The sequence below is a fragment of the Pistacia vera genome, unplaced genomic scaffold (genome assembly GCF_008641045.1).
Source record: "Pistacia vera cultivar Batoury unplaced genomic scaffold, PisVer_v2 Contig433, whole genome shotgun sequence".
NCBI classification, from domain to species: Eukaryota; Viridiplantae; Streptophyta; class Magnoliopsida; order Sapindales; family Anacardiaceae; genus Pistacia; species Pistacia vera.
Window position 1 is genome coordinate 1,092,452 of NW_022196261.1, and position 53,192 is coordinate 1,145,643.

Consider the following 53,192-nt stretch of genomic DNA (forward strand, 5'->3'; position numbering starts at 1 on the left):
TTACCATACTTAAATAGTATTGTACTTTTACATTTATGCATGCTGTAATTGATGCCTCATAATTAATAATCACATCACACGCACACCATTTTTATAAAGATAATTTGTAATTTCCAAGAAAAATATATGTGTCTTCAGTTTAAGCTGCCATCATATATCTTATATATCATCAAGCAGAATTTTATTTAGTTTCTAAATTAGCTGCTAAAAGGTTAAGTAGAAAAGGTGTTGAAAGACGTGCATGAGAGAGGGACTTGACAGTAGAGAAATAAGTAAAAGTGTAAAACTAAGAGAAGCTTGGAGGGAAGTTCCAGTTATGGGAAGAAAGGCAAAAACCACGCCTTTGCCGTACAATTTCTTCTCTTATCGAGAGTTGGGTTCTGGTGATACAACAGAAGATATATTATCAGACGGGGCTTTTGATTAAAGTAATAATTGATTGGATTTTGACAATCAAGCAATCTCAGAAGTGATAGCGATACAACATTTGACCAAGTTTCGCAGTTTGTGTAGTTTTTTTTTTTTTTGTCTTTTTTAGAGGGAACATTTGGAGTGCAATATTAATTATATTCTATATTTATTTGTCAATTATTACAAAATAATTCAACATCTAAAATGAAGTCCCTAGCTAGTGATATTAATGAGAGATAAAAAGACAAGAAGTTATGTTATTAATGATACTTGTTTGTACTCTCAGTCTCAGGCTTAACAATTGAATTGAAGAATGTGAATCACACTTTTTATTTATTTTGCTTTGGGAATCATCTATATATATATATATATTCTAAAAGGTGCTTTATACTTTAAATTCCAAATCCCAAAACAAGGCTAATAAAAAGGTGCTTTATATTTAACATCAAAATCCAAAAACAAACCTAATAACCCATATGCCCAAATAACTGAAAATAAAGAATTTTACTAAATATAATAAAGCTTTTAATATGTACAAACAATAGGACAGGGTAAACATACAAAAGTCAATTCAATAAACAAAAGAAATGATAAACGAAAGGACCATGGAGGATTTAAGCATCAACTTGCATAGCAATGCATGGTTATTAAAATTAAAAGAAAAAATATAATTGTATATATATAGACGAAATGGAAGAAGAAGAAGAAGTGGTTAGATGGAGAAGAAGAGGCCCGTGAGATGTAACGTATGAAATTGGATTGGTGATAATTAAGAGACAAAAACACAAGTGTTTAGTATGTGACTATGTGCTTAGTTTCTGGTTTCATCTCACGGGAATTCACCTACCCCCTTACCCTCTCACGTGTTCCTTTCTCTCTCATTCCTATTCATTCATGATCTACGTTAACGTCTAATTGTTTCCATCTCCATCTTGATCTACCTCTTCTCTGTTCTCTTCAACTCAACTTATTTGATGATGATTAAATTAATTTGTGTATGTTAATTTATTAGTAAAGCATATGTGCATGCATGATGAGTGAAGTCATTACTAATATATAAATGATTACTCATTTTTATCACCTACACAAGTCCTGCCCTACAAATAAATTATAGTTTAACTATATATATTATAAACTAATGATACATTTACGAAGTAGAGATCTCAAATAAATGATGTTATTAATACTATCTTAACATCATAAATGATTTGCTTTGATATAATTAATGTTGTGTTACGCATGAGTTGGGATTTAAAGTTAAAATTTAAATTATTATTGGACTTAATATTTATGAGAACATTTAATGCCAAATACTAAATTTTAAATGCTTATAATTTTTAAAGAAAATATATAAATAAAACCTGTAAACATACATTAGATTTTTGCTGTCAAATCTATGCAGTCGTTACACTTTTGAGAGATTAATCAGACAAATAAATAAACAGCACTGATAAAAAGGAAGCATCTTAAAGAGTAGTGGAACTTCTTAAATTGCTGAAGCAAAAATGACTAATTTCTAGTGTCCATACTTGCTGCATTCAGTTGCAGAATTGCAGAATTGATATAAATTGATGTCAATCAATTTGCTAGAAGAGCTTCTGATCCCCATAAAACTTTTCATCAAAAAAAATTAACAAGAAGACAAACAAGTTGAAAGAGCTGAACATCAAAAATCCAGTTTTAAATCTGGCGAGAAAGGTATCTTTTGCAGTTTTATGTTAGTGTCTTCAGAATTGTACTTTCATCCTTCTGCTCCTTGGGCTGACTCAATTCTCATTATATTAAAAAAAAAAAAAAAAAAAAAAGTCAAGGACCAGCTACTTTGAGAGAAGGTATGTATGGGTCTCTGACTACAATTTAATTGAGTGAATTCAATAAGCCTCTCATTAATGAATGAAAACATATTGATGCCTAATTAAAAGGTTCATATCATTTAATTTGTAGCACATTCTTTTAGTTACTGGTCTCCTTCTGAGGACAAATCGATGGCAAAAAGGTTTTTATCATAAATCTCTGTTATTTATTATTAATATATGCAGCTGGTGCGCGCTTTTAACAGGAACCCACATTCAATATGCTAAAAGCTTGTAGATTGGTGGGCTAAAGATGCATTAAATTATAGTAATGAAGTTGAGATTAGATATACAAAGAGAGGTGTAAGTTTTTGTTGGTTAAAAGTAAGAATGGGTTCTAAAGGGACATTACATGGGAAGGAATAGACAAGGCTGATGAGCGTGGCAGACGTCCATTGCTGCAGTGTCGGACAGGAAGAGAGCTGATGAAGAAGAAGAATAGCTTCACTGACTCAATTCTTCATCTTCAACCCCACCTATCTGCTATTCTCCCGCACACCCCCAACTTCGATCTATCACTGTTATTGCTTTATCTCTTAGGTAGACCTGGCAAAACAGGTGGGTGGGTCAAGTCAAATAGGTACGGGCTTTTATACGAGTTCAAAATATTGGACCCGTGCCTTACCCTATACGGGTATGGGTGGACCCGCGGATGGACCTGTTTTTTCTCTCTTCAGATTTTAGTTTTTCTTTCACCCCTAACAGTTTTCAATTATAACAGTTATACCCCCAAAATTCCTGCAGTTTTAATTTTTTACATTTACACCCCCTAAATCAACTACTCTAAATTTAATTCAATTTAGAATATAAACAAATAGGAACCAAAATAAACAAATAACACATAAACAAACAAGAACATATAATACAAAACTACAAATACCAACCAAAATAAACAAATATAAAATCACTAATCACACAATTACACATAAACAAACAAAATAAGTCAATAAACTATAAAATACCAACTAAAATAAACAAATACATAATCTAATATTCAACAAAAAAACATTCTTAGGACAGCAAATGTTCATCCCACAGTGTGCGTGATAGAGTCTCTTGATTCCACAGTCTCAAGATTAGTTAATGGCACATCAAGATCATCATCCGAATTATCATTCACCTCATCATCTATAAAACAATGATCAACTATAAATATTAATAAATATAAATAATAAAATATATGAAATATTATGTTAACATGTTACCTTCAAACTCATATCCATATAGCCAAGTTCGAGTGCATATCAAAGATTCTGCATTTTTTGGTTGAAGTGAACTTCGATATTTGTTGAGCACTTTACTGCCAATACTAAAAGCGGACTCCGAGGCTACGGATGTTATTGGTGTTGCCATGATATCACGAGCCATCATGGTAAGTACCGGATAACGATCACGATTGTTCTTCCAATGATCGAGGATATCCAAATTCTGATATTTGATGCGATCAAACCTCATCTCTTCCAAATAAAGATCTAATTCAGATTTCTTAGTGGAAATGAAAACACTCTCATAGCTGTCAAAATCCTGCATCATTTAAACAGTTAAGTGTCAAAAATTAAAATTAAAATTAAAATTAAAATTAAACAATAAACAATACTTTATTTATCATAAGAATATAAAAACTAAAGAGTATAGTGACTTACAGGAGAATGATCTACATGCCTACTAGAAGTAGAACTACTCGCAGGAGAAACAACTGAAGGTGAGGCGGGAAGTTCTTTACAACATTTAGCCTCGTAAGCTTGAAAAAGCTTTTGCAAGTTATTCTTAACAAGCTCCAACTTCCGTACGGCAGTAGTTGAATCATAAACTTTGTTGAAAGCATACTCCACAAACTGAAACTTGAGACGTGGGTCAAGAATAGTTGCAATCGTCAACACAAAACTATAAGAATCCCAATATTTTGTAAATTTTGGGATCATTTGTTCCGCCATGCTCCTAACAACTTCATCATCACTCATCCTCTCTTCAATTAAACGCAATTGAATTCCCACACACATTTCAGGTATAAGTTTGCTGTAGGATATTTAGAACCTGAGAATAAAGTCGTAATATCATAAAATGGTTCCCAGAACTTGCATATCCTCGCCCCCTATCCCATTCTTCATTTGATGGACAAAATTTATAACTAGGATCTATTGTTGATAAAGCCACAAACATGGGACGAAATATTAACGCCGTTTCAAGCATTAAAAATGTCGAATTCCATCTAGTGGAAACATCCAATCTCAACCCCATTGAGCTTTTCACTCCCATTTGTACAGCAAGTTCTCCAAACTTGATTCTCCTAGCCTCAGTTACTTTAATATATTTCACACTATTTCGAATTTTATTCAAAGCAACACTAATAGCTTTTAACTCTTCTTGAACAATAAGACTCAAGATATGTGCAGAACATCGCATATGGAAAAATTCACCTCTATATAACAAAGCATTCTGCACACAAAGCTGGTTCCTTATGATATCCTCCATCCTATCATTACTACTTGCATTATCCAAAGTAATTGAGAAAAATTTCTTTTCAATTCCCCATTCTTGCAAGAAATTCATAATATTTTCTGCTAAAACAACCTCTGAGTGTGGAGGAGGAATGTGGCAAAAGTTTAGTATTTTACTTTGTAACTCCCAATCCTCATTTATATAATGAGCTGGCAAAGAAATATATCCCTCAGTTGTACCAAAAGTCTAAACATCAGAAGTTAAACATATTCTACTTGTAAGCCTCCCTAATTCAAGCTTAGTTTTTTTCTTCATCTTTTCATATATTTTTAAGCAATCCACCTTAGCGGTGTTCCTAGAATAATACACAAGCTCCTTACACAAATACGAAAAGACTGTCCTAGTTCCTTCATTCTCCACATATGAATATGGATAGTTATGTTAAATAATTGATAACGCCATATATTCACGATAAGTCTCTTGACTAATCTTCTTACTTTGCAATCTATGGTCATGATCAATCAATAATTGCCTTACATCATGGTTGGCACGTTTTGGACAATTTCCTATATGACGCTTCATATTTTTAGTCCCATGTGTGGCACTACCATATGCATAAGATTTACTGTATGCCTTACACCTAGTCCTCTCAGAGTTATTCTCAACATATATCTCAAAATAATTCCAAACTTCTGATGTTTTACGTTTATTTCTAGAACTAGTTGTAAGAATACTAGAATTAGAAGGTGGTGACATTACCCTAGAATCATCGTCACTTGCTTTCACGTTAACCATATCCGTATCTATAGTTTCTGAATCCGCCATGTCAATGCTTGAGACTACAAAAAATTAAAACAAAATTAAAACAAAAAACAAACAAACATCAAGGACACCATAACCAGAATAAAATTAATCTAAACTAACATTTATATCAGCATGCCTAAATAATATATGTTTCTATTTATTGATAATGGAGCATGATTTCGAGGAAATGCCAAAGAGCTTTTTAATTGATGATTAACTATATATTAATTGATAATGGATTAACTATATATTAATTTATGATTAACTATATATTAATTGATATGGATTAACTATATATTAAATATTAATTGATGATTAACTATATATTTCTTCTTTGTATAAAATTGTTCTATTTCTTTTCCACTAGGCATGATTTCCTCTTTGTATAAAATTGTTCTATTTCTTTTCCACTTGGCATGATTTCTTCTTTGTATAAAATTGTTCTATTTCTTTTCCACTAGGCATGATTTCTTCTTTGATGTACATGCTTCTGGATTGCTGCCGAGATTTGGCAATTGCATTATTTAATTTTTTTTCATTAATTAATGGAGTTTATGATTGAATTTTTTAAATTTAACATACTCATTAAAGCTAAGATATGGTATACACTTATACTTTAACCAACATAAGGACTCCAATTATCATAATCTTTTCCACTTTCCAATTTCAGTCATTCCCTTAAATGGATTGCTAAATTCAGATACTCATTTCAGTGAGATTTAATAAGTTGTCATGTTGGCCCAATCACCATGTGAACAAAGGGAGAAAGAAGAGAAGACTGGTCTATTACATTAATATTATACATACATGATACATGATACATCCCTCGCTCAGGATTTAGATTACACATGTTGATACCTATTTCTATTCAAAGCAAAGATCTACACAAAGGTGAATAACACTCTGTATGAATGCTTCACAGGGAAATTTGGACCAAGCCTGACTCACAAGTCACAACGTCTAGCCTAAAAGAGTTGTACATGTTTTGCAACAAATTAACTCAGTTCAATAGATATATAATTCAACTCTAGTAAATTCCCCATCCCTAAATGGCAGGATCAGCTAAGAGTAGACCTGGCAAAACTGAAATTTTATACCTCTATATCAAGATTAGGGATCTGTGAAGAAGGTAATTCTGATTCTGCCTTGCCAAAAGAGATTATCCTTCCACACTTCACAGTTTCTTTTACTTGGAAGCCTGTCTTTATATCAGTGTAATATCTGCAAAGATGAAATTCTGAAATTTGTAATGAGTTGGAAAATTGTAACTCCTTCACTTGCAAAACCCATCAACTAGGGGAACCCAACACAAACACACTCAACGAAAACAACTCTACACAGATCGACGTACAGGGAAAGTTCAACCAGACAACAATATAACTTATAAGTGTAAATAATGTTAATCTCACAAACAAAAATTAAAATACAAAATATGCAGTAAGCCAATAACCTACATTAACCAGTCAAACAAAAAAGAAAACACAAAATCTGTCAAGAAAAACAAAAACAAACACACAAAATTAGGGGTTAGGGATTCATTACCAGGTGACTAGGATGAGTGACGGCGACTGTGGTACTGGGAATGGGAATGACTGACTACGATGAGTGACGAACTGACGAGACGATTAATCGAAGAGGGAGACACTGAGACAGGGAGTTGAACTTCAGGCACGAAGAAGACTAATGAGAGATTGAGAGGCAGGACTGCAGGAGAGATTTGAGTTACTGTGAGTTTGAGAGATGAGATGCGGCCGCGATAGAGTTACTGAGAAAGTGAGAGTGAGAGATCAGAGATAAGATGAGAGTGAGAGATCAGAGATGAGATGAGACTGAGAGTGAGAGGCGTGACCGCGTGAATGGTTGAATGCGTGATAAAATTAGGGGTTACTGTGGGTTAGGGATTCAAATTCATTAGTGCAAATACGGGTGCCCGCGGGTTCACTCGTATAAACCGTGTGTAATTGGGCCAGGTACGGGTACGGATCTCAAAAAAATGGGTTTAATATATTGGACCTGTACCCTATATTTTTTACTCGGGTACGGGCTGACCCGAGGGTCCAGACTCGTTTTGCCAGGTCTACTCTTAGGGGACATTTAAATAATATAATGTTTTATTATAAGAAAAAAATATTAACGAAAAGAAATATCACCTTAAAGATTATTGGGAATGTTTAGAAAATGTATTTGGTTAGTTTGAATAAATTGATAAATAATATATTTGATTGGGAGGATAAATGGATGAGTATGTTATATAGATTACTAAATTGCCCTTATTTTTTTAAATATTAATGAAATAATATTTTTTATTATTTTTTTTGAATCATTCTTTTAACTTCTTACATTTGAAATTTTGCTAAAACACCCAAGCTATATAAAACTTTAATTTATAGCAAAATCACCCCCACCCACTCCAAAGTCCAAGCCACTATGGTAGCCAACCGCTGCTGGCAGTTAACGGAATGACACACGACTGGGGAAAACGGCTAGATCTATGGCTATTTCATGGCCACATATTTGGCTGTGAAAAGGCTAGATCTTTGGCCGTGAAATGTCATGGCCAAAGATCTGGCGTTTTCATAGCCAAATCTGTGGTCATTTCACGATCACATCTTTGGCTATGAAACTGCCATAGAAACCCCAGATTTGATGATTAGATCCATGGTCAGAAAAGGCCTTATTGGTGCACGACTGGCTAGATCCTGCTGGTAGTGCACCATTATTGCGACTGACACCAGCAGTGGTGAGTCACGGCCGGCAGTGGTCTAGAGTGGTTGAGGGTATTTTGTTAACTTTTAAACTTTTTCATGGTTGGGGTGTTTTAGCTAATTTCTCAAATGTAGGGGGGCTCGGTAATTGTTATTTGTAGACATTTGAGGGCAATTGTGTCCAAAATTGTTTTTAATTAAGGGTAAAATGGAAAGAAAAATCATATTACCCTGGTAGTGTTTTAATAACACTTTCTAGCAAAGTAATAAGATTACCCTTCACATTACCAACAGTAATCACTATTTACAATAAAAGATTACCGTAATATTTTATTACTTGAAAACCAAACACGAGAATCTTGCAAAATAAACGAATATTACTTCCGTTATCTTATTTACCCCCGATCCAAATGGCCCGTTAATACATTCATACACCCATTTCACTACATAAATAATATTACCTTTACCACTTATAGGAAATTGAGGCAGAAACTTCTTTTTTTTCAACTCACTTTTTCTGTAAAATCCATATATAAACTGTTGGACATAAGAATTTTGAAAAGAATTGTTTTTAATGAATGTTTGATAGTTAACCACTGTACTAAAGCATTGATAATTGGCAAATTATTTAGGAGTATGTTCCGGTTAAATTTATGATCCTATTTCTATTAATTAAACTGTATTCTTGCAGTAGTGGTAGACTTTAATTAATAGTTTTGTCGAGTGGGTGTGCTGTGCGGCTGATAAATATATAATGAGTAAACAACATTTTCCCACCCAAGGTTTGGTGAATCTACGTTCCCAACCCTAGTTTCATAAATTGTATATTCGCACCCTTAAATTAACATAAAACTATTTAATATAACAGTTAAAAAGGTAAAATGATCATTTCAATGATTAAAAAATTCAAAATAATCTTTCACTTCTCAAATTCACCCTACCGGTGATTTCAGGTCATTCCAACCTATTTTCGGCGCAGTCGACCCCTCTCGACATCACCATTACAATCCCCTCAACCCCCACATCAAAAGCCCTAACCTCCTGCCTAATTGAACCCCCCAATCGCTGACGACCGCTCTTAGTTTCAGTTAGCATTTTATCCAAATTTTGTCAGGTCTCAACACTAGAAACCACCCCCAACACCACCAATAGCATCACTGGCTTCCTCTCAACAAAACCCCCAACATCAGCAATCGAAATTGCCCGTCGATTGCCGCCGCCTCTCCCTTAGGTTTTTGCGTTTTGTCACATCTTTTCAGCCAAATTTTGGAACCTCGTCAAGGTGCAATTGAGTGGAAAAGTTAGGGGTTTTGGTGAGGAGGATAAGAGGATGCTGATGCTAGTGTCGGGGAGGTCCAATGGTGCCGGAATCAGGTCGAATTTTTGGCTTGCCCAAGATTTCCTCTAGGGGTTATTTGAGAGAAATTTGAGATGTGAGAGTTATTTTAAGAGAAAAGTAACGGTGTTAATTAAAGGGTGGGAATCTGCAATTTATGAAACCAGGGGTAGAAACTTGAAGATTCGCCAAGCCGTGGGTGAGAAAATACCCTTCACTCATATATAATTAAAGAAGCTAAGGAATTGGAAAGAGTATAGGTAGAATTAAACCTGATCACATACAACCTTTTATGCTTGTGATCCATCGTCATCTTCCTTTCCATGCATATACCAAGCAATCTCCATCTCCAATTCTTAGGATTACTTAAGCTCATCCACATGCATATGACTCACTGTATCTTCGAGCTTTATAATAATATGAAAAAGCAATTTATCAAAGACGAAAGGGGAAAAAACGACACTAATGAAAAAGTATAAAGTAGGATCAACCTCCAGTTGTCATAAGTCAATGTGAAGCCTCATTATATAATCTTCATTAAAAATTTTATCTATTATAATTACAATTAAATTGATAATAAAAAGAAAAATGCTAGCTAGATTATTCACAAAATTTATAAAAACTTTTTATCAATTGGTTCAAACAATACAATAGTTTGAATTAACAATTTCAAAATCATTAATAATAAGGAATTTATGTTATAAAATATAAAAAAAAAAATCATAATCTGATTAAATGAAGAAAACAGATGAAGCAAATATAGTAATGAAATGATTAATAAATTTTCTAGTACTGTTATCTCTTTTGAATTAAAATTAAAACCTTAATTACGTCCATATTTTTCCCAATAAATCATGAACCTGTAAAGAGTTAAAGCCTATTTCCATTGTTAGATCACTGTAGTTCTATATATCTCTGATGCATTTGCGCCGGATCAGTTTCAGATTATCTGCTTTTTTTAATTTGTCTGTATTATCTCTCTTTCTTTTTATCTATATATATAGACAGAGAGACCGACTCCTTTTATTCAAGTGGGATCTGCTCTCTCTCTCTCTCTCTCTCTTTCTTTCTTTCTCCCTTTCTTTCTTTCCATCAGCTTTATTTATTCCCATTAGATCTCATATATTTTCTAAATTCCAAACCTCTCTTTGATGAATATCACAAGACCCCATCAACATCCTTCACTTCTCCAAACTCATGCATGAAACTATTCAATTGAGTATCTTTGCCTCTGCAAAAGGAAACTGAACAACAACAACTTCCCCAACCCAACTCCACTATTTAGTTCTCCTTTTTCTACTTTCCCCACTTCAATTCTCTCCAAACAACCCACCCATGATGTCGCCTGATAATATTCTGGCGAAATCATCATCCGTTTCCAACAAAGAAGATAACCAAAACCCTAAAAACAACCGCAAACCATCCTCAACAAGGCCACAAGAGCAATCCCTCAAGTGTCCAAGATGTGACTCCCCCAACACTAAATTCTGCTACTACAACAACTACAGTCTCACTCAACCAAGGCATTTTTGCAAGACTTGTAGGAGGTACTGGACTAAAGGCGGAGCCTTGCGCAACGTTCCCATTGGTGGCGGTTGTCGCAAGAACAAGAAGATTAAATCTTCTTCAAGGCTCTCCGGTGACTCCAAAGACTCTGGTTCTACTTCAGAGATGGGTGGCTTGAAGTTCTTTCATGGCCTCTCTCCAGCCATGGATTTTCAGCTCGGTGGGTTATCATTTCCAAGGATGAACGTTAACCCTTCTGAAGGACCTGGTATTTGTACCCAGTTCTCTTCTTTTGGAGATAATACCAACCCTTGTTTCAGTCTTGATCCGCCGGGAACCGCTGGGACTAATTTGATGGGGTTTAACTTTAATCCACTTCCTTCTGTTACTAATAGCTTCAGTGGTGCAATTCAAGAAATGGGTTCGTTGAATGTTAACAGTAGTCTTGCTTCTTCAATTGAGTCTTTGAGTTCTATAAACCAAGATTTGCACTGGAGGTTGCAGCAGCAAAGATTGGCTATGCTTTTTGGTGGAGATCAGACTCAAAAAGAAAGCACTATCTCTTCAGTTGCTCTCGAGAACCAGCCACAGAAACCACAACCCATTTTGTTTCAGAACCTGGAGATTTCAAAACCTGAGGTTACTACTTGTGGGGTTGGGAATAATTCAAGAAAAGAAGGCGCTAGTGGTTCGGCTACAACTGAGTGGTTCTTTGGTAATTATGCACCAGTGGGTGCTTCTTCCACTCCGACAACAACCAGTAGTGGTAACGGCAACGATAACGGAAGCAACTGGAGTGGCGTTCAAGCGTGGACTGATTTGCAGCATTACAGTGCTTTACCCTAGAGGTAGACCTTAAAGGAATGATGAACAATTAGATCAGGAATTAAATGATGAGGAATATTTGATCATATAATATTATGAAACTCATTCAGGTATATGTTTAATTGCTCCTGTTATATTGGGTGCAAAGGAGGATCAGATAGTGTTTTTTTTTTTCTTTTGTTTTTATATTTTGTGTTAGAGAAGATATGGAGAACAATAGTACTCTTAAATGTTGATGTCAATGCTATTGTTTATGATAATGTTGATGTTGTTGTCTGTTACATTTAATCTATTTCCATTAACCTCAAGCAGGAGGGGATTGATTGTAAACATGTGTAATTAGCTTGAGTAACACTACATCATCTCAAGAAAGTTACAGTTTGATCATGGTTAAACATTAATCAAATCTTGTCGATGATCTCTTTGGGATCAGTGATGGATTTTAGATTGTTATTAAATGGACTTAATAATATATCTTTGATTTGTTTGATGTTGGATCAGCATCAAAAACTCTCACTGTCTTGTGTGATTCTCTCTCCATAAACATATAGCAGAAAACTGAGTCTCAGGCTCCTCAGCTACTGAACAATGTCACCATATAAGAAAGTGCAGCATACTCAGTAGCAGCTTAGCCCTGCAGTGTTTAGCATATAGCCTGCCTTCCTCTAATTTCTCTCTCTATCTTACTCTTTTTTAATTTTTCTGTCTGTGCCTAGGGCTCTTAATAATTAGTTGCAGCGTGGTTTGATATGTTGGTGTCTGAAAAAGTGGTGGTTTGAAAGTGTATTGAATAAAAGACTGTGGCATCTGAGAGGCTTTGGGTTCTCTTGTTTTGTTTTAGAGTCTCGGGGAGTGAGCCTCTCCCTGCTAATTGTAACTCGGTATCATATATATTGTCACCCTTCTTTTTTTTTTACTAGCGAGAAAGAAAGAAAAGCTTATTTTGCTTTGAATATCTTTACTCATTGCTTTGTGAATCAAAGGGTCCCCCAATCTTTCAAAATGATCGCCATATGTTACGTTAATCTTAATCCAATTTTCCTTTAGGGATTAGTGCATCAAATATATGGCTTAAAACAGTAAATTTTTTGTCATGCAACATGTTTATATGGAACATTATTAATTATTATGAACCTAACCCCACAAGACTTAGATTATTTACGTATCTGCATATAACGCCCTGTCTCCTTCTTCAATAGTAGAGTGTTGGTTACAGGCTGTAAACAATGCCATTGCCAGCCTATATCTATGGAAATCATGAAATGGGTATATATATAATTTCTTCACCTCTTGTTTAGGGCTACAATATTATGAAATCACCGCAGAAAGATAAAGCATTTAATATTTGTGTTCCAAACTTTTAAGTGTTTTAAGTACAACAGTCTATAGGTTTATATGAATATATTGAAACCATTGTATATGCTCTTTCCCTCAGGTCCCCCACATCTTTCTTTCAATACATTTTCATGCCTTTTTCTCTCTCAATATTTATTTATATATTTATTCATCCCTCGCTTTACAATCATTTCTATTTTTATTTAGAATGAATAAATAAATAATATGAGAAATATGGGGAGAAATTGGTTGGCTGAAGAGGAGAGGAAGTGTGAATAAGAGAAATGAACATGATTAACGTGAAAGAGAGATAAACTTTTGTTTGAGTTTTGTGTCAACTCAACTGTCTTTTACAACTTACCATCTTCTATCTTGCGAGAAGCTCATGACATTAATGGTTGCGCTATTCTTCACGTCATCCTTACAATCAGGGACGAAGCAAAAATTTTAATTTGTACCCTTCTACTATATTCCGTTTATTTTATTTTATTTTATTTTTCTCAAATCTCAAATGTATATGCTTTTAATGTATTAAAAAGTTTATTTCTTTGCTCCCACTGAAACAAAATCCTGACAATACTTAAATTAATTTGGTTTTAGGAGGAACATGTGATGTGATGATGATCATGATCATGATAATTGGGAAGAAGTGTTGAGTTGGTTGTAATGTACTGAGAGTGATTACGTGGGTAAAGGAATGGGAATATAAAGATTGGAAACGAAAACGAGAACAATGTTTTCATTTCATCACTCTTTCTGGCTTCTTCCCCCCACACCGTCCACCAAGCCATACTCATCATTTCTTTTTCTCTTTTTTCTTTCTTAGCTTTTAGTGTGCAGTGGATATATGTTTTTTGTATTCTGAAAAAACAGATTAAATGAATTTGTAATGGGTAAACTAGGTCACGAGAATACAAGGTATTGATCTGACAGTCAAGAAGGTTTGTTCATTTCATTCACTTCTTAGGTTCAAACCACCTTGACTTACCTTGAAACATTGAGTTTGTATGATGTTCAATGGATCTTGAAAATTAGTCGAGATGTGCACAAACTAACCTAAACACTCCCATCATTAAAAAAAAAAAAAAAAAATTAGGCAACGAGTCCCATCACATTTATCACTCATGCGTACAAAATCCATGAGGATTATTACCTATCTATCTAGATTCTTATTTATGTTTTTTTTTTTTTTTTTGGAATTAATTACATTAACCCTTATCTATGGAGAAACATAAATTAGACAATCTCTTTACAATTTAATTTTATCTTAAAAGTCCCGGAAGTGATTTTGAGCCCCTATCTTATCTATGAACATCTCCATTATTAAATACACCTCTTTATATATATATATATATATAATAATAATAATAATAATAAATTCTAAACTCTATGTAATACCGAAAATAGTTTTTAAGCTTAATTAGCCTTTTCGTTTACACCCATTTTCTCCAATTTTAATCTTTTTAGATTTTTGCTAACATTTTTTTCCCCAATTTTAAATTTGAAACTTATTTTCTCTTTTCGTTTACACCCATTTTCTCCAATTTTAATCTTTTTAGATTTTTGCTTACATTTTTTTCCCCAATTTTAAATTTGAAACTTATTTTCTCTTCTTCATATTCATATTCATTTCCTTATGTGATTACCTTCACCATAATTCATTATAAAAAATTAGAATTAGAGCTTTTGTAAGAATTAAAGGTTAAAAATTTTAAAAATGAAATAAAGTATGAGTATTGGTAATCCAATGACTAAGAAATTGCTTGATGGCATTAAAATAACTAACTCTTAACTTTTCTTTTTTCATTCAAATCCGTTGGATTATATTGAATCAACGGTCGTGAATTTGTGTCAAAAAAATTGTATTACAATAGTCTAACCCATCTTCATTAAGGTTAAATTTGTCAAAACAAAATAAAAATAAAAATAGAGATACTTTAAATTGGAAAGAGGCTAAAAATCATTTCCCTAAAAATTCCGGGCTTTTTCTTTGTTTAAGAGCAGCGAATTTTCTTGGAAAGCCACAGGAGCCTAGATTTGGTTTGTTCGACCCAAGCCCAGAAAAGTCATCATGGGCCTGCAAAACCCTTTTTCCGATGTTATTTTTCTATTGAGCCACGTAATAATCAGTTAAGATTTTTATTAAATATATAAAGGATTTTTATTATTTATTTACTCAAGAAGACAAGATTGAACCATAAAAGGAAACCTCAGTTGATTTTACTTTCTCACAAATACACACAAGAATCATATAATGAGAAACATGTAATATAATTCCATTCCTTCAGTTGATTTTACTTTCTCCCTAATAAACACAAGAATCATATAATGAGAAGACAATAATACAAATCTAAACAACAGATGAGCAATCTGAGGTTTCACTTAACTATCTTGACCAAATCTTTTTCTTATTATCCCTCTCCTTAATTCCTGCAACCTGATCTTTGTTAATTCTCTTGTGAATGGGGGGTCCTTGAGTAGTGGTGACTGGCTTTGTTGTTCTCACCAGCCTTGCAACTCTGGGAGGATCAGATTTCCTTTTCTTGTTATCATATAAAGAAGTTGGTGCCGCGGCATTGTTCTCTGTCTCTCCACTCCTGGACTGTCGTTTCTTTCGAGTCTCATAGAGATAATCATTTCCTTTTGGCAATACAGAACCGTGGCTCATTGGCCGCTTAATTGAGTTAGAACTCCTTAGAATACGAATATCAATTTCACTCATCACCTCATCATCTCTCTTACAAGTTTTGCCTTCAGTAGGAGTGGCTCTTATCAGCTCAGCAAATTCATGAGACAGCCTGCTCTGCAATTGTTGCTCTTGCTCCCTCAACTTGTCCTCAACCTCCTTAATCTGTCATATCATGCAGAATATTTGTTAGTCAATAATGGCAAGCAGTTCAGAAGATCATCAAATTCCCCTCCCGTTGTTAAATCTCTCTAAGTTAATATAATTCTACTTAGTCAGTGGCAGCTAAAAGTTAACAAGATTTTTTGTGCAACTGGAGGAGGTGGAAGGAGGGTATGGCTCACAATTTCAAGACTTCAACAAAATGAGATGGTTTCCTGGTTCTATCATATGAAAGATATCCTTGTTAAATCAATAGAAATGAGCCAACAATATCACTCTGAATAAAGGCTTCACCTTTTGGCGAAGCACAAAGGACTCTGTGCTCTGCTCTTCCTGCGCTTTTAATTTTGTCTCAAGCTCCTTGATCTGGAGAAGTAGTAAACAAAAGGTAAAGATAAATATAGTTTCTCCAACTTTCCATTTGCTCATAAATAGATTAAAAATTAGCATTGAGGAGTAAATCTTGCCGACCTTATTTTGAAGGATAAGAGAATGAGATTGGGACTCCTGTTCTTGCTCTTTCAGCTTATTCTCAAGATCTTTGATCTGTTCAGAGTCAAAAAATAGTAAAGCAGTTGTTTAACAATAATGTAATTGGCTAGAAAAGAATTTTAAAGTCAATCTTTGAAGCTTTGACACAATGATTTCCAAGAACATGAAAAACAGAACACTAAGGTAAGTTTTGATCACGAACCTTCATTTGGAAAGTCGCAGACTCTGATTGTTGTCGTTCTCTAAGCTTGGCTTCTAGCTCTTTGATCTTTGCAGAAAATAGTAAAATGTCGATTATAATTCCAGTTAGCCATGAACAAAAGAGTAAAAAATATCCATTATAATATAAGTGAAAAAGCTACCTTTATTTGGAGATTACTGCAAAGCTCTTCTTTGCCCTTCAATCTATCTGAAAGTTGTGAGAATTGCTTCTCCGACTGGCTGTGCAAGTTTGACTTCAACACAAGCTGGCCTTCAAGTTCTTTGATCTTCTCCTGTTGGTTTTTATAAGTTTGATCCTTGCCTTTGGCCCTGTTCTCCAGGTTCTGTAAATTCTCTTCTAGCTTCCTTAAAGATTCCTCCTTGGATCTTGATTCTTGTCTAGCTTTTTCAAGCTTTACAGGAAGAAAATTAATGGTTAAAATCAAATGCTCAAATTATTATCAGCTAAAAGAGATTCTGAAATTAGCACAAGTATATATGACGTCAGTTAAAAATCTTGAGAGAAATTACCATCACTTTCATTTTTTGAAGCTCAGTTGTATCTATCTGCTTCTTTGTAGGACCTAACTCAATCCCTCGAACTCGAGTGGCAAAATTTAATGAACTCAAGGTCTCACTCAAGTCCTTCTCGGAAGGGCTGATTTGTACAAACATTAAAGTTTTGGAGTCACCCCCTGCAACACATACAAATTGATATCAATATGAGTGACTAACCAAGATTGAACATTTAAGTCCTCCCATGAAATCAAAATAGACACACTCTGAATGATATCTACCTAATGAATCTTGTAGTAGATGTGTCAACTTAGAGTTCCTGAAATGAAAAGCAGATATAATTAAGATTAAAAACAGGTTCTGATGGGATGATCCATAGGCAAGCAAGACGTAATGCAGACCTGTATGGAATGTGACTACTTTTAGTTGCTAAAGCGTATATGACATCTCCAAGTGCTGAAAGTGATCTATTAATATTTTGAGCTTCCTTGAGTCTCTCTCCTTGCACATCAGTTCTTGCAAGTCGCTCACTGCCAGCCAAATCCACAAGCCAAAGTTTGCTATTGGTGCACTCACCATTGATTAAGTTCTTTGCTCTTACCATTATGCACAGCATGCTGTTTGAAAATGTTAAAAATTTTAGGTCAATCATTGATGAGATATTCAATAAATAACTTAGTAGAATCACATCACATGTTTAAGAAAATTGACCAAAAAAAAAAAAAAAAAAAAGAGGTTGGAGCTTAGTACCAATGAGATCGGCTGCTATGCTCATTCACATTATTGGATCCAACAGCTCTTGCATTACTTCCAGCCTGCAGAACATTCCAGGCTTCCCTAGTGCTGTTAACCCGAGCTTCCAAAATTCCTGGAACATGATGTGAACCTCCAGAAGATTGCTTTACCTCCAACCTAGAAATACCCAGAAAAGAAAAGTCAATGGGCATTTTGTTGTCAGAAAAATTTATAACTGCTAGCCAAGTCATTTTTAAGCCAACTTCAAAATGTTAATTATGCTTCCCAAAGTTTACTAGAACAGTTTAGTTTTTTTCTATCATTACGCAGGAAAATGAAAGAAATAGAAAATTTACTTCTTTGATGATGGTGATGTAGCTAACAGGTCTCTGATCTGCTCATTGTAGACTTCAAGCACACTAACAGATATATTGTAAGTAAAAGTTTCACTCCTTTCCTTGGTAATTTCAAACAATTGATCAAGAGTCCTGTAATTGACTCCTCTATTCTGCTCAGTACCCTCCATCGTAAATGTCTTCCCTGTCCCTGTTTGTCCATAAGCAAATATACAAACATTGTACCCATCTAGCACCGAAGTCACCATTGGTGAAGCATCCGCAAACACATCAACTGTTAAGGCAAAAACAAAACTCCAGCTCAATACGCACTTCTCAAAGTTAAAATGCTTACATCATATCAATCAATCAATAGTGATATATAAATACCTTTACATCATATCAATCAATCAATAGTGATATATAAATACCTTGACTATCTTTTGGTGTGTACACTCGGTCAAATTTGAATGTCTTTTTTGTGGAACCACCATTTAAAATCCCAAGGTCTCCATCTTTCGCTGCATCGAAGTCTAAAACTGTTGCACATCCAGCAGATATATCATCCTTATTCTGTGGACGGCAGCGACAGAAAACCCTGATATTTCCTGATATTCAACAAACATTTAAGTGCCTTCTAGTCAAAATACTCAACATATACTAGAGCAGATGAATCACTACTACAAGGGGAAAAACATGCCTTTCGTCTCCTGAATTTGGTTATAAAGCTCCTTTCTCTTGGCTTGCTCTTCCACGTACTTCATTTTAAAATCCTCACACTGTGCAACTGCAGTCCAAACTCATGAGTGTGTATAAGACAAAGTGTAATTCAAATACCAACCAACTTATTGTGTAATCAAACCTACCCAATGCCTGAACTCCAGTGACCATTTTATTCAACTCGGGTATTGAATCCGCACAGTCATGTGCTTCGCGAGAGAGTTGAGAATGTTCTTGCTTCATCCTCTGCACAAACATCAATTACAATAATTCATGGTAACCAAGTATCACAAACAAATAACGATAATTTGATATGTGCTCCTGAATAATCTTCATTACGAACCTTTACTTTTTCTTGTAATTCATTGACTGCTGCTGACCAATACTTTTTATCACGTTCATATCTGCTGGTAATAGTCCTCAAACCTTCAGTTTGTTTCCCAACAGTTTGATCTAGCAGAAAAAATGAAAAATATCAGAAATTTTCCGACCTAGAATAGCATAATGCCAATAAAAACAATTAATGGTGATTCCTTTCTGATTAGACCGGACTAAAATTATAGAAAACCATCAATCCGTCATGAAAACATTAAACACGCAATAATTAACACTTGGGAGTTCGGACACATGTTATACTTGTATACAATATATTCCGCAAACTAAAACTCTACTCATAATTTATTTAAACTTTACAAGAGCCTATCAGGAAGTAAATTGCATCCACCATTTTACTAAACAGATAAATGAAAAGTTTTGTTGTCAAGAATAATTTTAAGGGTTAATTGCGTTAGCTAACAGCAACAAAGAAAGAGAGGAAGTCCATCAACTGGCTTCTGTTCTACTAAAAAGGTAAGGAATATATACTTTCATAATTACCTAGAGTCAGTGTTTGAAAGATTTTATTGTCGAGTTCCATCCTAACCTTCTCCAGCTGCTCATTTGCTTGAGTCAGTGACATCCACGCTTCATGGCATTCATTTGTCTTAAGCTGGCACTGCTTAGTGAGCTCTTGTATCTTCTTCTCGTACTTATCTGTAGCTTTTACTCGCATAAGTTTCTTCTGCAAGCCATAAAAACAATGAGCTAATAAGCGGCAAGTTAATATCTCAACATTACAACACTTCACATCAGTTGCATCTGACCTGAGCTGAAGACACTTCCATCTCGGCAGCACAGCTGTTACATTTAAGATATTCATGTGACACCCGAGGAACTGTACCCAATTTGCAGGTGAGGTACATTAGAAGTTGCTTCAATATGTACATATATTATACTTGTCTCCCCAAATCATGAATTAAAACAACAAACTAAAACTCATGGTACCTGACACCTCTGCCGCTTTCCTTATGCAAATTCCACAAACCGCTGGGCTTCCATTAACCCCTTCAAATCTTATATGAATTACTCCTTCCTCCTTTACAGAGACCTTGGTGTCAACTAGTTGCAACGGTTTATTTGCTCCAACAATGGAGAAAACATCAAAATCAGATAGGACCTGCAATCATCCCTAAATAATGAATATTTAGGTACATCAAACAAAAGAAACGAATAATGAAGTGATTTTTGCATAATAACTTGCCTTCTCTTCCTGCACAAATACATTGAATACTCTCATTCCCTTAGGTCCATTGATGTTTATAATCTCCGCGAAATGCAGATCAACAACGTAGTCCCCAGGAGGAAGATTATTGAACCTATAATAAAAATTCCCTAATCGTGCCGACTTGTATAGGAATGGATAATCTCCGGCCTCAATTATATTCTCATCCGTTCGTAAAACATTTCCTCCTTCGAAATACTTATCACCCACAATCTTCATACTAGATTCTGCTTCATTTGAGCCGTCACCTCCAGCATTTACAAACATCACAACTTCATCTGGTTAAAGGAAGCATAACAAATATATAAATTACTTGCCCATTGAAATTATTTAGAAAGATTAACCCAAATTTTTGCCGCTAATTTTGTTTCTAAAATAATTGTTTTTTTTAACTAAGCCAACATTCTGGGTCTGACAACCAGAAATTAAGGAACAGTTTTTCATATATTTTCTAGCAAGCATTTTCTCAGCAAATAAACAGGTGTAATTTCAATAAGAGAAGACAAAACCTGGAAAGCAGTAAAGACTAACCTGTACAACTAGATCTTGTAAACCCAGTTGGAATTAGTCTTGAATCAGAGTCACAAAGCATCGAATCAACCAAAGAATCTTCATTTTCATCTTCGTCCATAGCAGAAGCTTTATTTTCTTGATTCAAAATCAAAATTTTCTCCCAATCAAAAAGATTATTTGAACTCAGGGCTTCCGGGTCTTGATGAACAGTGTTTAATTGAATATTTTCCATGAAAATACTAGGGTTTGAGTGCTTGGAAACTGGGAAAACTTTAGATTTAAAGAGAGAAGCTTTTCTTTAGTTTTGCTTAAAGCAAGAAAGTGATTGAAGAAGAGGAAAGTGGCGTGGGGGGATGAGTTAAAGAATGTTCAAATTTGAATTCTATACGACCGTTATAAAAACTTAACCGTTATTGAAGAGAGTCAACAAGCTTACTTAGGTAACAAATTAAACCAAAAAGTAAAAGTAATTATACAAATTACAAACTTTTTGTATATTATAGTAATTTTATACGTAAAAAGTTGTGTTAATAATTATTTTTGTCCATTATTAATTTTATGTTATTATAATTCCAAACTAAAAATATAATTTATTAGCCCCGCCTTCACACTAAATTATAAGGTTACTATCCTTCCCCATGCCAAACTTCTAGTTTTTTTTAAGAGACACCCTGAAAATTATAAAATAGAATTATTTACTAATCACGTTTAAAAATCGAAAATATGAATCTTAAAGGGGTAAATTTTTTATTTTATATTTAAAACATTCGGTTTTTTTTTTTTTTTTTTTTTTTTTTTTTTTTTTTTTTTTTTTTTAATGATCCCGTCTAAGATGTAATGTATTTGCTTCATTTAGAAAGTACTAAAACCCATTATAATTATTAAAAAAAAAATCCCCTTAAAATATGTTAAATATTCTATTACAAATATAAAAAAACTGCTAATAAAGTTATTTAATACTCTCTTAACTTTTTTTTTTTTTTTAAATTAAATTTCATCAGAAGAAAAGAAAAAATATATAAAGACCATAAAATCTTGGCCAACCTACCTAAAGACATACTGTGAGTTAGGTGCAAAAAAAATCAAGTAATCTAAAAGACTATTATCAAAAAGCTAACTAGGCAAGAGCCTATACAAAACCAAATGTCCACTCTCCTCTTGTTATGCAATCTTAATACCAAGATTGTGAACCCCTGGAGCACAAACGAACTAGCCCACACAAAGCAACAGAAGCCAACGAAAAAGATCAAAAACAAAGAAACGGCTCCTCCCACAAGACAAGCCCCTAGCCCTAGGTGAGGAACCAGAAAAAAAATGTCAAAGACAAGAAATACAAAGACAACAACTCGGCATTTCAATCTTCACTAGCAAGCGGACCAAAACAACATCACGGGGGCATCAATCAATTAGACCGTGGGGTGGGTAAGATTTGAAAATGGACCTTGGAAGGCCCCCATCATCCATCAAGCGCCTATTATTGAAAGTAACCTTAAACTTTTTAAGCTCAATGACTTTTTCTCTAACTACGCACTTTATAAAGTCTATAATAAAATTAATCAATAATATTAGATGTACAAATAAATCTTATAAAAATTTGTGTACAAACTGATGTGACATAAAATGAATGAATGAATGAATATAAAAAGTCAAACTCATCATATTTACTCTTCCATTTATTTTGTGTAACATCAATTTATACACAAATCTTTATAAGACTTGTTTGTACACGTAACATTACTCAAAAATTAATATCTCTACATTCACCCCCAAACATCCTATTATTTCTCTCCCTCCAAAACCAATAAAACGTGGCTCCCAAGTGTGTGTGTGTCTTCATTTTGAAAGTTCTCACAAACAAAAAGATAATTCACTTATAAAATCTCCTAAACCTATTACCTCATAACAAAAAGGAAAAACAAATTAAGACAATTATTTTTCATTAAAAAATTCTGAGGGCCTTTTTTTTTTAATTATTTTTGCACTATCTTATCTCTATCCTATAAAAAATACACATTTGTTTCCCTATTATGAAAACATATTCTATTTTATTCAATTATTTTTAAAACTCCTATGTTTGTTAATTTAACTAAACACAAAAAAAAAAAAAAAAAAAAGTTTAGAAATTGACAAAAACACTCTCACCCACCCACATTCGCTAGATTCTGACACCACTGTCAGAAAGTGGCTGAAATATGATATAATGGTGCACTACCGGCTGAATTTAGCCGGTAGTGGCTAGTAGTGCGTCGATCTAGAGTTTTTCGGCCAAATCCACTGTTGATTTAGCTGGAAAAGGTCAGATCTACAGCCAATGATCTGATCGTTGATGGCTAAATCTTTGGCCGTAGTTGGTTGTTAACAACGGTTAAGATATAATCATCGTTGACTATCAAACATGGTTGTCGACATTTAATAGGTGGTGGGGAGTGTTTTTGTTAATTTTCAATATTTTATTGTACCGGTGCTTAGTAAATTAACAAACCTAGGGGAATATTTTTGTTAATTTTCAAATCATATCTTGTAATAACTACCAAACTCTTATTTTTTCAAAAATGTTATTAAAAAAAAAACACGCCCTAAATTATTTTGCGAAACAGAAAGATATTTTCACTTATAGACTACTGACACGTCATTAAATACAACAAGCCAAAAATAAGTACACAACAGGATATCGCTTCCCCTTTTGATTAAGGGGACACTCTTCTCAATAAACATCGAAATGCCAGAACTGCCATTCACGCACGAGGTTTGCATCAATGGTCTATTTTCAACAATGCGCCACTCGCATCCCATGGCCGTCTGCACACTCTCCCTTGAAACTCAAATTTATTTCTTATGCTTATTTAAATATATCTTGACTCTTAAGAGATTGAAATTTAAGGACATTATGATTTTTAAAGTTTAATTTTATAAATCTCTGAGTAAATAATAATTAAATATTTTTCTCTAGATATCAATATTAAATTCACTTAACTACTTAATTATTCTTATACTGTTTGTTTTAACATAAAAAAATTAACAATAAGATAATTTTTATTATTTTTCTAATTTATAAAAAATCATTATTGTTATTTAATTATATCTAAAAGATTATTATTATTAACCTTAATAATAAGAGATAATTGATAAAACCCTAGGCTTCGTTTGGTTGGATTTTGGGAATACTACTTTTAGTATTCCCAAAAAAGTTAAACAGTAAAATACCCAAAAACTCACAATATTATTCAACTTTATTCAACATTTTTTAAACCCCCTAAATTTGTTAATTCAATTAAATACCCCTAAATATTTTTAATGTTTTTGTTACGGCGACTCCAGCCACCCTCCGGCGGTGGTGGCCGGCTGTCCGTATTTGAGGGTGGATTGGGGGTGTTTTTGTTAACTTTTAATATTTTATTATAAGGGGTGTTTTGTAAAAAAACAAATATAGGGGTATTTTATAATTTGTAAATCCTACATCGTAATACCCGTCCAATTCAACTTTTTTTTTAACTTTTTTCAAAAAACTTTTCCCAAAAACACAAAATTGTGAACCAAACGGAACCCTAGTATGTTTGCCTTTTTACAGATAGCACAGAGAAAAAACCTAAATACACATAGCCCCCATTCCGTCAATAACGGTTAAAAAAATCTGTTAGTTGTTAAAGTGACTATTTTACCCTTTAACCAAAATATAACAAATTGCTGTAAAGTAATTAAATTAAAGATATAAAGTTATATTTATAAAATTTTCTTTTTCACCCCATATACTTTTCCTATTAAACCCAAAATATTCTTTTTAATTTATTCTTTTAAATTTTCTTTCCATCCAAACATAAACTTCATCACCAAACAAACCCAACAATACATCTCAAATTTTTTCTTAAACCAATTCAATCAAAGAATTATCAAACATTAAATTCACAACAATCCATCACAATTTCTTTGCAAAACTCAATCCAATCAAACAAAATGCCAAAAATCCATCACATTTTTTTTTTTCCAAAACTTAATCAAATTAAATAATCTCAACAATCCATCACAACTTTTTTTTCCAAAACTCAACCCAATCAAACAAAATCCCAACCCATCACAATTTTTTTTTTCCAAAACTCAATCCAATCGCACAATCCCAACAATCTATCACAATTTTTTTTTTTTCCAAAGTTCAATCCAATCAAACAATCCCAACACTCCATCACATTTTTTTTTTCCCCAAAAAACTCAATCCAATAGAAAATTATCAACATTCAAACTTTAAAAAGTTAATAACCCAAACTCCTAATAGATCAAATATATTTAATCCAAAAACTGAAAAAATAAAATAATTGTGGTTGGTGTTCAATGCCCGCTCGATCTGGCCACCCGACCTGGAGTAGCGGCGGCCAGATCGTGGCCGCCCGATCTGGGCACTGCTGGGCCGGATTCCGGTGAGTGAATAGGGAGGAGGAAAAAGGAAGAGAAAGAGAAAAAGAAAGAAAAGAGAGAGGAAGGAGAAGAAAGAAGGAGAAAGAAAATGAGAGAGGAAGGAGAAGAAAGAAGAAGAAAAGAATGAGACGAGGGAAACGGACACAGAAAAATGGGAGGAGGAAAAAGAAAAAAGAAAAATATTTGTATGGTTTTGTGGAAAGTATATTTAAATATCAAAAATACCCTTAATAGGTTTATTATTACTCTTATTAAATATAAAAAATACCTTATTAATGGTTAAAGTCAACGTTCAAAATTAACGGAGGGGTTATGTGTAATTAGATTTTTTCTACAATTATCCCTAATAATAATGACGAAAGAATGGCAGCCGGCAAGACACTGTTAACTTACGTGGGTTAATGAAAGCGCACACGCACAGAAGTGCGTGGTCTGAAAGTGAAAGTGGAAGTCGGGAAGAGTGAGGCGTCCCGGTAAATAAAAAACGAGTGGGCGTCCCGATCCTTTCCTTGGATTGCCGAAACCTTCAAATTTCCCTCACTTTCTCAGTTTACCATTTTTATACAAGGCAACTCATTTACTTTGCAAATTCATTTTCTTTTAATTTAATTATTTCTCACCATTAAAATTATTGTAGTTTCACCCTTTTCGGTATGTATTAGTTGGCTTTATCCATGCAATTTTTTTTTTCTTTTTTAATTGTTACCTTTCATTATATTTGATTCTCATCGATTTACCTACAAATTTTTGATGTTTTCACTTCAATTTCTTGTTTGTTTTCAGGTCATGTAAGCCTAAAACTTTGGGCCTCTAATTGTTGTTTTCACTTTACCGTGATATGATCAGGTAAAATCTTTTGCATTTACATTGCTAATCTTTTTCTGTTGCAAATTGAATTCTGATTTTGGAAATAATTCTTTTTACTAGGTTTTTTTAATTAGGTTTTCAGTTTGTTACTATTCTGGTGGTTTCTTATGCCCATTTCGCTAAAATTGATTTCCTGTGCTCTTGAAGAGCTTAAAATTTTGAAATTTTATTGGTTTTGAAGGAACATTGACAGTTAAGTATGAATTGTGAAACTTACTGCATTTGCAGTGCATTTGAGATGCCCTGTTGATGAGACATTAGAATTTAGAAGAGAAAGATATTTCGCTTTTATATTTGAGATGGATTCGTGGAAATATTTAATGTGTGTTTGCATAAGTGTTTGCCTAAACTGAGTGGTGTCAAGCATATATTTGTCCTTGTGTTTAATCCTTTGGGGAATTGCTGTTTGCACATCTTGTACTATTTGTTGGGACATGTCACTCATCTTTGGATAAAATAAACATTTAATCATTTGGCTGTAATTGATTTGATGAGTTCATTTCTTTTTGGGCCGATGAAGAATTTAATAACATTGGCTTTTAAGCATTGTGCTTGGTGTTGTTAGTTGGTAATGGTGTGAGTATCTGATGTTGGAAGATCTTTTTTATTTCTTATTAATTCTGCTAAACGGATTGTGAAAGTTCTTTCGAATTTGAGTTTTAGCATAGAACATGTTAGAATATTTTCACAGATTCTGAGTTTGTCTGCTGAAAAAGAAAAAAAACTGTTCTGATGCTATGTTTCATGGAAGGTATATTTTGACAAAAGAAGGAACCTGAATACATATGGATTCATTACAAACCTAAGTGGAATTTTTTCAAAAGCAGAATCATGGAATATGTATGTGATGTACAATAGAGCTTTAAGAAACTATCTAAAAATGATTATGATGATGTCTTGGCAAGTTTTGTGCACAAGAGGTTCATTAAGACATCATTGGAAACCTAAGTGGAAAGTTCAAAATCGACTATCTTGGAAAACATTCACGTGTGTGAATAGCTTTAAGGAAAGTCTTTGTGTGAAAAAAATTTTGAAGATCAACAAGGGAAAACCTAGCTGTTTAGACTATGAACTTCACAGTATCATGGTTCTTTGGTCAACTTAGTGCTCAATGAGGAATTAAAGAGAAACTTGGACCAAAAAGATAGAGTTCTCATATTACTGAACAATATGATAAGATTATGTAAAAAAATTTGCCGGAACTTAAAATTTTAAAAGATATAGTGGTGTTATTTCATTCAATTAAAAATAATTCTCAGATGATGGTTAATTGGTCATGGTAAAAAAAAAAAAAAAAAAATAGTTTATGCAGGAATTAGGAGGTTTGGTTCCATGTCGAAACACTAGGGTGTCCTATATTGAGGTTGTTATGATCTCCATTAGACGTGGGTCCTACTGTTGTGGAAACTTTGAAGGGATGATTGCTGTTATAGAGAGGTGCTCATATGGTTTCATTGGTTAAGGTGAAACTCTTCTTCACAAAAAAAAAAAAAAAAAAAAAAAAAAAAAAAAAAAAAAAAAAAAATTCCTTTGATCTAATCGAATGTCTCTCATATAAATGGAGTTTGCTTCTTTCTCCCTTTTGATTGTAGAGTTTCTGTTGGAAATTTTATTTCAAGTGACAAGTGGCCTACAAAGATAAGCTTAGGTAGTGGACATGATTTTCATGGGGAATCAGATATAGGAGCTTAATGGAAAGAAATGGGGAGTCGAAGATAGGGCTTTACACATTAAAACTCTACTAAATATGCATACAGTACTTGCCATATATTAAACACACTTGAAAGCTAAGGATTGGATTTTCATGGTTGTCTAGGCTGCCCTCCCCCTTTCTGCTTAGCAAATATCTTCAATCATGCATGTGGAGTGATGTTTAAAGTCATTTATGATACACAAAATGATTAGGGTGTTGGAATCTTTTCTAGCAAGACATGAGTGCTATATTATTTAAAAAAATAAGTATACAATACAATAAAATCAAATAATTAAGCTTCAGTGTAAATTAGGATGTAAGTGTTTGATACTTTTTTTTTTTTTTTTTTTTTTTTTTTGTGTCCGATACAAACTTATTTTTTAAACTATACCATAGCTTCATTTTGGTAATCTTTTTGCTTTCAGTAATGGGAACTCAAGTTCAGACAGAGCTTACAGAACAGAAAAAGATGCTTCCTCCTCCACCTGCAACTTTCAAGATCGAGAAGATCTCATCAAGCATGTTCGTGACTTTGGTGCTAATCAAGGATATGTAGTGACCATAAAAAGTCTAGGAAGGATAGGAGAGTAATTCTTGGTTGTGACAGAGGAGGTGTCTATCGTAATAGGCGTAAAATTGATGAAAGTAAACGCAAAAGGAAAGCATGCTCCGGCTTATAAACTGCCCTTTTGAAAGCATAGGTAGAAAGGAAGATGAATGGGTGCTCACCATAAAAAATGGAGACCACAACCATGATCCTTTAAAAGACATGTCAGAGCATCCTTATAGTCGCCGTTTTTCTGAGGAAGAGGTGAAGCAAATCAAAGTAATGACTGAAGCTGGTATAAAACCGCGTCAAGTGCTGAAGGCTCTCAAGCAAAGCAATCCAGGCTGCAGTACCACCAAGACATTTGTACAACCTGAAAGCTAAAATTCGTCAAGGAAATATATCAGGTCTGACCCCAACCCAAGCTTTTTGAGATGAAATAGTCATGTGTTGGCTAAGATGGGTGGTGCATTGTCACTGTAGGGAATTCATATGGATTGCATGGCAGTTAATTGGCAATAATTTTAGAATTACCCGGATCTTTTCTTGGCATTCCAAATAATAGAAGAAATGCCCTTTTGTTTTTTTCAATTTATTTATAAGATGGAGTTAAAATGCTCAGATGGACCAAACTAGTGGGGCGTACTTATTTGGTCTGAAGTTCATATGCTTCCAGTTCTCTTCTCTAGGGTCCAATTTGTTGTATTGGCAATTTAGATTTATGCTAATCTTTATTAAGAAGAGTTTTTCTAGTAAGTTGCACTGTGATATACTGGACTTTGAGTAATAAACTTGCATGTGCATAAGAGTTGAGTTTCATTAAAAATGTTCAGTTTGAGATTTTTCACTCGGTCAGGCTGAAAACATTTATTAGTCTATGCATCTTCTATGTTCTCAGTGGGAGAAAAGATCTTGAAAATAAGGGTGTCAGCTTTGTTACTTTTTCACTTGTTGAGGCAAACATTTATTAATCGATGTATCTTATATGCTCTCAGTGAGGAATTGCTCTTGAAAATAAGGGTGTTGACTCCATTACTTCTCAACAATACTTTTCATGAGTAAAATAATGTATGTTGTGCAGAGAATAGTTTCAAGTCCTGGAGACCTAATAGATCTTTTCCTGTGAACACAAGCACTACTTCCTCTGGGGAGTCATTAAAGCAAGACCGCAATCTGGTAACTGTTGATATAGAATGAGAAAAAAGAAATGATGTCAATAAGTGTATTTTTTCCTGAAATCAACTTTTTCTTCATACAGATTTTTTTTTTTCATTATTGTTATTAGTTTCTCTCTCTTCCTGTCTGGTATTTGTTTGTTTTTGTCTCTCTTTGATAAAGTTTTGAAGATTATAACTTAAATTAAAATTAATGTAGTTGAAGGTTCCTAATTTTATTGGAGGGAAATCCGTGTATTCGCAAGGATGTGCAAGCATGGATGTAATAAATCCTGTAAGTGTATAAAGTGAATATGGTTGCATTTTTTTTAGGGAATCGTTATATCATTGTTTTTTTAAATTTGTTAATAGGACCTACTCGTTTTGTTTAGGCAACTCAAGAGGTTGTTTCTGAAGTTCCTTTTACTACATATGAGGAGTTTAAAGATGCAGTGAATGCAGCTAAGCAAGCTTTAACATCATGGAAAAACACACCCGTTACTACTCGTCAACACATCATGTTCAAGCTCCAAGAGCTCATCCACAGAGACATTGTAAGTGCAGCAGAAGTTTTCCTTCTAATTACCTGTTTCTATCTTAATTTTTTCTTGAGTTTCATTTTTTATGTGACAAAAAATTTCAGGACAAGCTTGCCATGAATATTACCTTAGAGCAGGGCAAGACTTTAAAGAGTGCCCGTGCTGATGTGTTATGTGGTTTAGGTACTGTTTACGTATGGTTCTTATTGTCCATCAGCTGAGTTGATTGATAATAGTCTGATCCTCATTTTATCTAGATTAATTTCCTTGCTTTCTCATTTTGGTTGCAGAGGTGGTTGAGCATGCTTGTGCAATGACAACTCTTCAAATGGGGGAGTTTGTTCCTAATGCGTCTAATGGCATTGATACATACTGCATTAGAGAACCTCTTGGTGTTTGTGCTGGGATATGTCCCTTCAACTTTTCGGCAATGATTCCCTTGTGGGTATGTTTGTGTTGCTTCCTGGTTTGTTTTTTAGTGCTTTTACCTCTTAATAACTGAAGATGTTTTGGTCAGGATTTTGGTTGCAAGTTTTGAAACTCATTATGTTTTATTGGGAAACAATTTATCCAAAAAGCTAAAGCATATAAGAAAGGTCCAACAATAACTCTAAGACAACCCTTACATGAAAATTTTAGTCAATGGACTTCTTATGTGGATGCATACACAAGCCTGTTTTATTATGGGTTATGAATTAGTTAATATCATTGAGGGATTTCGACACAAGACCTCTTGATCAAATGGGCTCTAAAACCATGTTGAGCAACTACTTATCCCAAAAATTTAAGTTTATGAGAAATGGTCCAATCATAGTTTTTAAGCTGTACTATGCTTTTTCATTGAGTAGAAATTTGGAGCAAATGAGTTGCGATGTTTTGTTTTATAGTTGAGAAGGTTTCAGTTTCTTCTCATAACTTATGAAGGAAAAAATAAGACTTCTGTTTTAATAGTTTTTGTATTATCTTGGCAGATGTTTCCAATTGCAATTACATGTGGCAATACATTTGTTCTTAAGCCCTCTGAAAAGAATCCAGGTACCCCTTTGGCATAGTGATATAGTGATATATTCTTGGTTTGATGCTTTTATAAACCAAGTGGAAATGTTAAGATGTATTGACCTTTATCAGTTGAACAGTACAATAACTCTGCAACTGGGATTTTCATGGCTGCATAGTGTGAATTAGCTAGCTGGTAGTAATAACTTGTTGACTGATATATGCATGGATTTAGTTTATTGTGCAGGATATTTTGTTTCATTCAAAGTTTGGTTTTAACATGGTTAAATTATGACCACTAAGTGCAGGAGATGGCTTATTGACTTGTTTTATGGACCAATTAAACTAAGGATTCTTGGGCAGAATCCTTACCGAAGGAGATCTTCCAAAGCTGCATCCTCTTTTTAATTAAATTTTGAAGTATGAAGACATTTCACCGATGAATAAAATATGGTTAACAAGAATTTCATTGAGTTGCATCAGTGGACCAAAGCTAAATTGTAATATTAGGTGGCAAAGTTTTTGATTCAGCAAAATGTTGCATGGGCTAAGTAAAATGGAAACTTAGAAGAGTTTGCTATGCCTTTCTGGTTATGATTACCTGTGAATTTTGAATGGTTACTTTATGCATTTGTCTTGCTTTATTTCATCAACAAATTTTTCTTATGGGAATTTCTGTTACATCAACATCGTTAACGTTATATCATGCTTTCCCTCTAGGAGCTTCAATGATGCTTGCGGCATTAGCAACAGAGGCTGGTTTGCCAGATGGTGTCTTGAATGTTGTTCATGGCACAAATGTATCATCTACTTCTCTGGAGCCCTTCTTTTTGTTGCTATATGATAGTAATAATGCTTAAGAGTGTTTCAATTTTGGTTATATGCACTTTACAGTTATTATTAAATATAGTGCGTAGAGTACAAATAACAAAGAGAAGATGGCAAACAAAGATCTCCAATGGAGACAGTGGTTGCTTGTTAAGCATGTAGCCCCTGATTTAAACCTATTTCTAGTCAGAGTTAATTTTGTTTGAACCTCAAGCAATTAAAAAATCCTTATATTAATACTCACAGCTCCAAAGCATTTTTCTGTGTGGGAGAAAATACATATGCTCTGATGTTTCTGATGCGAGATTAATTGTTTTTTAAGCAACAAAATTCAAAGAGTGCTTTTTTTTTTCCTAAAATATTCCTGTAAATTATGTGCAGAAACTCTCATTTGTTTGAATGAGTGAGTTCTTCAGTTGTGTGCTTCTATTAGAAACAAAACTTGGAGGAATTTGGACCTTTCTGTAAGAATGTTTTTTCTTCCCTGTTTTCTTGCTGTGCAGCATCTTCCTTTCTTCTACTTGTGATTGGCCATGTGTGGAAACGTAGTCTAAGCATTGAGTATAGTGCATTGTATGCATTATAATATCATAATATGGTCAGTGTGGCTTGGAAATATTACATTGTGTATACCAACAGACACCACCGACCCATTCCGGCTTGGTTCTGGGGCTTTGCTAGAAGAACTGGGTTAGGGGATGCCCACTATTCTACTTCTACTTTCCTCCCTGAATTCTAAATCCACCCTCCCTTTCTCTTTTGGTTGTGCGACACCATTTTTTTCTTACAGTATAATGTTCTGCATTGTTTGGTACTTAATTTATCACTGACACATTCTTATTTGGAAATAAATTTGAGCAGGATATCGTCAATTATATTTGTGATGATGATGATATAAAGGCTTTATCATTTGTTGGATCAAGCACAGTAAGTTAATTGTCACTTTCTGGTCCTTCTGTATTCATAGGATTAATGCAGCACATAAAGATATGGTTTTAAGTGAGATGCATGCAGAAACAAACTCATTATAGTCTTATTGGGATATTTTGATGAAGATCTTTGTGCCACTATTTGGTTTTCTTCAAGTGAATTCAATGCAATTCCCTTCAAACTAAATAACTTAATTACTCTTTCCATTTCCTTTTCTGTTGGCTGTATGCTTAAAATTCTCCGTGCTGTCTGCGAAGCATAAGATATTGGTTATGCAAAAGAGATGCTCTATTCATGTAAAAACTAACTGAAATTGTAAAAGCAAATTTGATCAAACAGATTGCAATGGAAAATTGTGCTATTGAACTCCTTGATCTGGTCTTACTATATGATGTCATATGTTTAATTTGGACTTATAGATTATGCTAGGCATTAATTACCTGATACTTGACTTTTTCTTTTTCCCTTTTTCCTATCAATTTTTAGTTTGGCACACAATTATATGGCAGAGCAGCTTCTAGGGGGAAACGTGTACAGGTGAATACTCTTCATTTGCTTTTATATATCTCTCTTGTCTTCCATTCTTTCTATCTCAAAGTGTTCCTGCTTGCTTAGCTAGTCTTGGTTGGATATTTTAGATCTGCATGAATTCCTTTGTTCTCTGATTCTTGTTTTCACTTCTTAGTCCCATGTAGGAGGCAAAAATTATGCAGTCATCATGCCTGATGCAAGCATAGACGCTACTTTGAATGCTTTGGTTGCTTCTGGCTTTGGTGCTTCAGGACAGAGATGTATGGCTCTCACTACAGCTATTTTTGTTGGAGGATCGATGCAATGGTATTATGATTCTCTTAGCATTTTGACAGGCATTTTTACAAATACCAATAGCTGCTAAACCCTAAAAAGGTTTTGAGTCTGGTATCTCATATAACCTTTAGATACAGTTTGTAATTTACACTGGATCTTCATTGAAGACATCTCAACTTAGTTAAGTCTTCAATTTTGGTCGCTTGGGAATGTCTCACTTTGATATATGTAGCCTGTTAGAAAAAACTGAAACTTGTTGATGAGACATGCATATTTACACTGGATCTTCATTGAAGACACCTCAACTTAGTTAAGTCTTCAATTTTGGTCACTTGGGATTGTCTCACTTTGATATACGTGGCCTCTTAGAAAGAATTGAAACTTGTTGATGAGACATGCGTATAAAAAAGGGATGAAAGGATGGATTGTGAAGAAAATCAAATAATCTTTTTTATGGTCAAAACAGTGATAAAAATTTGATTTTCATTGTAGCTTAGTTAAATTGTTCCCAAGAGACTCCCTTTCTGGCTCTGAAATTATAGCTTCTTTATTGAATTTAAGGAATTCCATGGAATCTCTACTTATTTGTAATTCACTTAATAATCTTAAAGCTAGCCAAGCAGCTTATCTGAAGTCATGGGTCTGATGTTTGTTGGCTTCTTTATTGAATTTAGGGAAAAGTTTTTGGAAAAGATGTCGGAGTTTGTGCTCAAGACATTATTTCAGATAGAATGAATAGGGAAAGCAGCAAGAGAAAAGAGAGGAAAATGGAGAGAGATATTTTAAAGCCCTTTAAATAATTATAACAAGATGTTTTTGAACTTCATTTACCTTTGGGTGTATTATCTCTAGAAGTACATTGAAATCACCTAAAATTAATCCAAGCATGTAAAAATTTGGATTATTGTCAAAATACCTTAAAAAAACCTGAAGAAGTAAATATTACAGAAAATTTAAATAAAAGCTTCAAGAGTTCGACTACTAATCTTCTTCTCATCTATTTATTTGAGTAAATAAATTTGCTTCATATTATTTATTCTGGCATTAAATTATCATCTTTTATGGTGCCTATTACCTTCCATATTGTGACTTCCTACTACTCTGTTGAAAGTGATGGTTGGTGCTTTTTGGAAATTACTTGATTGGTTCACACATGAAACATTCTGTTTTTAGGGAAGATGAACTTGTGGAGCTTGCCAAAACAGTTAGAGTGAATACTGGAACAGATCCAACTGCCGACCTCGGTCCAGTTATTAGCAAAGAGGTGAAAAACATGCCTCCAAAACTTTATGAAAATTTTTATGTGATCATTAGGGATGATCTTTGTTATTTGTTACTTTTTGTTTCCTGTGGAGGTGAGAACACACTTTTACTGCTGGATTGCTTTTGCATTTTGCAAGTACTTTTATGTATGCATGTATGCATGTAAGTATGTAGGATTCTGTTGACTATAAAATTTCTCTTTCCTCATAATTCCTAATGTGTTTTCTGAATTCTCAGGTAAAGGATCGTATAAGCAGATTAGTTCAGAGTGCTGTTGACAGTGGCGCTAGACTTCTTCTTGATGGGAGAAATATTGTGGTGTGTAATTATTTAATTTCCTTTAGCAGAACAATATCTTATTTTGTTCTATCATTATTTATGTGATTACTGTTCTTTTTTCTGCTTGCCATCCATTCTTAGGGTTAAATCTGCTTTATAGAATAAGAGAAATATGTCCTATTCTTGTTCATATTTTCTTGTGTTCGGACTTCCATGTACAACCAAAATTCATGGGCTTTGCATGTAAATTTTGTTAACATATCCATGGCCAAATGGAAGAAGGATGATGGTATGACTTCCTTGGTTGTTTCTTACAGAGCATAGATACCACCCAAAAGCTTAAATTATTCGTATTAGGTGAAAAAGCCGAATAGGTACATGAAGTTATATTAAACAAAGATTTGATAAATGTGAAATTCTCTCACACCCTTAAAATCTCAAAATCTCAAAGAAGCTTATGGTTGGCTGTTCATGAATGTTCTTGTAGAAAGGTGGTCTTTTTAGAAGTGCTCTGTCATAAGGCCTAATCAAAACAGGGAAATAGAGAAATGATATAACTTGAGACATAAATGGATGGTCTTTTGAAAGTTCTGAGGATATAGCCTTATCAAAGTAGGCAAATGTAGAAATGATACAACTTGACACCAAAATGGATCTACAAGATGGGCTTAACGTAGATAGGCTTGATTCCATGATAGAGAAACCAACCTAAAAACTTTAGTATTTGGTAGAAGAGCATATGTATATAAAATTATGTCAAACCCAAGTGTTAGGCAATGTGAGATAGCTTCACACATGCTATCATAGCGAAAGAATGAATTTAACATTAATAGTATATGATAGGATAAGGTGGGTTCATGAAACAAATCATAGATGTAGGGTTTTACTGAATTATCAATAAATTTATTAATCTGGAATGTTAGGGGTTTGCGGATCGTAGGAAAAGAAAGATTTCAAAGGAAATGATTGTTAGAGCTGGGCCTGAAATTTCGTTTCTTCTGGAGAATAAAAGGGATTTATCAGTAAGAAAATGAAATGAAGTGTTTGGGGTTACTTGGTAAGTTTTTGCTGTTATAGCTTTTTGAATTTATGCTTTCCCTTTTTCTAATATATCACTGTTGTCTTTTGCTGTTATTTTCTTTTGGATATGTAATGTTTGGAGAAGTTGTGGTCTTTAATTAATTTTCTTTTACTATTTCCATTGGCTTAGAAACTTTTGATGATTGATTCCAAACTATCAAATTCTCAGGTTCCAGGATATGAGAATGGAAATTTTGTTGGTCCAACTATCTTACATGATGTTACACCCAACATGGAGTGTTACAAGGTACTGTTTTTTCATTCTTTTAATTCTTTGTACTTTTCAGAATAAATGGACTTGGGTAATTATGATTCTCAGTGGAAGAAGAGTTGAACCAAAGACCTTGGCATATTCTTGACCGCACTGTATCTTGTGTTGAGCAGGAAGAAATATTTGGACCGGTTCTACTTTGTATGCAGGTATTGTTTGATTAGTCTTGCATTTGTATGAAGAGCTCTGTGGTATTTATTGGAGATTAGTTAACACAGCTCCTCTCGTGTGACAATAAACAGGTCGAAACTCTAGAAGATGCCATACTCATAGTAAACAGAAACAGGTACTTGTTTTAACTTTTACCCTCTTAATTTTAAGATGGCTTTCTGAATATGTGTTTCAGCATAATCATTTTTCAAATTCCTAAGGTGGCATGATTAGTGCAGGTTGGTTTGCTTTCTTAAATGATGTTTTCCTAGCTCCCCAGTTCTCCTGTAATGTATTATTTTTCCCAGTTAGCTTTTTAACATAATTCTTATAAATAATAGTAATGATACTACTTCCATAAATGCTGGAATTATTCTACTCCTGGAAACAAGTTGTCTGTAAAATTTAGGCACAATTGAAATTTTATTGTTGGCACATTTTCTTTCAGTAACATGTAGAGTTGTGCATTGCCCATTAATTTCTCCTTGTTTTTATTTATAATGAGGTAGGTTTGTGAATGGAACATCCATATTCACAGCGTCCGGCTTTGCTGCAAGGAAATTCCAGAATGAAATTGAAGCTGGGTTGGTAAGCTCATCCTTTACAATTAACTTGTTGAAGTTCAGTATTTCTTTGGGAAGAGTGTGCTATAGGCATCTTTCTTGTCATCCTCAAGATCTTATCTCCTTGCTGGTCCATTCAGGACACAAATCATCTGACAACACCCTCTATGAATATAAGTTCAATCTGTTGGCTAGATGTTTAAAAATTGAAGTCGAAATACTCTCTACTGCTCAAATTTTTATTTAGGGAAGAGTACCAGTTTGGTCAAAGATAGAGACTGGTAAAATTTAATCTTGTGTCTCATGAAATGGCTTGGGTTTGAGCATGCTTGACTTTCACAAAAATTTATGTGCATATGGAATTATATTAGTTTGTGGGCTGTGATCAGTTTCCTGCCCTATAGTGATGGAATGGTGGGAGAACTTGTGAACAAAGGAGATAAATTCATGGTAGCCTTACTCATGTTTGAGCCCACTCTGATTATGGATATATTTAAATTTCTGACATGACTTGGTTTGATTCAGGTTGGGATCAATGTTCCTGTTCCATTTCCATTGCCTTTCTCCTCTAATGAACAAAAAGAATCTTTTGCCAGTGACTTTAATTTTTCTGGTATAGTTACCTTGTATTCCTCTCCATCTTTTCCTCCCTTTGGATCATGATTGGGGAGTGTCAAGCTTTCTAAAGTGTAGCTCTAGTTTCCTCACTCTCTCTCTTTATGATTTGCAGGAAAGGCAGGCGTTCAGTTTTACACCCAGATCAAAATGGTGGCTCAACAGTGGAGGGATTTCCCAAGAATAGGGGTGCAACTAACTATGCCTCCGTTATCTGATACAGATATAAGAAGCCAAGGTTTTTCATCAGTGTTGCGTCCATCATCTGAGAGAGACTCACCTAGCCAAAGAGTGTCACCATCCATGTCCACATCATCAGACAGAGATTCACCAACCCAAGAAATGTTGCTGCCCATCCCTCTGGCAACAGAGAGGGATTTATCTGACCCTGGAGTATCATCTCTATCTCCTGCGGCTAATGGGGATATGTCAAGCCGGGGAGCATCCGTGCTCATGTCTCCAGCTGATATGGAATTGGCAAATCGGGGGACATCACTGGCTGTGCCTCCAGCAACAGAGAGGGATTTGTCAAGCAAAAGAGTGTCACTGTCTACGCCACAAACGTCTGAGAGGATTTATATGCCCAAAATATCTCACTGGAATGAATCTCCAGCTCTAACATCAAACAGGTCAGATGCTGTTCCTCCACCTTCTGAGAGAATATATATGCCTACATCTCAGAGAAACGGCAACACAGCATCAACTTCTTGTGATGGGGCATACGTCCTTACATCTCATAAGAATGACAATATAGGTCCATTAGCATGCAGGAATAACAGTATGGCTCCAACTTCTCATCAGACTGATGTGACCTTAAATCAAACTTCGGAGAGGATATACATGCTTTCAAATTCTCACTTGAACGACAATATGGGTCAATCATTTCAAAGATCTGATACCACCATGTTTCCTGCTACTGAGAGGATATACATTCCTTGCACGTCCCACAGGAATGACCATATAGGTTCTACGTCCCTGAGGGCTGATATAAATTTACATTCGAATACAGAGAGGTTATACATGTCTGGACCGACTCCAAGGAATGACATGGTGCCAGCTTCTCAACAAGCTGACATCATGTCTCCTACTTCCGAGAGGATGTATATACCTTCACTTGTTCAGAGAAACACGGGTATGCCACCAACATCTGAGAGGTTATATATGCCTGCAAGTGCACCATCGACATCACAGAGGATGTATACTCAAAACCCAATACTTTCAATGGATGATTTTCCCAGCCAAGGATCGTCGATGACTTTGCCTACATCGCAGAGGATATAAGATAAGAGCCAATGCTTTATTTGTTTTTCAGTTTAGACTCTTTGTAGATAAAGAAAATAATCTCAATGCCAAATATATATGTAACTTTAGATTTTTAAGATCTCTTCTTCCTTATTCTAGTATCAATTTTATCCTCAATTTTAGTCATGTAATGATGTAAAACCTAAATTTTTTTATTATTATTTTTTTTTTTATGTCGAAGTTGATTATTTTCAAATACTAATTCAACAACTTCAAGAATTTGTATTCTAAGTTCTTGTTATATCAATTTGTATTACAGACAAAAGCGTGCAAACGAATTTTCCAACTTCCCGTCAAAAAGTAAAATTACTAAACAACCCCAATGTTTAAGGTCAATATCCAAGGAAACGAAAAAAGAAATCAAAAGAAAGAACAAAACGAAGAGAAAATGATATTGTAATTTGTAAATAAGGGTAGTTTGGTCCATCCGGATTATTTCTGTTAATAAAGGTTTTAGAGTGTATGTTTTGGAGAGAAGAAGGATGCAATACCCTAACTCATCCTGGCCACCCCCTTATCCTCCTCTTTTCAAACGCACAAATGCTAATTCCAAGCTACCAACTCATTTGAATCACGATGATGGTTGCGCTGGAGTGGTTAAATTTGATTTGCCTTCTCATGTTAATTCCATTTCTAGCACTTCTAACCCATTTGTCAAACACTGCCTCAAGCTCCGCCATAGCTCATCTTATCGCCACTCTCATTCTTCTGCTCTCGTTGTTGGTACTACTCCCATCAGGTTACCTCCTCTTCCGCCTTCATTTCATTTTCCTTCTTTCTCTTTCTCACTTCACTTTTTTATTTGTTTACTGTTATCATCACTCCTTTCCATAATTTATAGAATTCGTGAAATTCATTCTTTCTTTGTAATTGTTGAGGCTCTTTTTCTAATCGACATGGTCAATAATTTTATTGTTGGTGATTATTATTCTTGCATTGTCTGATCTTGGTCAGTTTTATGTATATCAAGTAAAAAAATCATACTGGGAAGTTATTACTGTTGATTTTAGATTTGTAATCGTTGTACAATTATCATTTCCAAGGACAAAATAGGAATTTTTGGTTTAAGATTGTGGTTAATAATGTTTATGGTGTTAGCAGCAATCTGCTCCAAATTTGGAAACACTAGGAAATGAATTACCATTAATCTCAAAGTTTAGGCTATAGGTAATGGTGCATAATACTATCGAAACTCACGAACTGAAAATATTGTTTAAGCTCAGGCAGGTCTACCAAGCCATCTCTTGTCCAAGTCATTTCTGTTGTTTATAGATATCGTTATGGAACTCAGCAGGAGCTTTGCCTCTCTTATTGTGACAATGTGAGCATATGGCACATGGGATGTTCATTGTTGTCTGTCAACTAAGCTACCAGTTTATGATGGCCGGAGTTTTGACATTTTTGACTCTAAAAAGTTGCTGCTAAAAATTTCCTGAAATTTCAATGTACAATTGCACTATTTATGCCACTAACGCACTTTGAAATGCAATCTTCTAAGTGAATATAGTTATTAGGAGGTTGAACCCATTTGTTAGCAAAAATGAGAAGTGGATTTTAATATTACAATTATGGTGTTACTTACCTATATGGGGGTACACAACTTAGCTATGAGAGGTGTCATCTGGCAACAGATGTGCTTGAAAAATTTACCAGAAAGTACAAGTTGAAACAGTTGCGATATATCACTCCTGGGAATATGGTAAAACAGGGGAAGTGGATTTCTTTTAAATATCTATATTACTAGGGATTAATAATAATTCTTCTCATGGTAAGCTTTTCTTTTCTATTGATATAACCAATGTTGCATGGTGAAATACATAAACAACTTCTTTGTGGTCCAAAAAACTATGGTAGACCTTCTCCACTAAACGTGTTATAAAGAAGCATTTGTTAGAAAGTGCAGTATCAATCTTCTTAGATGATTGCATATACCAGACAGTTTGTATATAGTAATAAATGCTTACACCAAGGGTTAGGTTGAGTGGTTAAGACCCTTGGTTCCAACCAAGGGTCAGGAGTTTAATCCTTGAGGCCACCTATTTAGTAATAATTGTATCTCACTGGCACCTTTTCTTCTGAGGTTGTAGGGTTTGGAAGTAGCCCAGTTTAGAACTCAGTGAAAAATAGAGTCCATAGCTTTCTGGGTATGAAAATAAATAAATAAAAACTAAATCAATAGCTTCAAATCTTGCTTTGGAAGCTTACTATTCATCAGAGGACCTTTTACAATGTCTTCTTGTGCAAATGTGAAGCAGCAGTCTTGTTTCTCCTGTGTACATAACTTTTATTTGTATTTTTTTATTTGTATTTTGCAGTATGCTTTTTCAAGTTGATCATTATTTAAAAACCATGTCAGGTTTAGTGATTATGCATTTACGTAGTAGTCTTTGGTATGCTTCAGTTCAAAATGTAACCTTGACTTGTACTTTTGAAATCAGGAACTTGATGAAACTAACTGTATAGGTTTAGTGTGAATTATTTATGACTATACTTCATATACAGGGAAATATATGAAAGGTCATTGCAAGATAAATCTGTCAGAATGGATTGTTTACTATTACTTGACAAAGTGAAAATTCCAGAAGAGCTAGAGGATATTTCTGCTCGTACTGTGCGTGTTAGCTCTGTGGTGATGAAAAAAATTTCTGGGGTACAATCATCTGAATCTATTGAAGCAATTGCCTTGATGAAACTTCCAACAAGTTTTATCAGTATAGAGGTCAATCAAAAAGAGACAAATTGTCAGAGTTGGTTCCCATCTAGTCACAGAATTCTAGTCCTCGATGGGATTCAGGTAACTCTCACGCTTGCACTTCTGTTGAAGTTCCTTCTCTGATTGTGTTCTTGCATTGCTGTGTTAAAAGTGGCACCATGTAGTGTGTACCTCTTGGTGTTGTCATTGTGATGTCTTAGGATCCTTGTAAACAGGTGATCACTGGGGTTGGCCTTGTCCTCTGATACTAACCTCACTGAATATCTACTTATTAATATAATAGCTACAGAAAATATACCCAAAAAAATCATAGAGTAATTTCAAGTCGAAAATCTTCTCAGGTTTCCAGGTGCACATGGTAAACTTCACTCTGTGATTGTTACAAACCTTGTGATGCAACAATTGCTTAAACTCATTCAATGATATATCTGTCATCATATTGGTTGATGGACATATATGGACACAGGGAAAATTGCAAATGCAGGCATTGAATTTGTTACTTATCCTCCTGTTTTCAAACGCACAAATGCTAATTCCAAGCTACCAACTCATTTGAATCACGATGATGGTTGCGCTGGAGTGGTTAAATTTGATTTGCCTTCTCATGTTAATTCCATTTCTAGCACTTCTAACCCATTTGTCAAACACTGCCTCAAGCTCCGCCATAGCTCATCTTATCGCCACTCTCATTCTTCTGCTCTCGTTGTTGGTACTACTCCCATCAGGTTACCTCCTCTTCCGCCTTCATTTCATTTTCCTTCTTTCTCTTTCTCTTTCTCACTTCACTTTTTTATTTGTTTACTGTTATCGTCACTCCTTTCCATCATTTTATAGGATTCGCGAAATTTCATTTCTTTGTAATTGTTGAGGCTCTTTTTTCTAATCGACATGGTCAATATATTTGCTATTGTTGGTGATTATTATTCTTGTCATTGTCTGAATCTTGGTCAGTTTTATGTATATCAAGTAAAAGAATCATACTGGGAAGTTATTACTGTTTGATTTATGATTTGTAATCGTTTGTACAATTATCATTTCGCAAGGACAAAATAGGAATTTTTTGGTTTAAGATTGTGGTTAATAATGTTATTGGTGTTAGCAGCAATCTGCTCACAAATTTGGAAACACTAGGAAATGAATTACCATTAATCTCAAAGTTTAGGCTATAGGTAATGGTGCTATAATACTATCGAAACTCACGAACTGAAAATATTGTTTAAGCTCACGCAGGTCTACCAAGCGCATCTCTTGTCCAAGTCATTTCTGTTGTTTATAGAATATCGTTTATGGAACTCAGCAGGAGCTTTGCCTTCTGTTATTGTGACAATATGAGCATATGGCAACATGGGTATTAGTTCATTGTTGTCTGTCAACTAAGCTACCAGTTTATGATGGCCGGAGTTTTGCACATATTTTGACTGCTAAAAAGTTTCGCTGAAAAGTTTCAATGTACAATTGCACTATTGTATGCCACTAACGCACTTTGAAATGCAATCTTCTAAGTGAATATATGTTATTAGGAGTTGAACCCATTTGTTAGCAAAAATGAGAGAGTGGATTTTAATATTACAATATATGGTGTTACTTAACCTATATGGGGGTACACAACTTAGCTATGAGAGGTGTCATCTGGCAACAGATGTGCTTGAAAAAATTTACCAGAAAGTACAAGTTGAAACAGTTGCGATATATCACTCCTGGGAATTATGGTAAAAACAGGGGAAGTGGATTTCTTTTAAATATCTATATTACTAGGGATTAATAATAATTCTTCTCATGGTAAGCTTTTCTTTTCTATTGATATAACCAATGTTGACATGGTGAAATACATAAACCAACTTCTTTGTGGTCCAAAAAACTATGGTAGACCTTCTCCACTAAACGTGTTATAAAGAAGCATTTGTTAGAAAGTGGCAGTATTCAATCTTCTTAGATGATTGCTATATACCAGACAGATTGTATATAGTAATTCAATTGCTTCAACACCAAGGGTTAGGTTGAGTGGTTAAGACCCTTGGTTCCAACCAAGAGGTCAGGAGTTTAATCCATTGAGGCCACCTATTTAGTAAATAATTGTATCTCACTGGCACCTTTTCTTCTGAGGTTGTAGGGTTTGGAAGTAGCCCAGTTTAGAACTCAGTGAAAAATAGAGCTCCATAGCTTTCTGGGTATTAAAAATAAATAAATAAAAACTAAATCAATAGCTTCAAATCTTGCTTTGGAAGCTTACTATTCATCAGAGGACCTTTTACAATGTCTTCTTGTGCAAATGTGAAGCAGCAGTCTTGTTTCTCCTGTGTACATAACTTTTATTTGTATTTTGCAGTATGCTTTTTCAAGTTGATCATTATTTAAAAACCATGTCAGGTTTAGCGATTATGCATTTACGTAGTAATCTTTGGTATGTTTCAGTTCAAAATTTAACCTTGACTTGTACTTTTGAAATCAGGAACTTGATGAAACTAACTGCATAGGTTTAGTGTGAATTATTTATGACTATACTTCATGTACAGGGAAATATATGAAAGGTCATTGCAGGATAAATCTTTCAGAATGGATTGTTTACTATTACTTGACAAAGTGAAAATTCCAGAAGAGCTAGAGGATATTTCTGCTCGTACTGTGCGTGTTAGCTCTGTGGTGATGAAAAAAATTTCTGGGGTACAATCATCTGAATCTATTGAAGCAATTGCCTTGATGAAACTTCCAACAAGTTTTATCAGTATAGAGGTCAATCAAAAAGAGACAAATTGTCAGAGTTGGTTCCCATCTAGTCACAGAATTCTAGTCCTCGATGGGATTCAGGTAACTGTCACACTTGCACTTCTGTTGAAGTTTCTTCTCTGATTGTGTTCTTGCATTACTGTGTTAAAAGTGGCACCATGTAGTGTGTACCTCTTGGTGTTGTCATTGTGATGTCTTAGGATCCTTGTAAACAGGTGATCACTGGGGTTGGCCGTGTCCTCTGATACCAACCTCACTGAATATCTACTTATTAATATAATGGCTACAGAAAATATACCCAAAAAAATATAGAGTAATTTCAAGTCGAAAATCTTCTCAGGTTTCCAGGTGCACATGGTAAACTTCACTCTGTGATTGTTACAAACCTTGTGATGCAACAATTGCTTAAACTCATTCAATGATATATCTGTCATCATATTGGTTGATGGACATATATGGACACAGGGAAAATTGCAAATGCAGGCATTGAATTTGTTAGTTGATTCATCTTGTTGCAAGATGATGTCAGTATGTATTTGAAGATGAGTAATGTTACATTTACAGCATTTTTTTACACAATTTTCATTACATCATGATGTGGCATATGCTACAACCACACAAATTCTATTATAATATTAAAAATTCAGTAATTAAAAATTTGTGTGGTTGGAGTATATGTCACATCATGATATAATGAAAATGGTGTAAAATAGTGGTGTAAATGTAACATTACTCTTTGAAGATATATCATGAAAGTTTTCACCTGAAGCTTGATGCGATAAAATATGAAGTTGATTCGACCTTTAGTTGTAAACACTGTTTAATCTTTAGTTCATATTAGCGGGCATTTGATGTCAGGATCATTATGGGCATTCACATCACTAATGTGTGAGAGTTGTTCCCTGCAGGACCCAGGTAACCTAGGTACATTGCTCAGATCAGCTATGGCCTTTAAATGGGTGAGAAAATGGTTGCGGATCTCTAGTTATCTTTCTATCTTCCTTCTATTCTCTCTCTCTCTCTCTCTCTCTCTCTTTTTATCTTGATTATTCATAGGTTTGGACATTCAATGCTGATACTCATCCTACATGGCTGAACTAGACATCTAATTATTAATGGGTTATTTGCACTTTCATCCTCAAGGTTTTGAGTATATTTTTTACCTCCAGTATTATAGGATAGGAATGTTTAGTCCAATCAGATGAGATTTTTCAATAAAATGTTTATAATACCCCTGTTGTCGTATTCATAAATTATTAGAATGATTTATAATATGCTAAAAATGGCCCATATTATATTTGAATGTCAACTATTATTCTTAAGGATTTTTTTTTTAGGTGTACAATATGCTTTTTACTTATTTATTTATTTATTTTTTAATTTTATTCATTTCTAATTTCATTTGAATAAGACAATAGGGGTGTTATGGACTTTTCATTGAAAAGTCTCATCTAACTAAACTGGACTGTTTGTATACCATAGTATTGGAGGTAAGGGTAATATACTCCAAATCATAAGGATTAAAGTGCAAATAACCCATAATTATTAAGTATGCAGTAGCACTTACATGTAACTCTAAACAATCTTTTTATGTTTGATATCTAATATCCATTCATTCTGACTGAGAATTGGATCAACAACATATATCAAAATTTCCTGTGATTTCTTCATCAAAGCATTCGCATTTTGAATGCTGCCTGTTTCCATTGATTGTCATCAATTCATTTCAGGACCAAAGAGAAATCTGACTTTAAGGGTATTATCCAACAGGGTGGTGTTTTCCTACTTCCTGGCTGTTGTGATCCATTCAATGAGAAAGCTCTCCGAGCTAGCCGTGGAGCCTGCTTTCAGCTCCCCATGGTTTCTGGAAGTTGGTATCATCTTGAAGCTCTTAAAGGTGTGTTTCAAATGAAGTTACTAGCTGGACATCCGGAGAGTAATGATGAAGATAGACGGGTGGCACGGCTGTCCCAAGAATTCGTGGATTCTTTAGCAGATGTCCCAGTATGCTTGGTTTTGGGTAGTGAAGGGAATGGCCTTTCAGATAAATCTCAGCGGGTATGTGAACTTGTGAGTATACCGATGCCCGGAGAATTTGAGTCTCTTAATGTTTCTGTGGCGGGAGGAATTTTCTTGTATATGTTACAACCAAAGATTCAGAGATTCATCTAATTGTCGTGAAATTAAGAGGGTTTATGAAAATTAACTCTAAGGAGTCTAAAACATTTAACTTCTGCCATCTAACTTAGAAAGAATCAAAGAAGTATGAATAAGGACTTAAATGCACACAAATTATGTAATAGCCCTTTCTACTCAAATACTCATAAAATATGTACATAATAAAATGCATATAAAATAGCATAAAAAGGTTGGGCCCAAATTTTTCTTTTATTAAACATATACATTTTTTATACAAAAAGTTATATTATGTACAAAAGCATAAAAAACAAGGTGGACAGTGTAGCCATTTCCCTTCACTCACCGATGTCCATCCGACTGTGTCCTCACTTAGATCCTGTAAAACATAGAAAACAACGGGGTGAGCACAACTAATGCTCAGTAAGTAAATCCTCTACTCATCTATCCCCGTAACTCTCTCTCTCTAATTCTTTCCTTACGATTCTCGTTTACTCTCTCTCTGATACTTCTCTCTATTTTCTCTCTCTCTCTCTGATACTTCTCTCTATTTTCTCTTTCTCCTAACTCTTTTCTATGAACTCTTTTTAGTAGTCACGGCCTCATCTTACCGGAGGCATGGCCGGGACTCGCTCCTGCTCTACGTGACTTCTCCTCATTCTAGCCGATCGGACTTGGTTATGCATGGATTCAGAACCCTTGGCCATGTGAGTGAATAATATTTCTCTCGGGTGCTCTCGGGTATAACCCTCATCTGCATGCACTCTCACGGGCTACACCACTTATCTCTCTCATGCTCATGTCGCTCTCTCAATGCGGCGTACATGCGGGAATACTCTACCCATTACTCACGGGTTCCCCATCGCACAACCTACTCTCTTCTCTTTTTTTTTTCTCTCTTTTCTCTTGAGAAAGCTCACACTCAAAGTTATCTACTATTTTTCTACTCTTTCTCTAATGCATAACTAACGCATATGGATGAGTTATTCTGCATAAGTCATACTAAAAAGGGCATAACTTGCGTTATACACATCAGATTGCTACGGTTTTGGTCTCGTTTTAAAGCTTAGAGACAGGGCTACAACTTTGATGTTTTGGTCTAAACCCAGTTCAATCCATAAAATGCCCAAAAACCACTCAGAAGGTCACGGTTGTGACAGGGCAGTTTCTCACTTAGACATTTTATCAAACAACTCATGTGCATACCAAAGCTCTAATTATCTATAACTCTACTCTTCTCTTTAGCCATCCAAAATGGGAGGAAAACTCCCTTATACTCTAATTTCCTGTCAAGGCAAAACACTCTCATAGGGTTTGGTCAAAACTCCTTCCAACTTCAATCAAACTCAACTCATCATCATACAATCACAACACTTCTCATAACTCAATTATATTCAATATCAATATAGATAAATACTCATAACATCTCAATGTCTCAGCAAGCATAATACATACATATACATACACAATCTCTACTCAAATGAATTCTTAAATCTCAATTTAGTTTGGATTTACTTACCTTGGGAAAAAGTGACTTCTCTAGCACTTTTCCTTTCCTTTATTGTCTTGTCTTCTCTCTTCAACTTAAAACAACAACAACAACAATAATAACAATATAAGACTTCAATATAACCATAAACGAAACTCACATCTAAAGTAAGAATCCTTATCTTAGGATGCTTTAGATGAAATTTCTACTCATAATTACTCAAAAGCTCTCTTAAACCCCTTAGAAATCTTAGGAAAATTGAATGGAAGATTGAGAGAAATTAGAGAATGGATATGGCGGTGGAAATGGATGACAAATGAAGGGTTTATTTCACTTAACCCTTTTTAGCTCATATTCTAACCATCATTTCCAATTTTGCCCTTACTCTTCCTTGGAAATTCCATCTATATCCTTTGATTCTTTGCAATTACACCCTTATCTCCAACACATACTCTACTAAATTTCCTTACATTTTACTCCCTACTTTTCCTACTAATTAGGGGTAGAAATGTCATTTTTACCCCTATGAAGAATTCTCTAGAAACTCATTAAACTTTTCAACTGGCTCGTCGCCGCGGCGAAGAAACTTCCGTCGCCCCGGCTAAAAGTTACAGAGTCGACACCGCCTTACTTAAAGTCAACGTCGCCGCGGCAAAGACTATTCTTCGCCCCGGCGAGGACTGCAATTCTAAGAGTCCTCAAAACTCAACCAATTTCGAAGCAAACAATAAACCACTCAACATACAAACTCAATTAAAACCGAATCAATAAATATTTAAGCAATACAGCAAATCTTGAGTACGTACCTTAAGTGGGGCGTTATAAATACTCAATCTAAAATAATATATATAGAAAAATAGAGTTAAGGACTTTTTCCCACTTAAATATTGGTTTAATGATATTTTTCACCTACAGACTTTTAAAATATCATTTTACTATTTAAATTTATATTTCAGTGGCGAACAAAGGGCAAACTCGGTTTAGACTGTTGGGGCTTTTGAAGAGGAGAAGCCGATGAGTTTTTTGGTGGTCGAAAGTTGAATTGTGATAGTTGAGATTGATCGAAATTTGACTTGAAAGGGACGGTTATGCAAACTCTTAATCACTCGATTGCCGACGATTAACAGGATTGATAGGAGTATGATTTGAGAGGTTTTGGTAAGTAATGATCAGGGAAGAGAATAATGATGGTGTGCGGTTGCAACGATGTCAAAATTGGAAACGAAATATAAGTTTAAATAATAAAGTGATATTTTAGAAGATTGTAGGTGAGCAAGTGCCATTAAGACATTATTTGTGTGGGAAAAAGTCATTTACTTAGAAAAATATGATTGTATATTTGTCTTGAAATTATTTGTTCGAAACTATGAATTTACACCTTAAAACGAGAATGTTATCACAATATGTAAATTAAACAAAAGGCTTTATATTCTTCTTTTTTTCTCACTAGCATAATCGAAATATAAAATTAATTTCCCAACTCTACTTATGAAGTTGAAAGAGATTTTATTCATTAATTTAGCTGATATTCATTCGTAATGAAGTCGATATGTATAACATGAATATTATAATGAGTAAATAACTTTTTCCTATCCAAATAATAGCTTAATAACACTTTCCTGCGCATAGGTTTTTAAATACCATTTTATTATCTGTTTCTGATTTCAACATTTGTGACCCCACACTATCACAATTCTCTTTCCCGATCATCAATCACCAAAACCCCTCAAACCCTACTCCCGTTGATCTTGCCAATCACCAGCAATCAAGCGATTAGGGTTTGTGCAGTCACCCCTCCCAAGTCAAATTCTGATCAATCCTAACCATTAAAATTCAACATTACACTACCAAAAGAGTCATCAACCTCCCCTCTTCAAAAGCCCTTACAGCCTGGACTAAGTTTGCTCTCTGTTCGCTGTTGGAATATAAATTTGGATAGTAAAGTGATATTTTAAAAGTTTGTTGGTGAAAAAGTGTCATTAAACCATTATTAATCCAATATAATATAGAAGATAGATACTTTTATGAATAGGTTAACAAACATTTCTCACAAACTTTCTTTTACAAACGCGACGTGATAGCTCATATTTAATCAGATGACATTTATTACGAACTAACTAATTGCGAGATAGTTCACATTTGATCAGATGGGACCTATAATGAGTTGACTAATTACGAGATGATACTTCGCGTTTGTGAGAAAAAGTTTGCGAGGAGTATTTGTCACTGTCGCATTACTCTACTTTTATTAGGAATTCATTGAAAAATAATGCATTCAACGCAAGTTCCATTTTTTTACCAAATAAGACACTTTAATAGTGAAATGTCTTCCTTATCATCAATTTATCATAATGTAAAAATAAAATGATGATTAAAGTATCATAAAAATTCGACAATATGTAATAGCCCTTTCTACTCAAATACTCATAAATATGTACATATAAATGCATATAAAATAGCATAAAAAGGTTGGGCCCAAATTTTTCTTTTATTAACATATACATTTTTTATACAAAAAGTTATATATGTACAAGCATAAAAACAAGGTGGACAGTGTAGCCATTTCCCTTCACTCACCGATGTCCATCCGACTGTGTCCTCACTTAATCCTGTAAAACGAAAACAACGGGTGAGCACAACTAATGCTCAGTAAGTAAATCCTCTACTCATCTATCCCCGTAACTCTCTCTCTCTAATTCTTTCCTTACGATTCTCGTTTACTCTCTCTCTGATACTTCTCTCTCTATTTTCTCTCTCTCTCTCTGATACTTCTCTCTATTTTCTCTTTCTCCTAACTCTTTTCTATGAACTCTTTTTAGTAGTCACGGCCTCATCTTACCGGAGGCATGGCCGGGACGCTCTCCTGCTCTACGTGACTTCTCCTCATTCTAGCCGATCGACTTGGTTATGCATGGATCAGAACCCTTGGCCATGTGAGTGAATAATATTTCTCTCGGGTGCTCTCGGGTATAACCCTCATCTGCATGCACTTTCACGGGCTACACCACTTATCTCTCTCATGCTCATGTCGCTCTCTCAATGCGGCGTACATGCGGGAATACTCTACCCATTACTCACGGGTTCCCCATCGCACAACCTACTCTCTTCTCTTTTTTTTTTTCTCTCTTTTCTCTTGAGAAAGCTCACACTCAAAGTTATCTACTATTTTTCTACTCTTTCTCTAATGCATAACTAACGCATATGGATGAGTTATTCGGCATAAGTCATACTAAAAAGGGCATAACTTGCGTTATACACATCAGATTGCTAGGCTGTTTTGGTCTCGTTTTAAAGCTTAAGACAGGGCTACAACTTTGATGTTTTGGTCTAAACCCAGTTCAATCCATAAAATGCCCAAAACCCCTCAGAAGGTCACGTTGTGACAGGGCAGTTTCTCACTTAGACATTTTATCAAACAACTCATGTGCATACCAAGCTCTAATTATCTATAACTCACTCTTCTCTTTAGCCATCCAAAATGGGAGGAAAACTCCCTTATACTCTAATTTCGTCAAGGCAAACACTCTCATAGGGTTTGGTCAAAACTCCTTCCAACTTCAATCAAACTCAACTCATCATCATACATCACAACACTTCTCATCCTGCCATCTAACTTAGAAAGAATCAAAGAAGTATGAATAAGGACTTAAATGCACACAAATACTCAATCTAAAAAAATATATATAGAAAAATAGAGTTAACGACTTTTTCCCACTTAAATATTGGTTTAATGATACATTTTCACCTACAGACTTTTAAAATATAATTTTATTATTCAAATTTATATTTCAATGGTGAACAAAGGGGAAACTCGGTTTAGACTGTTGGGGCTTTTAAAGAGGAGAAGCCGATGAGTCTTTTGGTGGTCGAAAGTTGAATTTTGGTAGTTGAGATTGATCGAAATTTGACTTGAAAGGGGCGGCTATGCAAACTCTTAATCGCTTGATTGTCGACGATTAATAGGATCGACGGGAGTAGAGTTTGAGAGGTTTTGGTGAGTGATGATCGAAGAAGAGAATAATGCTGGTGTGCGGTTGCAACGATGTCAGAATCAGAATCGGAATCGGAAACAAAATATAAATTTAAATAATAAAATGATATTTTAGAAGATTGTAGGTGAGAAAGTGTCATTAGACATTATTTGTGTGGGAAAAAGTCATTTACTTAGAAAAATATGATTGTATATTTGTCTTGAAATTATCAAATTCGAAACTATGAATTTACACCTTAAAACGAGAATGTTATCACAATATGTAAATTAAACAAAAGGTTTTATATTCTTCTTTTTTTCTCACTATCATAATCGAAATATAAAATTAATTTCCCAACTCTATTTATGAAGTTGAAAGAGATTTCATCCATTAATTTAGCTGATATTCATTTGTAATGAAGCTGATATGTATAACATGAATATTACAATGACTAAACAACTTTTTCCTACCCAAATAATAGTTTAATAACACTTTCCCGTGCATAGGTTTTTAAATACCATTTTACTACCTAAACTTATATTCTGTTTCCGATTTCAACATTTGTGACCCCACACTATCACAATTCTCTTTCCTGATCATCAATCACCAAAACCCTTCAAACCCTACTCCCGTTGATCTCTCTAATCACCGACAATCGAGCGATTAGAGTTTGTGCAACGATCCCTCCGAAGTC

The 53,192-nt window shown here is 34.4% G+C and overlaps 4 protein-coding genes and 1 pseudogene across 5 annotated transcripts; 4 read left to right on the top strand and 1 right to left on the bottom strand.

The window, feature by feature from the left end:
- Positions 1-10,671: 10,671 nt before the first annotated feature.
- LOC116143903 (dof zinc finger protein DOF5.7-like) lies at positions 10,672-12,250 on the top strand. The gene has a single exon (XM_031429353.1). It carries the CDS (start codon positions 10,884-10,886, stop codon positions 11,898-11,900), a length of 1,017 nt encoding a protein of 338 aa, XP_031285213.1. The 5' UTR covers positions 10,672-10,883; the 3' UTR covers positions 11,901-12,250.
- Positions 12,251-15,404: 3,154 nt separating this feature from the next.
- Positions 15,405-21,509, bottom strand: LOC116143863 (kinesin-like protein KIN-14R). The gene is made up of 19 exons (XM_031429313.1): positions 21,193-21,509; positions 20,641-20,939; positions 20,385-20,556; positions 20,204-20,274; positions 19,938-20,121; positions 19,405-19,514; positions 19,208-19,307; positions 19,042-19,128; positions 18,773-18,949; positions 18,363-18,636; positions 18,022-18,183; positions 17,673-17,888; positions 17,553-17,590; positions 17,287-17,450; positions 16,917-17,168; positions 16,757-16,822; positions 16,534-16,608; positions 16,357-16,428; positions 15,405-16,065 (listed from the first exon to the last, which is right to left on the bottom strand). Exons 1-19 carry the CDS (start codon positions 21,404-21,406, stop codon positions 15,601-15,603), a joined length of 3,198 nt encoding a protein of 1,065 aa, XP_031285173.1. The 5' UTR covers positions 21,407-21,509; the 3' UTR covers positions 15,405-15,600.
- Positions 21,510-25,974: 4,465 nt separating this feature from the next.
- LOC116143882 lies at positions 25,975-30,919 on the top strand (annotated as a pseudogene).
- Positions 30,920-31,350: 431 nt separating this feature from the next.
- Positions 31,351-39,532, top strand: LOC116143846 (mucin-17-like). 2 transcript variants are annotated; one of them, XM_031429291.1, is made up of 13 exons: positions 31,351-31,416; positions 32,098-32,177; positions 33,067-33,132; positions 33,622-33,672; positions 33,821-33,972; positions 35,116-35,206; positions 35,443-35,523; positions 36,734-36,811; positions 36,949-36,984; positions 37,078-37,121; positions 37,495-37,573; positions 38,074-38,161; positions 38,279-39,532. In XM_031429291.1, the coding sequence occupies exons 1-13, from the start codon at positions 31,353-31,355 to the stop codon at positions 39,442-39,444; spliced, it is 2,076 nt and encodes a 691-aa protein (XP_031285151.1). In that variant the 5' UTR covers positions 31,351-31,352; the 3' UTR covers positions 39,445-39,532. The 2 variants fall into 2 exon arrangements, with proteins under 2 accessions (XP_031285151.1, XP_031285152.1); XM_031429292.1 differs by lacking the exon at positions 31,351-31,416 and adding an exon at positions 32,587-32,669 and having other exon boundaries at positions 32,093-32,177.
- A 3,102-nt stretch (positions 39,533-42,634) lies between these two features.
- Positions 42,635-47,132, top strand: LOC116143883 (uncharacterized tRNA/rRNA methyltransferase slr1673). The gene is made up of 4 exons (XM_031429328.1): positions 42,635-42,903; positions 44,692-44,983; positions 45,811-45,861; positions 46,673-47,132. The coding sequence occupies exons 1-4, from the start codon at positions 42,635-42,637 to the stop codon at positions 47,072-47,074; spliced, it is 1,014 nt and encodes a 337-aa protein (XP_031285188.1). The 3' UTR covers positions 47,075-47,132.
- The last annotated feature ends 6,060 nt before the right edge of the window (positions 47,133-53,192 follow it).

Coding starts and splice junctions, on each gene's coding strand:
- LOC116143846 (XM_031429291.1), top strand. CDS start 31,353: ATGTTTCCAATTGCAATTACATGTGGCAATACATTTGTTCTTAAGCCC. Junction 33,133..33,621: donor CATTTGTTGGATCAAGCACA/GTAAGTTAATTG, acceptor ATCAATTTTTAG/TTTGGCACACAATTATATGG. Junction 36,985..37,077: donor CGGTTCTACTTTGTATGCAG/GTATTGTTTGAT, acceptor GACAATAAACAG/GTCGAAACTCTAGAAGATGC.
- LOC116143903 (XM_031429353.1), top strand. CDS start 10,884: ATGATGTCGCCTGATAATATTCTGGCGAAATCATCATCCGTTTCCAAC.
- LOC116143883 (XM_031429328.1), top strand. CDS start 42,635: ATGGACACAGGGAAAATTGCAAATGCAGGCATTGAATTTGTTACTTAT. Junction 44,984..45,810: donor TAGTCCTCGATGGGATTCAG/GTAACTGTCACA, acceptor TGTTCCCTGCAG/GACCCAGGTAACCTAGGTAC. Junction 45,862..46,672: donor CAGCTATGGCCTTTAAATGG/GTGAGAAAATGG, acceptor ATTATCCAACAG/GGTGGTGTTTTCCTACTTCC.
- LOC116143863 (XM_031429313.1), bottom strand. CDS start 21,406: ATGGAAAATATTCAATTAAACACTGTTCATCAAGACCCGGAAGCCCTG. Junction 19,515..19,937: donor CTTTCAAACACTGACTCTAG/GTAATTATGAAA, acceptor TTTTTCTGCTAG/ATCAAACTGTTGGGAAACAA. Junction 18,637..18,772: donor CACACCAAAAGATAGTCAAG/GTATTTATATAT, acceptor TTGCCTTAACAG/TTGATGTGTTTGCGGATGCT.